This window comes from Miscanthus floridulus, chromosome 5 (assembly GCF_019320115.1).
Source record: "Miscanthus floridulus cultivar M001 chromosome 5, ASM1932011v1, whole genome shotgun sequence".
NCBI lineage: Eukaryota > Viridiplantae > Streptophyta > Magnoliopsida > Poales > Poaceae > Miscanthus > Miscanthus floridulus.
Genome location: NC_089584.1, coordinates 108,596,101 through 108,668,189, shown reverse-complemented (window position 1 = coordinate 108,668,189; position 72,089 = coordinate 108,596,101). Strand labels below are relative to the sequence as shown.

The following is a 72,089-nucleotide window of genomic DNA, read 5'->3' as shown; positions in this document are numbered from 1 at the left end:
AATATAAATGATTCTTATGACTCTTAAGCTCTCCTAGGTGTATGAATAACTTTGGCAATCAAGAATCACTAAATGAGTGTAGTGCAGGGGTACATATAGGTTAGAGGTCCAAAACTAGCTACACCAACAATCCATGGCGAACTAGTGCTAATTGTTGGATCATCACTAAATGCATCCCATCTGAGTAATTTATACCGCTAGACAAAACTCTAATGTACAACACTCGGGTTACTAATCCTCTATTAGCACTAGACCATCTATTTTATTTGTTGTGCATTTTCTTTGCTTCACCGAAAATTTCCCTGTCTGGAGAATGATTGTTGAAACTCTGGTTAGTTAAATTGTCAAATAAAAGGATCATTCGGTCATTGAATTTTGTTTCCACTAAAAAACTAACAACATTTAATGGAAGTTAGGGGTTGTGGGGGTGTATTTAGGTTGGGAGAAGCTCAAATGGCAGTGGGCCATTTGCCATTTCACAAAGGCGGTGATGATAATTCAAAAGATGATGGCATGTGCTCTCAAAAGGGTTTGTCTTTTAATATCTAAATTTATTTCAGTTTTAGATGCTATAAATGTATTTTGGCATGGTTAAGAGTTTCTCTTTGAGGTATCATGTTCTAGTGATTTCAAACAAAGGGCTACAACATTGCAAAACCACTAGGGGGTCAAGAAAGCACATATGTGTTGCATGTGACTTGAGATGTCCTTCATTTGTCCATCTCTGATTGTCAACCACCCTACACTATGTAAAAAATGATTTTTAGCAACGGTTCAATTTTTTTGTAGGGGCGGCTGGTGATGGAGCCGCCCCTACAGTGGCATGCTCGGGTGCCTAGACACCAGCTACCCCTACAAATGGAACAGCAGGGGCGGCTGGTGTTATGAGCTGCCCCTACAAATGGGGTCTGATTTGTAGGGGCGGCTCAATCACCAGTCGCCCCCTAGAAATGCTATTTGTAGGGGCGGCTGGTGATTGAGCCGCCCCTACAAATGGCCCTGTATTTATAGCTCTGATTTGTAGGGGCGGCTCAATCACCAGCCGCCCCTACAAATGCCCCCCATATAAAACAGATGCAGCACCTTCTTCCTCCTCGGGTCACTCACTCCAACCCGTGAAAAAAGGTGGGGAGGCCTTGGGCACCTCCCAAAAATTGCTTTACGGAAGGGGGAAGGTTTTGGTCTCAAATCCTTTGGTGGAGAGGTTGTAGAAGGTAAGAAAATGCTATTCCATACTTTTTTTGAAGTTTTAATGGTTGGTTAGTGAGTAATGAGAGTTTTATTTTTCTCTCTCTTCTATGGTGCTTGAGCTACTTATGAAGCAAATTAGACCCAAGTTTTAAATGTACTAGGGTAAATTAGGGAGGGGAACAAGATCATACCCTTATTTGGTCCATGTTTCTTGATTTTAGTGAACAATTAGTTAGTTTTATGGATGTTTCATGTGCATGTGGATCTAGATCTAGGGTTTGGTTTTTTTATTAATTTCATTTTTGTAAATTTATGTTTGATGAAATTGGACTAGGGTTTGTATGAAAGATATTGGGTAAAGTATAATTGTTGCTAATTGTTGTCTTTGAAATTGTTTATTGTAATCAATAAATATGTATTTTAATTATTTATGGATAAATGGGTCATTAATTAATTTTCCTTTACCATGGTGTGTGTGTATGCTTCATGTAATTATATTAGATTTATATTCATATATATCTAAAGTATATACAATTATTCTTAAGTAATTATTAATTTGTTTCATTTTTATATATATCTGAATAAGTAGTCCTTTAATGTTTGTTTTGTTGTTGTTGTAAAAGATGAAGTATAGGAACTCTTGGATGTATGGTTTGTTAAGGTTCAAGGCAGGTTTCTGTGAAGAGGTGGATAAATTTATTGAAGCCGCAACGAAGCATGCAACGACATTGGAAGAGAATAAGGATACAATTATTTGCCCATGTAAAGATTACAAGAACCGTATGGCATGGATAGATGTGACTATCATCAGAACACATTTGATTATGCGAGGATTTGTTGAGGACTACACAGTGTGGATTCATCATGGTGAAACGGTTATTGTTAACGACGAGGATGAGGAGGAATACGACGATGAAACCATAGAATCCCTGTCCCAATATTCAGCAGAGCTTGATGCATGAATGGATTTTGAGTTTGGCAATGAACAAGGTGGTGATACTGGTGGTTGGGATGGTAACGACGAAGGTGGTGCCAATAATGATGGTGGAGCATGTGTCGGGGATGAAGATGATTTGGAGGACATGATTCAAGCCCTTGGACCAGAGATTTTACTAAATAGCCCGAAAGGTTTAGAAAATTTAGAAAGGGTGACAAAAGCATCAAAGAAGACTATGTATGGTGTTGAAAAGGGTTGTCTGACACATTGGACACTGCTATGTTTTGTGCTTGAGCTGCTCATCCTAAAGGCTAAGTATGGCTGGTCAGACTATAGTTTCAATGATCTATTACATCTCCTATCATGGGTGCTGCCACAACCAAACTCAGTTCCCACCAACACATACCAAGCGAAGAAGGTCATAAGTCCATTGACAATGGGGGTTGAAAAAATCCACGCATGCCCCAACCACTGTATACTTTTTCATGGCGAAACGTTCTAGTTACTGGATAAATGTCCCCAGTGTGGGGCCAGTCGGTACAAGAACAATGACCTTTATGGTAGGGATGAAGCCTCCACGGGGAAAAAGAGGAATAAGAAGGGTACAAAAAAGGTGGTACAAGAATCTCAGCCCAGAGGACACTCCATTAGGCAACGATGCAAAGCAGAGAAGAATTCCTACCTTGGTAACATGGTACCTGCCAATGACCGATCGCTTGAGACGTATCTTCCTAAACCCTAAAGAAGCCACACTCATGACATGGTGGGATGATGAGCGCAAGGTGGATGATGATAAGATTGCACACCCGGCCGATTGTAGTCAATGGCAAAGGTTTGATGAGAAGCACAAAGAATTCAGCGATGACCCAAGGAATGTACGGTTTGGCTTGAGCACCGATGGAATGAATCCCTTCAATGAGAGGATGAGCGACCACAGCACATGGCCAGTGATCTTGACCATGTACAACATCCCAACATGGCTGTGTTAGAAGAGAAAGTACCTTCTCATCACTATTCTTATTTCTGGCCCTAAACAACCAGGCATTGATATAGACGTGTTCCTCGAGCCTTTGATGCAAGAAATGGAGAGGCTATGGAGGCATGGGGAGCAGATGTACGATGCGTTCCGAAAGGAGGACTTCATATGTAGAGCAATAATATTTGTTACTACCAATGATTACCCCACGCTGTTTGCTTTGTCTGGACATATCAAAGGGAAGACAGGATGCTTGGTTTGCTTGGATGGTACTATATGGGTGTACCTAGATGCATCCAAGAAGATAGTTTACCTAAAGAACCAACGCTTCTTAAAGACAAGTCACAAGTACCACAGCAAATTGTTCTTTAGATTTTATGACAACACCCCAGAGATTGAACCCCCTCTGGAGAGACGTCATAACGGAGAACACGTGTATAGAATGGTAAAAAACATACACGTCGTCTATGGAAAGAAGAATCCGGATGGGACGAATAGAGATAGAAGCACACCTCCTGTCGAAGGAGTACCTTTTAAGAAACAATCGATCTTCTTTCAGTATCTACCTTATTGGCCAGACTTGGAGGTCCCCCATGCCATTGATGCTATGCACATGCAGAAGAATGTCTTTGAGAGTCTCATTGCTACCTTGATAGACATAGGCAAGTCAAAGGATGGTCTGAAAGCACGGAAAGACATGGTGCAGCTAAACATGATGCCACAGCTTCACCTGGTACCTGAGGCTAATGGAAAATACACTCTACCCACGGCGTGCTTCAACCTAACACCAGACGAGAAGAGAACTATATGCGCTTTCCTAAGGGGGGTCAAAGTCCCAACTGGGTTTTCAGCAAATGTGAAGAAGCTAGTGTCGATGAAGGACTTGTCAATAACACACTGCAAGGCTCATGATTGCCATGTGATGCTAACAGTGTTTCTACCTATTGCAATCAGGGCTATAAAGCCAGAGTTCTTAAAAATGGCCATCACCCGCATGTGCTACTTCTTTTCAAAGATCTCATAGAAGACGATTGGCAAGTAAGAGCTGAGTGACCTACATGAATTTGTGGTGGAGACACAAAATCAACTAGAGATGTGTTTACCTCCTGCTTTTTTTGATATAATGCCACATCTCATGATTCACATGGTTCATCAGATACAGGCGTTGGGCCCTTGCTACTTGCATGAAATGTGGTCCTACGAGTGGTTCATGTCAGTTCTAAGTCGATACGTGCATAATCGAGCATACCTAGAGGGCTCCATGATAGAGGGTTATAGTACTGAAGAAATCATTGAGTGCTGTCAAGAGTACCTAAAAGTATAGAAAGGGATTGGTAAACCTGATTCTCATAACAAGGGTAGGCTGGCTGGGAAGGGCATCAGTGGTAGAAAAGTGTTCATCGACCATGATTACAAAGAGGTGAGTCAGACGCATTATAGTGTCTTGTAGAGTACACAACTGATGTAATCGTACATTGATGAACACTTGGCTATCATTATGGCGGAGAGAAATAGCCGTTCAGATGATTGGGTCATGAAACAACACAAGCAACGACTAACTATATGGTTGAAGGACCAAAACATACCACCTGGAGAAACCATAGACTCTATTACCATCAGTAGGTTAATGGAGGGGCCATCTAGACAAGTGACATCTTGGAATGCTTATGACATCAATGGGTATACGTACTATACCCACGCAAAGGATAGTAAATATGTGAACCAAAATAGCGGCGTTCGAATAGAGGCTATCGATGGATTGGGGTGAAAGATCCAATACTTTGGCATCATTGAAGAGATATGGGAACTTGATGGAAGGGATATAACGATGGCACTGTTTCGATGCCGCTGGATCAAACAACACCAACTGAACAAGATCGGATTGAGAGTCCTGGACCTCGAGAATCTAGGCTACCAAGATGACCCTTGGGTGCTCACTTCACGTGTCGCACAAGTTTTCTATATGTCTGACCCACAAAGTAACCTCCCCCCGAAGAAGAAGACAAAGCACGTGGTTGCCTCTAGAAAACAACACATTATTGGAGTTGTTGGCGTGGACGATGTTGAAGCTTACAATAACTACGAAGAGATGCCGCTATTCACAAACTTTCCTAAAAAGATCAGTGTTGTGGAAAAGAACCTCCCCAAAGACATAATGCCATGGGAACAAAAAGGTGTTAAGGGGAAAGTTGTTACAGCGGGCTAGCTAGTTGTTGAACGTGTAGTGTTTGTGTAAGTGTGTTTGTAAGACTTCTTTTATGCATGCATGTGAGACTATATATTTATGTACGTGTTTAAGACTACATATTTTTATATGTGTGTGAGACTATATTTTATGCATGTGTGTGAGACTACCCTTTGCAACATCCAGATGACTCTATTTGAACATCCACTCTATTACTACTAAAACTTTATGAAATCACTTAACACTTTATGAAATGAAGAAATGACCAAAATAAAAGTAGGAGATCTTGATGAGTTATACAACTTTTATATTCATCACCTTTACAGCTGAAATCATTTAGTGTTTGAAAATCAGGTTTGAAGCTGTCATTTTCTAAAATTTAAAATTTAAATTGTTCAAAATTAGTGACAAAGATAGAAGACTAGACTAAAATAATAGAGCATGATTTTAGAAAATTTTAGGGAAAAACCATCATATTTGGAGTTAGTATGAGGGAGAAAAACTAGTTACAAGTTTTAGCTACAGATTAAAAAGAGAAATCACACGTGTTCATTATTGATCATCATGAACAGCTGTGATTTTTCTTTTTAATCTCTGGTTAAAATTTGTAACTAGTCTTTCTCCCTCATACTAACTCCAAATATGATGATTTTTTTCCTAAAATTTTCTAAAATCTTGCCCTATCAAGTTAGTGTGTTGATTTGGTCATTCTTTTCATTTAACAAAGTTTGAGCACTTCAAATTTTTAAATTTAAAAAATGATAAGTTCAAACAAGATTTTCAACCATTAAATGATTTCAGCTGAAAAAGTGATGAATACCAAAATTGTATTACTCATCAAGATCTACAACTTTTATTTTGATCATTTCTTTATCTGACAAAGCGATAGTAAACATTATTCATAAATCAACATGTTTCTCGTATAGTTCATGAAACTATGAGTTATATGTGAATTTATGAATAGTGTTTACTAATACTTTGTCATATGAAGAAGTGACCAAAATAAAACTTGTAGATAGTGAGGATTTCAACAATTTTTATGTTCACGACTTTTATTGTTGAAATCAATTAAGGTTTCAAAATCTTGTTTGAAGTTGCCAATTATTAAAATTCAAAATTTCAACTGTTCAAATTTGGTCAAATGAAAATATGATCAAAATAAAAGTTATACATATTGATGAGTTCTACAACTTTGGTATTCATGAGTTTTTCATCTGAAATTATTTACTCTTTCAAAATATTATTTCAAGTTGAAATTATTTGAATTTCAAAATTTGAATCGTTCAAACAAAGTCACATGTCAAGATGACCAAAATAAAAGTTGTACATGTTGATGAGTTATACAACTTTTATGTTTACAACATTTTCATTTTACTTCATTTAATGTCATAAAATTGTAGTCAAAGTTTTAAAATTCAAATTTTTAATTTTTGTTTTTTTTTGTTTTCTATATTGTTTTGAGTACAATTGTTTATATATATATTTCTTCATATATAGAATAATACAAAATATTATATTTGTGTATATACACAATTATTTTTATATTACTTTTATTTTGGTCACAATTGTTTTATATATACACAATTGTTTTTATAATACAGAATTAACAATTTAAAAAAATTAAAATATATTTCTAGGGACGGTTGGATCAGGAACTGCCCCTACAAATACATTTGTAGGGACGGCTAGATCAGGAACCGCCCCTACAAATGCATTTGTAGGAGCGGCTAGATCAGGAACTGTAACAGAACTGACCAAATCATAAGAACGTAAGTACAAAAACAATTACCGAAGCGATCAAATTCCTGTACTTAAGCTCCCATAATCCCGGTAGTCCGGAAATCACGAAGGATTTCAACCAACTCTCGACATACAAACCAAAATCGTAGTGATTCAACACAACACATCATCCGTTACAACATTTCATAATAAGCATTCGGATTACATCCATCAGAGTTTAAATAAAATATTACAAACCAAGTTTGAGTGTGTAGAAACAACATAGTTTAGTACAAAACATCATAGTTTTCAATTACATTGCCAAGTCTGAGTCATGTCCCACAAAAGCATTATCAGGTACGAGAAGTAGTAGAGACCACGTCCAACGGTCTAGTCTTCATCCCTAGCTGGGAGAAGGCAGTACTTGCAGCAACTAAAGTAGAACTGGTCATCTACAACAGGTGGGAGATAAACCCTGAGTACGAGAAGGTACTCAGCTAGACTTACCTGTCAAAACTAGAAATAAAAGACACCAAGAGTCATGCAAGGCTTTTGAGGTGGGCTAGCTTGACACAGTTGCATAAAAGAGCTTATGATTATAGTAACCAATTTAAACTTAGCATCAAGCTTATCATCATTTACCTATCCACTAGATTAGCACCTGTACTAGAGCACTCACTTATTAGGAGCAAACAATATTAACCATAGTAGGTATAATAAGGCTGTCATCATCATATCATCATTTCTGAACTATTAGGTTATTTAGTGTATCTACATTGGAGATAAGCCCGTCAAGTTCTCACTAACCGGGAGAGACGGCGACTCAAATCGAATTACAACTCAGCTAAGGGGGTATTCCTAACTCTCACCCTGGCATACTTAGCAAGGGTAGCTGTGGGTCACCTTTGGAACAACTCAGGAACCAAATTCGCGGGTTCAATCAGTGCCAGCACTCTCAGGGATTACCCTTCTGCTAGGATGATCAGGACTTTTAAATCACCTACCCTTGGACTCACGCCTACGGCTCCCTTCCGAGGCATACTTTATACTTATCGACTCCTGGCCTGAGATGAGCTACTCGGCTTCGCGGTCGGTCTTCAGACATGGCCAACTAAGAGAGAGGCATGCATTCAAGATGAACAGGAAAGGCTCCAAGAATCAGTCCTTAAGCGACACAGACGGAGTCACTGCAAATCGGCAAGCCTCCGCCCGGTCTCCATTTCAAATTAAGACTAGTTCTTTTCTATGATAGCAAATATAGCCAACCGTGCCATATGTATCTTCCTATATCTCACAGGTGATAGGAAATCACCTGACTTCTATCGTGTTTAAGCAGGGCTAAGCACTACACGAGCTTGAGCTACATAGGATTTAGGGTAACAATATCTGGACAAGGATTGGGTAACCAATGCAGCAAGTGTTTGCATCCAACACCTAAACTTAATGCAACAATATATGTATATATATATAACAATAATACTGTAACTGCATTTCAGAAATTAGGAGGCTTAATATGCTCCGGGGCTTGTCTTTCACAAAGTTGCAAGGACGGTGATCCAGGCACTCAACGGTGACCTCGTCTGGCACTTCTCCTGAAGGCTGCTCCTCCTGAACCTCCGGTGTCGGCTGCTGCTGCTCGCTCGATTCCTTGAATTCCAGCAGTGTTACTCCCTCTAGTACACCTATTGCATGCTGATGCACAAGATAAATATCATGGATGCATAAGGAATGACATGATGCTCATGATAAATAAATCATAGTAAGTGTTTACGAAAGCATCACTGGACACTCGTTTACCGAGTAAGACTAGCCCTATTCAAATCACTTTAAAACAGGTATCTAATTTAACTTGAAGAACAAGATCAACTTACCTAACTTGCATAACCTAAGATAAAGATGATCATCTTCAGTTAAAGGCCTAACACCTAGAAACATTACCACAAACTTAGAAATAGTAAAGGCATACATAAATCAACATTTAAAGTTTCATATGCGCATAAGTAGTCCCTTAATTCAATCACAACCAGAGTTCTACAATTCCAAATGACTTGTATGAGGATATTCTGGAAAGCTTATGAAATTTTCTACAAATCAATGGTAAACAGCAAAGCATGATTCTTATGTTAACCAAATCAATTTCCAGTAAACCTAGAATCTGTCCAGAAATGATAGGGTTACTAACTTGATTATTTAATGATGATGCAAAAGTCTAATTTGACCAAACCAAGTTTACCAACTTGTTGCACATACCAGAGGAACACTAGAAAGTATAGTGCTAACATCTAAATAAATTATTTAATATCCTTTTCCAATTTATTTAGTTAATTAGGTGATTAAAGCAATATATAGTAAAACTATTCATAAAAATCTATAAAAATTACAATAGCTATCTCATGCTTCACATAGACTACCATAAAAATTTCAAAGCCATTGAGCAAGCAGAACTTGCTGTATCTAAAATAACAGGTGGCATGCCTATTTTTAGCATAATTAGGAAACCCTAATGAAAAGTGTCAAGCAACAGATTTCACATTTTTCCTAGTATCATTCTAGCATAAGAACCATACTCACCAAATTTTACCTATACTGGATCTATAGAAAAATTATGAAAATTCACACAAGATCCATCCATTGATAAAAAGAAATTCTATAACTCAAAAACTATACATGCACTAGCTCTGAAATTTTAACCAGAGCTTCTACTAAGCAATAATAGATTACCCACAAAATTTCATAATTTTTGGACCACAGAAACTCAAGATAAAATTCAAACAAGTTTGCATGTATCTAAAAACACATTTCAAAGTCCTATTTAATTCATCCAGAATTTCTAAAACATGTGCTCATATAATATTTTTATTAAATACTAGACCTTACCAGGAACTCAACAAAATTGGAACCATAACATTTGGATCTACCAAACTTGAGTTACACATTTTTGAATCTATACATAAATCTTGTGAAAAACAATTAAACAAAACAAAAAGGAAAACCTAACTCTACTGTTGGGCCAGCCCGAAGGTCACGGCGGCCCACAACTCACACTAGCGTGGCCCAAACATGATGTGGCCCATGCCAGCTCTCGCCTCCACATCGGAGACTGACCGAGGGGACCCGCGCGACAGAGAGAGAAACAGGGGAGGCGGCGTTTGATGGTGCGGCAGTGGTCTTGCTCGCCGACGGCGAGGACTCCAGCAACACCGAGGACACCTACATGATCACCATGATGAGGGGGTTTGATTGGTGCTACCAGCTAGAGCTACGACCTAGCGGAGGGAGCTTGTCGCCAGTGATGGCGGCACGGCAAAGCTCTGGCGCGAGCTGCCGGCGACGTTGAGCCACGGCTGGCCCCACCGAGCTCGGTACAAGCTTCAGAAGGACCCTACCGTGCTACACAAGCCAAGAAAATGGGATGAGAAGATTCCTAGCTACCCCGGCCATGGCGGTCTCAGCTCCGGCGAGGTCACGCCCATGGCAGTGATGGCGGGAGTGGCCAAAGCGCCCTTACCACGACTCAAACGGCTCGGAGAAGAGGTGGAGGACGTAGAGGCAAACACGGCGAAGCTATAGTGAAGACGTCACACGCATTTTTGCGGCGGTGAGCAAGCGAGGCGACGGCGGAGCAATGGCGGAGTGGTGGCTCCGCTGCTTCTGCGCTTCGGCTGAGTGGAGTATGCGAAGGAGGAGGGAATAAGAGTGAATGAAGAGGCAGGAGGATGCAGCTTCAAGTGGAGAACACCGGTAGCGGGTTCAGGCCAGCCACGGCACGTGGCCTAGGTGGCTAGTTGGCCATCGACGCGTGGCGCCACACGGCCATCGAATTCTAAATCGGCAGAGCACTGTAGAGTCTGCATTTTTTGTTTTAGTAACCAATTGAACCGACTGACAGGCGATGTTTGACAGGGATTATCTCCTAAACCGTGACGTATTAGTGAAAGAAATGAACATGAAAGTTGTACCCCATACTTCCATCTTCAATTTCTATTTAAATACCAAGGACTAATTCTCAATGGATACAGAGTAAAATCAAGCCAAAGTTGGCTCGATCAAACTGGAAATGTACTTAGGACTTACAAATGTTGAATCCACCATCAATGCTGACTTGTGGGTCCTTTTTGAATATGTTGTGCACATTTTCATGACTTGGTTTCTAAACAAAGTTTGTTCCTTATTAAATTTGCTACAACTTTGCTTTAGGTTGCGTAAGCATGCATAGGCTTGAAGCTATACTTTTAAAACAGTCAAACAAAAAGGGTTTAGGGGTCAAAATTGATCAAACCATGACTTGGGAACCTAATTAGTCAAAATGATCAACATGAACATTGTTCCTAATGACATTCTAGGTGTAACTAAGTTACTTAGGATGATTATTAGCCACACCACACATTGGTCACACAAGAATCAAGCATTGTATGTACTGAAACAATGAAAAACACATGAATTGTTACATTTGTTTCATAGTCATGTTTCACATGTTTCCTGATCATGTTGCATAGTACTACTAACCATGTTTCACTAAAGTGTGTTGCATATGTTGCACTTGAGTGTTGCACCCTATTCATTTCATAAACAAACATCCATGATATAGGGCAATATAATATGTTACAATGTTTCAAGAGCATGTTTCATGCAATATGAACTCATAATTGGATGAATGATGCTCATGTTTATGAAATGCAAGTGCAAATGTGGAAGCCAAACACCTGGGGTGTTACAGGAACCGCCCCTACAAATCATCTCGTCTATAAAACAGAGGGTGCACGGGTGTCGTCTTCATTTGGACGCTCTCTTCTCCTCCGACGCCGTCAGGCTACCCAGCCGACGCTGGCCCGTGCCCCTTCCCCACCGACGCCATCACACGCCCCTTCCCCACACTCGCGCACCCCATCTCTACACATCTCCCTGCACCCATGCCCCCTTGCCCCCTCCCACGCACCCGCCCTAGGGTTTCTAGAGGAGCGGCAACGCCGCCGGTGAGCGAGGAACCTTCAGCCTCTAGCGGTCCCGCACCTGGCCCCCGGCGCCCACCCCCATCTCCATGCATCTCCCTGCACCCACGCCCCTTTGCCCCCTCCCATGCCCCCTCCCACGCACCCACCCTAGGGTTTCCAGAGGAGCAGCGACGCCACCGGCGAGCGAGGAACCTTCAGCCTCCAACGGTCCCGCACCCAGCCCCCAGCGCCTACCCCCGCGCGCCAACGACATAGGATCCTGGTGCCCCGCGCCTGGCCCTGGTGTCCTGCCCCCACATGCCGACGATGCATCGGTGGTTGACGGCCGTCTTCAACCTATGTGCGTCACCGGCACCTCGTCTCCAGCCTCCACTAGTCCCCACCACATCTCAATCTACAAGGACGGTAGGTGCTCATTTTCCTCACCCTTTCTCTCCCTCTTCTCTATTGCGTGCATACAAGGACGCCTCTAGTAGGCCTTGTTTTTGTTTGTCTCGACAGTAACCACGACATGTTTGCGATAGCCTACTGTTTTTATGTATAATTTAAATTTGTTTTAAATCTTTTAGTGATGCAAACCTTTATAAATTAGTCAGAAATAACATGACTCACCATCACTAAAAGGCAGCTTGCATTTGTTGCAATCCCTAGAACTTAGGCAAACTGGATAATCATTTCCAATTTCAGTTTAGCACTGTATGTGTTTACAGTATTGTTTAGCACTGCTCGGCCATTTTAGTTTTGAATACATGCATCTTGGTGCAATCTATCGCGCTTGCTTCTTGTTAAACCTCTCGGTTCATTGTGTCCAGTTAATTGATTGATGCTTGAGAGAGAAAGGAGCGACGCCTGATTTCGCTACCTTAATTTGAATTGGTACATATCTTTATTTTATATCTAGCTGTTTGGCCGATTAGAAGTGATTGAAAATGTCAAAATCCGCTGCCAATTTGTGGTCCAATGCTCCAACTAGTAAGGACTAATAAGGAGCTAACTAGTCCAAAATAGTGCACCATCATGACTAATAAGTTATAGTCCGTCATGTGTGTTTTCTTCTCCGTCTCTACCTTTCCAATAGGATAAAGTCACATTATCAAAGCATTACTACGTTGTATATATCCCCGAAATTACTGAAAATCCTAGATCTGCACGAACGCTTATTGGAACGGACAGCTCTATCTATCTATGCTAAGAAGAAGGTACAAAAATTGCAAACCATGCATACACACTAGTTTACAGTATAAGCAGATAGAAGGGAGAATAATCACGGAGAACATTAGTTAATTGCAGATTTACAGTTGATTTATTTGTTCAGTGGCTAGTGAGAACACTAAAAGGTAGTAGACAACACAAAAGAAACTTGATTGGGTTTACAATGATGCACAAATGAACTGGAACAAAGGTCCCCGCCCAAATGCAAGGTTTTTCTGTTGAGTAGTGTTAGGTTACTGAGTGCTGACATAGTGTATCCGATTTCTCTACTCTACTACTTTCTACTTACTACTTTCTACTTACTCTACTCTACTACTTTCTACTTACTACTACTACTTGCTACTTCTAGCTAGTAATTGTTGGCTGTTGTTGCTTTCTACTTACTACTACTACTACTACTCCTACTCCTACCACTACTCCTACTAGTACTCCTCCTGCTCCTACTACTACTTCTTCTCTGTTTTTTTTGCTTATATACTGCTGGTGTGTAGTGGTTGTTGCTACTACTACTACTACTCCTACTCCTACCACTACTCCTACTAGTACTCCTCCTGCTCCTACTACTACTCCTTCTCTATTTTTTGCTTATATACTGCTGGTGTGTAGTGGCTATTGCTGCTGCTACTACTACTACTACTACTCCTACCACTCCTCCTACTACTACTCCTCCTCTTACTACTCCTACTACTCCTCTTACTACTCCTATTACTCCTCCCTATACTTGCTACTCCTACTGCTGCTCTTCTTTCAGTGATGCTCCTACTACTACTCCTAAGTGGCTGCTGCTCTTACTCTACTACTACCACTCTACTGCTACACTTACTCTACTCAACTACTTTCTACTTACTACTCCTAAGTGGCTACTTCTAGCTACTAACTGTTGGCTATTGTTGCTTTTTTGCCAAATCTCCCAGGACTCGCCTAGGACTTGTTGTCCTGTCTTTTGCCATCAGCTGTTGCACTTTGTTTGCTAAGTAGCTATTGGTTTTTTTGTCAAATCTCCCCTCTCCTCTCCTCTCCTTTGTTTTGCCGATGGTGAAATTGTCCAAGTCCATACATTATATGGAATATGAGCTGATGATCAAGAACTTGTGAGGAACTTGGCATCATTAGCAGCCGCCCCTACATTACCTTATCCTCTCTTCTCTGTTATAATGTCTTGATGCTCCAAGTTCAAGATCAGATGATGATTGACATGTTTCTGAGGCCTCTACCACTGCTACTACTCTTTTTATATATATAATCTGTCATTATAGCACCTACTACTACCACTCTACTGCTAAGTGGCTGCTACTCTTACTCTACTACTACCACTCTACTGCTACACTTACTCTACTCTACTACTTTCTACTCACTACTACTACTTGCTACTCCTAAGTGGCTGCTGCTCTTACTCTACTACTACCACTCTTTCTCTATTTTTTTGCTTATATATTGCTGGTGTATAGTGGCTATTGCTACTACTACTACTACTACTCCTACCACTACTCCTACTAGTACTCCTCCTGCTCCTACTACTGCTCCTTCTCTATTTTTGCTTATATACTGCTGGTGTGTAGTGGCTGTTGCTACTACTACTACTACTACTCCTACTCCTACTAGTACTCCTCCTGCTCCTACTACTACTCCTCTATTTTTTTGCTTATATACTGCTGGTGTGTAGTGGCTGTTGCAGCTGCTACTACTACTCCTCCTACCACTCCTCCTCCTACTACTACTTCTCCTCTTACTACTCCTCTTACTACTCCTATTACTCCTCCCTATACTTGCTACTCCTACTGCTGCTCTTCTTTCAGTGATGCTCCTACTACTACTCCTAAGTGGCTGTTGCTCTTACTCTACTACTACCACTCTACTGCTACACTAACGCTACTCAACTACTTTCTACTTACTACTCCTAAGTGGCTACTTCTAGCTAATAACTGTTGGCTGCTGTTGTTTTTTTTTTGCCAAATCTCTCAGGACTCGCCCAGGACTTGTTGTCCTATCTTTTGCTATCAGCTGCTGCACTTTGTTTGCTAAGCAGCTGTTGGTTTTTTTTGCCAAATCCCCCCTCTCCTCTTCTCTCCTTTGTTTTGTCAATGATAAAATTGTCCAAGTCCATATATTATATGGAATATGAGCTGATGATCAAGAACTTATGAGGAACTTGGCATCATTAGCATCCGCCCCTACATTACCTTCTCCTCTCTTCTCTGTTATGATGCCTTGATGCTCCAAATTCAAGATCAGATGATGATTGACATGTTTCTGAGGCCTCTACCACTGCTACTACTCTTTTTTTGATATATTGTTGTTTTATAGGACTACTTTAGTTTATAGCCCTTTTTTATTTCTTATACCTTCTCACGTACCTAAAGCACACTTTCTTGCATCTATTAGAACAAAGCGTGAAATAATGTTGCGGACACCAGATAGTGCAGCCCGATGCCCCGAGCATGATGAGCACCCAACCAATGAGGAGCAAGCACTAGAGGATCAGCTAACTCAGGAGCAGTTCGATAACGAGTTAGAAAAGGATCTAGAAGTGATGCTTACTTAGGAGTAGTGTGACGAGGAGGAAGGGGGAGCAGAAGGAAGAGCAGGAGAGGCTGCTGAAGGCGAAGAAGAAGAGGATGACTTAGAAGAGGGATATGAAAGTCCCAAGGATCCTTTCCCACGTGAAGCCAGAAGGAGGCCAATGGAGGAAGATTTGGATAAGGATTTTGACCCGAACGAGGAGGTAGGGAAAAAGCCTTAGCTTATAAATTTTGCTAAAGCTTTGGCTATGTTACCTCTGCTAACACTTTGACTTGTCATATATATAGGTCCCTCCTGAAACTCAGAAAAGACGACGTCGACGTCCGCGACATCTCACCGGACAAGATGGAGTAGAGGAAAGGAGAGCAGAGGCAACAGCCACAGAGACAGATCATGATGCCTCTGCTCCACAAACTCAAGACACAACCACGACTAACAAGCCTAAGAGGAAACGAGGGGATAGAAAAGGAAATCTATATCTAGATAAGGCATGCTATGTGATAACAGAGGTCAGGCCAGCAGGGGAGATCCTTGAGCCGAAGGAATTAAGAGGAAAATTCTGTAATGCGATCGGGGCCCTAGTAAGAGATAAATTGAACCCAGCAATCCCTAACTGGAAAGAGGTACCAGAGAACACAAAGAATGCACTATGGGATAGGCAGCTGAAGGTCAATTTTAGATTTTCGGAGGGTAAGCACGAATTGGTAAAAAATGCTATTAGGATGATGTGAGAGTCATTCCGACGTTGGAGGTCGGAGCTCAACACGAAGTATATCCAAAAGGGGTTAACTCCCTTCAATGAGTTCAGCAAAATAACTCCTAGTCAATGGGAGGAGCTTGTGGCTTAGAAGACTTCACCAGAGGCATTGGAGCTCAGTGCCCGTAACACCGAGCTGGCGAAGAGGAACAAACACCACCATCATCTAGGCCCCGATGGCTACTATGCCAAAGAAGAACAGTTTAGGAAGATGGACGAAGAGGCCACAGCTGCTAGGAATATCGATGTGATGAATTTGAAGGCACGCTCAAGGAACTGGATATATGTGAGGAGTACAGTATCATCCAGCAGTAATCTTAAGTTTGATAAGCCAGAGACCCAAGAGGCGGTATTAAGGATACTGAAATATGCTGAAGATGAGGAGAAGGGCTCATTCAATCCTTCCAGAGAGAGGGACAAGCTTAGCCTTGGCTTGGGAAACAAGGAGCACACAGGCCACACCAGGGGGCTAGGGAAAAGGACGACCTAAAAGCAAGGATTCGAAGAGGACAGGCACATGTACAAGAAACATGGTCGAGACTGAGAGACTAGTCTTGAGCTCTAAGTGAAGGCTCTAGTTGTGAAGGCGCTGGAGGAGCAAGGACTGTCTACGGAGCCACGGATATTAGAGACGCCGCCGGGAGAACTGGCATTAGTTGGCAGCCCTCTGAAAGTTCCTAGCAGTCAAGGTTCCACTGCAGCCACAACCCCAGTCGATCGTATACGGGAACCAACTAGTTGCACCTTGGTGTTTCTCAGTGGCTGGCAGAACACTATGATGGAGGTGGCAACGGGGTGGCACATCCTCCTGGTGGCTTACACCACAATAATAAGATACCTTCGGACTATACTAGGGTCGAGGTGCATATAGTGAAGCCTGAGTTCATGCAGTGGAGGATAGACTATGCAACTCCCGAGGGGCTAGTGTTACTCAAAGACGTTATGGGGCAGTTCATCCTCTAGCACAAACGGGACATTATATTGACTGCTTCTTCGCCGCCTCCCCCTCTCCCAAATTTGGAGTGAGTTGTTGAGGTCGGGGAGATATTTTCACCGTCTCGTGACCCCCATATTCCTGAGATGCCACATTCTTCCCTGCCTCCTAGCGAGCATGTGCCTGATGAGATGCCACAACCTTCTCTAGCTCGTACCGAGCAAGTGCATCATGAGATACCACAGTCTTCTCAACAAGCACAGCCGATACATGAACAACGAGTGCCTCCTGAAGAAGCTGCAGCACAAGAAGATGAGGACGTGCCTGAATAGGAACTTCGAAAGAAGCATCCAATCACCATAAGGCCAGTTTATGTTCCGATCAAAGATGTCTCGTCCGTATCCAAGTGGTATTCCCATGACCAGTTCAAGCCTAAGAACCAAGTTAAAAAAGTCCCGTCACGGGGTTCTAAGGAGGCCGTCACTAGCAAACTCCACCAAATTGCAAAGCAGTATCCAAATGTTGATGCCATCAAATGGTCAAAGGATTGCCCGAAAACATATGAAAGAGGCAAGCACTTCCTACCAAACTGGGACATCCAGCGCCTACCACTTGGAATGAGAAGGTTCCATGATTGGTACCTGCGTGTTCTCCCAACGAGCATAAATATCATACAAGCATGCTTTCCCACCAGCACATTTGGAAGCCCAGCCGGGAAAATTGTCTTTGACTTCAATGACATGTAAACATGCTTTCACCTGGGAGAAATAGAGATGAATCTAATTCGCACATGGTGCTTGTAAGTCCTTGTCCTCTCGATATGATATGAATGTAATCTTTGAATTTTGTTGTAACTAACCCGCGCCGTGATTTGTAGAATACAAGTGCACATTGTCAAACAAATGCTAAGTGTAAAAGTCGGGTATGTGGACCCTCAAGCTATAGCCCAAATAAATTTCAATTACCCTAAATGGTGGACACTTGATGCCAAAGGGCTAGCTGTTGCAAAGACTCTTCGGGAGAAAGAGCACATCCGTACGGCGAAACTAAGGGAAGAGTCCCTTAAGGTTACGGCATACATTGCCCTGGCTTTCAAAAATCTCCAACAACACTCTACTATATGGCTACCATACAACTTCGAGTAAGCTCAACTCTATACTTAAAGCTTTGTTCGATATATATATTATTCGATGCAAAAGAGCTTATCTAGTTCTATGATTAAATCCATGCAGCAACCACTGGATTTGTATAGCCATCGATGTCGGGAGGAGCATGGCATGGGTCTTTGATTCATTAGATAAGGACCCGGCGACATACAAAGACTTCATATAGATTCTCAAGACGTATACATATCGACAATCCTCATTATCTTATATGTTTGTATACATACTTGTAACGTTCACTTTTGGATACTAACAAGTTGTATTTGCTAAAATAATTCAAACAGTGCATTTAGGTTCTATGTCACTAATCATCATGGAAGGTATGATCTAGCAAGGAAGGAAAAGCTAGCTATAAAAACACTATGTGCGGTAAGTGTAACTTACTTCTTCAGTACTCCATTATATGGCTGTCAAAAACATTACTTAACATTTTCATATGCAAAACACATAGTGCCCCAAGCAGAAGCCTGAGAGTGTACATTGTGGATACTATATATGTTCTATAATGAGTAACACCGGTGCCTACAGGACACTCCTTAAGGGTAAGTTTGAACCTCTTTCACCCATAGTATAAAAACTTCGTAAATGGTATGAAATACTAAACCGAAACTTGTTCTCTTGTAGTGGAGAGAAGAGAAAGGAATGGAAAAAGACCCATACAAGGATGACCAACTCTTAGAGCTTGTCGGCGACCTTTGCAACTTCATATTGGACCAGATTGTATACGTCAGAGGCGTCTACCATGACCGAGAGTCTGAGTTAGGTATAAATTCTCAGTACCAACACCTTCGTGAGACTGAAAGACTAGCTCTATGACGATAACAATGTGTATGGAATTTATATATTTAATGATGGATTGTATATATTCTTGTGAATTGGACTTGTAATTGTAGTTTATAGAATACTCTTGTGCTTGTAGTCGCGATCGCGGGGCGTTCGGCAACGCGAACGCTGGTCGCGGGGCGTTCAGCAACGCGAACGTGGTTCGGAACGCTGGTCGCGGGGTGTTCGGCAACGCGAACGCGGTTCGGAACGTTGGTCGTGGGACGTTCGGCAACGCGATTTTGAATTGTAAATTTGATTTTTTTTTTTTGCGGGAAAATGTACTGTAGGGGCGGTTCTAGATTGAACCGCCCCTACAAATACCTGTATGTAGGGGCGACTGGTAATACAAGCCGTCCCTACCAATCGATTTGTAGAGACGGCCTGGGAACCGCTCCTACAAATGCATGATTTGTAGAGACCCTTGCGTAGGGGCGGCTGGGCAAACCGCCCTTACAAAGGGTTACCAGTCGCCCCTAGAAATGCTTTTTGTAGTAGTGCTAGTGACTATGTAATACACCCCCCTCCTCAAAGTTATGTTATACTCCCTCCGTTCCTTAATATAAGCCATATAGATTTCTAAAGAAAATTCTAAAATATAGGCACGTATCAGCTCCCACGCTGATTAGTTTGGAAACCTTTCCACCGTACACATAGCACATGCCCCAACCAATCCCTTAGATTTAGGAAGCAATCTGATTGGGAGAGAGAAGATGGTCTGATTTTCTTTTTTTTTTCTCGGTCTCACATCCTTCCCCAAGCTGTGCGTTAATATGCTAAAAACTATATGGCTTATATTAAGGAATTGAGGGAATATTTGACCTTCGATGGATATCTTTGACTCCTAATTTCTTCTATAATATTCAAATTTATGAGATTTTACAATTAGTTTTAATACAAACTATGCAAAGGCATAACTTATTGCCTGTTTGTAAACTAAGCAATTTAAAATTTACTGATATCTTTAGGCTTATAAGATTTGACCAAGAATTGTCACAAACGGCCAGATTTTACTCCGAAAGAGTCCGGGGTTACGTCGCGGAAACCGAAAGATGACTCCTGGCACGGGTCCATGTCCATATCAGTCCTCCCACGATGTACGTACATAAGCTCTCTGGAGCTATCCATGATTTACACCCATCTCGGCATGTAAAACCGTGCACTCCGACAGCTCCATGCGCCATGTTGCGTAGCCCAAACCGTGCGTACCGACAGCTCCATGCGCCGCTCGCGCACGCACACGCACCTGCTTATATCTTGGGTCGACGAAGACGCGCGCACGCAGTGATCTACGGGCGACTTAAAATTAAAATGTGCATACGTACGAGGCCCACCAACCGGAGGAAACCACACTCCAGAGCGGCGACGATAGCCAGCAATGTGACAACGCAATCCAAACAAGGGAGCGCGTCGTTTTGCCCATCGAATTTGCCCAGGCAAAGATTCCACCCCGTTGCCTCCTCCGGCGCGGCTACATATATGGCCTTGACCGGGGCACGAACTCGCTCGTCCCAAACCAAACCAAATCTTAGCAGTAGCAGTGCACACACCACACGTACTCTCGGCTAGCTAGCACCGTGCTCTATCTAGCGAGCTAGCTACTACTACTACCGGCCCTTTCCTTTCCTTGTTAGCTCCAAAAGCCCGCCTTGATACTGCAACCCTAGAGCTTATGGCTTCGTCGTTCTGCGTATTTGCAGCGATGTCTGGCGCCACCGGCAGGCCGTCGTCGGCCGGTGGCTCGGCGGTGCCGGGCCGTCTGTCCAGCACACAGGGGGGCAAGGGAAAGCGGGCCGTGGTGCAGCCTCTCGCGGCTAGCGTCGTGACGGAGACGCCGACGCCGGCCATAGCTCCGGCCCCGCCGGCTCGTCCCGTCGTCGACGCCCCGCGTCGCCGTGGGGGCCGCGGCACCGGCGAGCACGCGGCGTGGAAGAGCATCCGGCAGGAGAGGTGGGAGGGGGCGCTGGAGCTGGAGGGAGAGCTGCCGCTCTGGCTGGTGGGTACCACTACTATTCATTTGGCTGTGGTTTATTTGATCTCTGGCTTTTGTTTTCCGAAAGGGTTGATCGACATCACTTTTGTGCAAACTGAGTAGTTCTTTTGAGGATTCTTGAAGTGACCATAACCTCTCCCATTTTATAACATCTTTTGCCAGTGTTCTAAGCTAAGGTTAGCCATGCTTTTTCTTGGAGAATCTGAATCTTTTCCGTTACTTTGGTCCAACAAGACTACTCCGCTCCGTGTATCTACAAATCGACACTTTTTACAGAACACCTCTGATATATTTATACTGGCAAAGGTGGTAAGAATATCTTCCTCAACCAAAAAAGAAAGAAAAAAACAATTTATTAACAATAACATACGAAAGGGAGGGAGATGGCATAGCTCTACTTTTAGACCAGATCTATTGGTGAATAATAATAAAGTTTTTTTTTTTTTGAATTAGCCTGACCATTTTCATCGTAGAAGCATCCCAATTAGCTAGTGCAGGAAACACCAAACATCTGTGCATAGGAATAAAGGTAAACTCAAGCACATATACGTAGCAAAGTATTCAGGGTATGTACATCTTTTTGAGCCAGCGATTAGAAACGTAATAATAACCTAGCAGGGCAGGAACAGTAATATTATGGCAAACTGTCAGCTTTCATTGGATCAGCTGTTGGAGAAGCACTTGCCCATGTATTAGCTGTGATCTTATCGATGAACCCGAGGGCGACACACTGACTTACCCTACGCCGCAAGGCCTATATCGAAAAGGAGAGCGATGGCATTTTGGCACTCACGATGCTTGCGGGGAACAAAACATATATGCCAAGATTCTCTGTTGTTGTTTTACTCATGGCAGCGGCGACAATGGAGTCGCTGTCTTGTGATCATTGCTGTTTATATTTGTTTGCTCTCCCCAGTCCCCTGCTGCAACATATTTTGAGAAAAGGACTGCCGCACGTAGCCACAAGCCCACAACCTTGTTGCAACATATATGCGTGTGCTATTCTGAAAGTGACCTGCAGAAATGAAAGCCGGTGTACGTACTCGATCGCAATATAATACGGCTAGTTGCAGATCATAGTGGCCTGCTAGTTTTTATACTCCCACTATATGATAGGCTGCAGTGGCAGATGCAGAACAGGATTAAAGGGGGACTGGTATCTTCTTCTTCCTCCCTCTCTCCATTTTTCTTCTTTCCTCCACCTCTTCTTCTCCCTCACCCTCCCCATATTTCCATTGATGCACCAGCTATAGCCCCCCAGTGGCGGATGCAGAACAGGATTGAAGGAGGGCTGGTATCTTCTTCTTCCTCCCTCTCTTCATTTTTCTTCTTTCCTCCACCTCTTCTTCTCCCTCACCCTCCCCATATTTTCCATTGATGCACCAGCTGTAGCGCCGCCCCCAACCCCCCCCCCCCCCCCCCCCCCCCCCCGACCCTGATAGGCTGTGTGTATATTGCACTAATAGTCGGTCTAATTGTTTAGCTAGTTTAACTATGTGAACGAACCTTTTTATGGATGATGAGCTCATGATGTGGATAACCTGTTGGTAAATTAAACATCGATCCATGGATTTTTTGCGCAGCCAATAATTGATCTATCGGCTAATGGTCCCGTTCACTTCGCTGAAAAAACAAGCCGAAACACTGTTCCGGTTGATTTATTGTGAGAGAAAACACTGTTCCGGCTGAAAAAACAAGCTAAAAAATACGGATTATAAGACAAGCGAACGAGGCTAATATAATTGTAATCTGTGCATTAATTATTACCTGCTGTTTGCAGGATGGCACGTACCTGAGGAACGGCCCAGGCCTGTGGAACCTGGGCGACTACGGCTTCCGGCACCTGTTCGACGGCTACGCCACGCTGGTCCGCGTCTCGTTCCGCAACGGCCACGCGGTGGGCGCGCACCGGCAGATCGAGTCGGAGGCGTACAAGGCGGCGCGCGCGCACGGCAAGGTGTGCTACCGCGAGTTCTCGGAGGTGCCCAAGGCGGACAGCTTCCTCTCGTACGTGGGCCAGCTCGCCACCCTCTTCTCGGGCTCCTCGCTCACCGACAACTCCAACACGGGCGTCGTCAGGCTCGGCGACGGCCGCGTGCTGTGCCTGACGGAGACCATCAAGGGCTCCATCGTGGTGGACCCGGACACGCTCGACACCCTCGGCAAGTTCAAGTACACGGACAAGCTGGGCGGCCTCATCCACTCGGCGCACCCCATCGTGACGGACACCGAGTTCTGGACGCTGGTCCCGGACCTCATCCGCCCGGGCTACTCGGTGGTGCGGATGGACGCCGGGACCAACGAGCGGCGGTTCGTCGGCAGGGTGGACTGCCGCGGCGGGCCGGCGCCCGGGTGGGTGCACTCGTTCCCCATCACCGACCACTACGTGGTCGTGCCGGAGATGCCGCTCCGGTACTGCGCCAGGAACCTCCTCCGCGCGGAGCCCACCCCGCTGTACAAGTTCGAGTGGCACCTCGAGTCCGGCAGCTACATGCACGTCATGTGCAAGGCCAGCGGCAGGGTCGTGGCCAGCGTGGAGGTGCCGCCGTACGTCACGTTCCACTTCATCAACGCGTACGAGGAGAAGGACGACGAGGGCCGCGTCACGGCGATCATCGCCGACTGCTGCGAGCATAACGCCAACACCTCCATCCTCGACAAGCTCCGGCTTCAGAACCTCCGGTCTTCCACCGGCCAGGACGTCCTCCCCGACGCCAGGTACCATACCACCCTGCTCTGCTACTGCTACTACCTTTTTTTTTTTTTTGAGGAAATGCTACTATGCTACTGCTACTACTACCAGTAACCAGTCAGTAGATTAGAGGAATGGCTGGTGTCTGAGTCTGACAGGCCGTGTTAATAATTGGGTGGGACGACAGGGTGGGCCGGTTCAGGATCCCGCTGGACGGGAGCCCGTTCGGCGAGCTGGAGTCGGCGCTGGACCCGGACGAGCACGGGCGCGGGATGGACATGTGCAGCATCAACCCGGCCCACATCGGCAAGAAGTACCGGTACGCCTACGCCTGCGGCGCCCAGCGGCCGTGCAACTTCCCCAACACCCTCACCAAGATCGATCTGGTGGAGAAGACGGCCAAGAACTGGTACGAGGAGGGTGCTGTGCCGTCAGAGCCCTTCTTCGTGCCGCGCCCCGGCGCCGTGGAGGAGGACGACGGTTAGTGTTTCAATCGCCGCCGGACGTGCTTTTTGACGCATCCACTGCATGCAAATGCAATGCGTCCCTGTATATGGCCTATGGGCGTGTCAGCTACTAGTTAACATGTTTGGAAAACTACACTTTGGCAGGCGTTGCGATTTCGATGGTGAGCGCCAAGGACGGATCGGCCTACGCGCTGGTGCTGGACGCCAAGACGTTCCAGGAGATCGCGCGGGCCAAGTTCCCGTACGCGATGCCGTACGGCTTGCACTGCTGCTGGGTGCCTAGGACCTCAGACGCGTAGCACTAGCAGATCGACCGACTCTGCTGCTCACATCTCCACAGCGCGTGCCGACTCGCCAGACATGCATGGGCATAATAACTACAGGGAGCTGTCTGCTTGTTTCCTGGCCTTCGGCTGAATGGGAAAAGGTATACATCCATACACGTCGTAGTGATGTATAGGCAGATATATATACGTGATGCGCTACAGTGAATCAACGTGGTCTTCCCAGCTCAATGTGAGGCTGTAGAACTGTAGTAATTACACGCCTGTAATGTGTACATACCTCATGTGATCGAGCTCATAGTGTTGTTGTTCATTATGTAGACATGTAGTATAGTGTTTTGTTCAAAAAAAAATACCTAGTGCAGTGATAATGTGATATTCCTTCGTCGAATATACGGAGTACCTCATATATTATATATTTCTTTTTTCCTGAGTTAGCACACGAGCCGCCGGCGTGGATGCTTGCATTTCTGGCTATTCGTTCATTCACTTAGCGGTAAACGATCTACTATCAAAAACAACAATGTATTTACGGTAACTTTATCAACCTCATGATCTGCTAGCAAAAGTCTCTGATATATGTTGCATGTGGATCTTTCATTTTTTTTAAATACATTTGTCAATCCTCTGTCTAGACAAACCAAAACCTCAATACTGGATCACTTTGTTCCACTATACTCTTCAGCCATGGACATCTATACTCTATCTCTACCTATAGATCTTTTCTCGTCGCTTCTAGAAGCACAAGATCTCTAAATTTCGACGGCAGGTAAAAACCGCTGCTACTGGCTGCAGCTAGGGTCGCCAACAGCAAGGCCTGCAGTCCAATGCACGCCACACAAACATGGTACGGTCTTTTATCACAAGGTACGGTCTTTCATCACGCAGGAACAAACGCAGGATAACGACGACAATCGACACCAAACAATGCAGACATCTCGGTGCCCGCTGGCCTGGGACAGCCACCATGCAACTCGGGCTCCATTCCGGTATTGTCACCTGGACCGAGATGTTTCACAGACGCATCTCTTCCACCGGACCCAAGCGACACTGACTGGCAGAACAATGCAGTAGCGAAATTACGTTACTACCCCTATGAAAGGCTCAGTTCGCTCAGCAGTACGGACCATAATAATTGAAGTCACAGTGTTCGATTTGGACAGAAGCCAACCACGGTGACTGATCGAGCAGGATGGCATCTTCTGGACTCTCCTAGAACCGAAGGATAAAGCCGTTGGCTTTTCTTTTTGAGATAAAAGATGATTATTTATCTTTATTTTATTCATGCTTAGCTACTTTTCAGGCATCTAACAGGGCTTTTTTCTCACAACATTTTAGCATAAGCTAAATTTCAGTATAAGCGAACAGGGATATTGATGGACTTTGTCTGACAAGAGCGGTACGGCTACCTGTTGGATCTTCCACCCCTGTAGCACTTCTAACGTGACCTCATATTTTAGGAAAAAATTTAAATCACAGAAATGCAAAATTTTTGGAACTGAGGGAGTACTCTTTATCAACTCTCATCCTTCTCATCCGCAATCAATCTTCATCTAGGTCAGCATCATCAATCAAGGTATTCGGCTGGTACACAAAAGCACTGTGTACCAGCTGGTTCTGGATGATTCAATAGTGTTATGTGAGAGAGAATAAATTGAAACAAGCCAAGACAAGAACAGCCGAACAGGCCCAATATCTCATCAGTGTCCATGGCAGAAGCAGCAGCTATGTCCCTTGTGGTAAGATTTGTTTTCCTGCTGAATTCTGAAGTTGCAAACTATCTGACAACTAGTCTCTGTTTTTTTCCACACGAGGCTAACCCCATTTCCATTCAGAAAACGGAAATACAAGCGTCTGAATGACAGAAGAAAAAGGCAACTAGACAATCCAAAACAGCCCATTAAGACTACTGCATATCTGGAACTCTGCCTCAAAGCCAGACAGCACCGAGGAAACTAGGAGTCTCTAGTTACTTACTTCAATGGAACAAACCAAATCACAATACCAGACTGGAGGATGAAACCACTCACACAGGATTTCATCAATTCAAACAGAGGCAAGCAATACAAGGTTTTCAAGATTTCAAGATCACAAAACCTCACTGCTCACACTCTAGCTAGACAAGCTTAACTCATTTGCATCTCTTACTACTCAATTGTCTCGATCATGTACTAATAGAGGCCATGTTCACCTGTACTAATAGAGGCCATGTTCACCTGCATCAGTGCCCTGTCTTACAGACACTTCATTCTGTACTGTTCGTTGCTCTTAAATAAATGAAGCATATGTTACTAAAAAAAAATCAGCGCCTGCTCGGGTGACCACTGCTTTCAGCAGCAGCACGCTAGGCACTTTCTCAGGCGGCGGCGAGCCGCTCGTAGCGTCCCCAAGGGCAGAGTCAGCACGCTGGAGTTATTGGCCCAGAGTCGGCACGCTGAAACATGGTGAGCACAACTAGACAACCAACACAGTTGGAATGAAATGTGACGGGATCTTAAGATCCAGGATTCGATTACACCTCAAACTAGTTCACTTTCATCTACAAAAGAGGGTTGGCACTTTTGTACCTTCAACTAGTTCGTCTCGGAGCATCTAAGATCTACACACAAAATTGTCTACAACTACGTCGCAAAATTTCCCAGTCTACTCTTCTTCCATGTCGTCCTGGTCATCCTGCATCAACCTCATCTTCTTCACAGTGTGTGCTGCCCCACCGTTGATACCTCCACTAGGAACCTGGATCAGGATGTCAGACTTGTGCCCTGTCTGCGCATTCACCAGTCCTCCGTTCATGTCGACCTTGTAGGTCAGTTCATCTTTGTTGGGAGAAGCGTCTATGGATACCGTGGAGTTCTCATCTATCTCTTCCTTGATCAACATCTTGGACAACTCTGTCACTACTCTCTTCTCAATCCATCTCCTGATGGGCCTGGCACCATAGACCTGTCGAACCACAAAGAATGAGCAAGAGTCAGAATCCATGAGGGTAGCAAAACCCAGAAAATAGTGTAGCATATCGATAAACAATAAATTGTTTACATTGATGTGTTCGCATACCGGATCATAAGAGAGTGACAAGATCAAGTCCAATGCAGCATCAGTGAAGCCAAGGCAACGCCCCTTTCAGCAAGACGGTAGGCCACCTCTTTTATCTGCAGCCGAGCGACCATCCTCAATTGCTCATGGGACAAGGGGTCGAAGATCACGATCTCATCCAGACGATTCAGCAGCTCGGAACGGAAATACCTCCTCACCTGCAGAAGAATCAGCTCATTTGAGGATCAGAATGCAGGATGACAACAGCTCGAACAGAAAATCAATGCAAGGTGCAACGTTTACCACATACCTCCATCATAACCAGATCGCGAGCAGCCTTGATCGAGTTGTTACCCACCATCCCGGCAAGGAGGTGCTCAGCGCCAATGTTTGAGGTCATGATAATCACAGTGTTCCTGAAGTCAACCGTCCTGCCTTGACCGTCAGTCAGCCTTCCATCATCTAGAACCTGGAGCAAAGTGTTAAACACTGCCAAGTGTGCCTTCTCAACCTCATCAAAGAGAATGACACTGTAGGGCCTCCTCCTCACTTGTTCGGTAAGTTGCCCTCCTTCCTCATGGCCAATATAGCTACAAAATTCACAAGCAAATACATCAGAATCAGAAGCTGTCAGCTGGTAATTCAGAGACAGAATGTGCAAGTAATACTCACCCAGGTGGTGCACCAATTAGTCGAGCAACTGAATGTTTCTCCATATATTCAGACATATCAAGGCGAACAAGCAACTTCTCATCATCAAACAGCTGCTCAGCAAGAGCCTTGGCAAGTTCAGTCTTGCTTACACCAGTTGGTCCAAGGAAGAGGAATGAGCCAGTAGGCTGCTGTGGGCGCCCAAGACCAGCCCTGGACCTCAGAACAGCCTCTGCAATAGCATTGACGGCTTCATGCTGTCCAATGACCCTTCGATGAAGCCTATCGGCCAGTCCAACCAGCCTCTCCTTATCATTCTGTCCAAGCCTAGTCACTGGAATGCCAGTCCAGCGGCTCACCACCTGTGCACAACGACATCGTTTCAATACAGTACTGCACATACTTGAAGTGAAAGGCAATGCAACAAATTTTCGCCTCTAACAAACGTACCTCAGCTATCTGCTCTGGGCCAACAGTCTCAGTTAGCATCAAGTTCTCTCCAGTCTCACCCTCTAGCTTGGCAATGGCAGCATCAATCTCCTGGAGAGCACCATATCTTATATGATTTTTTTTTAATTTTAACCCTTTTTTAATATAATTTTAAATCTAACACTGTCGGTTTTTTTTTAAACTGACACTTTTGGCCGCGCCTATTGCCCTGGCGCGGCCAAATACCTGTGCCGCGCCATGCATGGTGGTGCGGCACAGGGCTGACGTGGCATGGGGCAGTCGGGGGCCGCTGGCGTGGCTGGTCCTGCCGCGCCACCCATCATGGCGCGGCAGTGCCACGTCCTGATCTGTGGCGCGGCAGGACCAGATATATACCGCGCGTGAGCCCGCCCGCCCGCATGCACCCCTGCCCTGCCCGCCCGCCTGACGCCCGAACGCCGACGCCGCCAGCCGCCGCACGCGCCCGCGCTCGCCCGTCCACGCCGCGCACGCGCCCGCCCGGCCTCGCCTCGCCCCGCCCCGCCTGTGCCCGCACGGCCCGGCCTCGGCCGCTCGCCCACGCCGCGCCCCAGCCACTCCCGCCGCGCAGCGCCCTAGCCGGCCGCGCCACGAACGTCGGCGCGTCAAGGCCGCCCGCTCCTAAGGTACCTCTCTCTCTCGATTTCATATTTTTTTTTGTTATTATGTAGTATAGTTAGTATTTTTTTTATCTACTATTAGTGTCTTTGACCAAATTTATATAATAGCGTACTAATATTTATGATACTTTCGTAATAAACCTATTAGGAGATAGAAATATTGATACTCGAGAAGCAAGATGTGTATTTAATTTGAGACGAAGATAGAAATAATGATACCGTTTTTTTAGTTTTGATCAAACTTAAACATATTTGACTACTCGAGAAGCAAGATGTGTATTTATTTTGAGACGGAGAGATTACTTGTAATTTTAGAACCAAAGTTTTATATGGATGGATTATGTATTTATTATCTAGTATACTTAGGATTTTGGGTTTAGAGATTTAGGCTAGTTAGGTTAATGAATTTGTTTGTGAACTTACTAATGTTAACTTTAATTTTGTTAATTTGAATACTCTAACGCTTTGTTTATCAATTTGTAACAGGATGACCCCTCCCACGCAGCACCCATTGTACCCTATTCTGGAGGTAGAGTACGACGACCAGCATCGAGCACACATCTTGAGTGACAACAACGCAGAGGTGTCCTTGCCTCCTTTGAGGCCCCGCACTCACACCAGGGCGCATCAGTGGGACGAGCGTTATACGCCGTACATACGGCGTGCCGGCTTCCTCGAGCTTGTCCGTGTTGTCAACCACGGTCTTCCACCCCTTGATCCAGCACTACTTACTGTAGCTGTAGACAGGTGCGAGTGTATTCTTTGTACGTAAACTTTCTTGTAACAAATTAGAGGCAACTAACAGTCGTTCTATTCTTATAACAGGTGGAGGCCTGAGACCCACACGTTCCACCTACCTTGTGGCGAGATGACCTTAGCGTTGCATGACGTGAAGGCTATTTTAGGCCTTCGGTTGGGGGGACTTCCAGTGACAGGGATAGTTGACAACGATCACTGGAGGGAGCTGGTGACTCAGTTTACTGGTTTTCTTCCACCGGACGACGATGCTTCCAAGAAAAATAAATGAGTAATTCAAGCCTATTTAATACTTACATTGCTTTACAGCTGGCATCGGGTCTTATTTTCTTTGATCAATTACAAGAAAAGTTCTGGTGTTTCGTCGTCCTGGATCACAGAGCGCTTTGAGTACTTGGACCCACAAGCTGGAGGCACAAATCGACAGGTTCGCTCGAGTGTGGCTCTGGCGCTTTCTTGGTGCTTTCCTCTTCCCAGACGCCTCGGGCAACGCCATCAGCTGAATCTTCCTTGACATACTTCGCCAGCCGTGGGAGAACATAGCGGGGTACAGCTAGGGTAGCGCAGTCCTGGCATGGACGTATCGATAGCTATGCGTTGCTTGCCGTCGCACCTCAGGACATGCGAACCTTAGGGGTTGCTCCTACCTACTTCATGTTTGGTGTTGGGAACGATTGCCCGTTGAGAGGCCCCTTAATAATGGTTTACCAGTAAGTACTTCGGTTCATTATATTCTTCCAAGCAGTTAGATATGATGAGATTATTTGTTGCTAATTCATTATCGTATTCAATGCAGCAATGGAACGGGCATGACACACTTCCTACAGCTCTGTATATCTGGACGGAAGCACAGTTAGTTAGAGGAAATGCGTGGCGCAAGTACAGGGAGTATACGAACGGTCTCGAGTCCTAACACAGCACCAGGTTACGCTCTCTATACTATCGTAGCAGTATCTTCTTCGATGTACACTATATCACAACCTAACACAATTACGAAATTTCAGGTGTTTTTGTGTCCTTAGGATTCTCCGGAGCTCCAGGACTATCTGAGTCCTGTCACTAGGGATGAGTCACACGAGTATCGTTGCGACGTCCCTCTTATTTTCTTCCATGTGGTCGAGATTCACTTGTCCATCCGTGTTTGCAGACAGTTTGGAAGAATGACAGGCTACCCACCACCGCTTTACTCCACCAATCAAGTATTGCATGGGTGCGTTATCGATTAATAACAATGCTACAATTCAGATGTGTGTTTGGCACAACTAATATCGTTTTGTTGCAGGTTTGACCGCAGGAAGAGGTACAAGACCAAGGATTGGCGCGTGACACACAGCTCGTACATCCATTTATGGCAGACCAGGGTACCACATGCGGTCCTTGCGGGTCCTCCACACGACCAGCACACCTTCGATGAGTACCTGCAGTGGCTTCACAGGTCTACAAGGACACATATCAAACCTCCATACACTGACGTGGTGATTGACGAGGACTCGGAAGAAGATGTCATCGAAGATATGTACGACGTCACCACTAGGGAGGACACACATCTACAGAGAGCCCCCGCTTCAAAGATACGTGGTAAGATACTTGAATGGTATAATTTGTTATCCTTTTGGTATTAAGTATGTGTACTAAAACTGTCCAACCGCGTTTCTGTACCTAGACGACATGATTGTCAAGGCTGTCCAACGAAGCAGCGTTCCGGCTTCACGAGTCTAGAGGACAGGGGCCAGCGTTCTCACGGCTTTTGTGGAGGTAAACATAAACTTGTCCGTTTCAAAAATATTTCTTTATTATATATGCGTTTGGCTAATGAACTAACTTTAACGTCTATTTATGCAGAAGGTGAAGAAGAGCTGCATGGACACTCCTTATGAGGAACCGCCACTCCCCGCGCAGTCGGGTGGCACGTCTTCAGCCTCTTTGAGGACACCAGCCGGCTCTTCTCAGGCGATGACGTAGGGTGCCACTTCCGCGATGCGTACACCACCACATATAGCGCTGGGAAGGACCCTGCAACCGAGGACGACGACGACAAACCCCCGGGCTTTCGCGGACAGCACGGCCAATGGGACGAATGGCCGCAGGACGAGATCGGCATGTCTCAGCTAGGTGGTGCCCCGTTTGGCACCCAAGGAGCCTCACAGGTACTAACAAAGATAGTTTGTTTCAGTACGTAGGCTCCATGAACTAACGATCATAAAGAATTATAAGTAATCGTGCGTATCATATACCTGTAGGGTACGAGTCGTACGCACCGTCGACGCGACCATACCAACATTGGCTACACTCACAATGTGTTGCCAACAAATCCGAAGAGACAGAGGTGTCCGAGGGATTCTTACACTCCTGGGTCTTAGTTTGTTTAGGTCAAACGAATATTGGCATCCGAAACTTGCGGGGTTATTTTGTTATGTTATGTCAAACTTATGTCAAAACAATGAATATGTTATGTGGCAGCTTGTCAACTTGCTTCTTATTCGTTTCGTTGAGTCGCGGCAGCACTACCGGTGAGATTAAGTATCCTGCGTTCAAGAACCGGCAGTCCCGGCGTATCTGGACACCGGTGGTAATTTTTCGTAATTGATTAGTTAAAATGGTGCATAACCGTATTATGAAAGACGAAAAACTAATCATTGACTTATCAAATTCTCTATTCGGTCGTGAAAAAAAAACTCAACAAAATACGGGCGCGACGCGTTTCGATTCTACCATCCAGGTAGTCCGGGCCGGCGGCGGGCGCAGCGGCCAGATGGTGTGGCTGCTCGTGCGGTATGTTTGGTACAGCCGCGCCATGGTCGGTGCCGCGACAGAACCCGCCACGTCAGCGCCCCCCCCCCCCCCCCCCCCCCCCCCACCCCACGCCACATCAGCCCTGTGCCGCTGCCGCGCCTATTAAAAAAGGATTAAAATTTAAAAAAAAAATCTCTGATGTCAGCCACACGAGTCAAATCCATCCGCCGCTCAGCCTCCTAGAGGCTGAACAGCATTTCTTCACGATGATGCTTCAGCTTCCTGATCTCATCTATCCTCTCTTTCTCCTTGCGGTACCTCATTTGCAGCGGCTGCAGTTTGTCCCTCAAATTGTCCAATTCTTTCCTCACCTGAAATGGGGTTCCTACATCGTCAGCCATTCAGAACTGAACAGAGCAAAGCGGGGGTGCTATACTGCTATACCACTAGAGAAACCGAGATCACCTCAACTAGCCGAGCTTTGCTGGCCTTGTCCTTCTCCTTCTCGAGGGCGTGGAGCTCGACTTCGAGCTGAATCCTCTTCCTCTCAAGGTTGTCGATCTCTTCCGGCTGGCTGTCGAGCTGCACCCTCACATTTGCGCAGGCCTCGTCAACCAAATCGATAGCTTTGTCAGGCAGATGTCGACCTATATACAAAACAATAAACCACCAAATTTAATTAGGCGACACAACCACAGAATTGCAACATGATACAACAATTTTACGTACTAGAGAAAGACGAGGAGAATCAGAACAGATTTGCAAGAAGCCAAGAACACGGACACTTACCCATGATATACCTCGACGAGAGCTGCGCGGCGATGACGAGCGCACGGTCCTGGATCCTGACACCATGGTGTCCCTCATACTTCTCCTTGAGGCCTCTCAGGATACTGACAGTGTCGGGAACGCTGGGCTCGGCCACGTACACCTGCTGGAACCGCCTCTCGAACGCGGCATCCTTCTCAACGTACTTCCGGTACTCCTCCAGCGTCGTCGCACCAATGCACCTGAGTTGCCCCCTCGCGAGCATTGGCTTGAACAGGTTGGCCGCATCCATGGACCCCTCCGTCCTCCCAGCTCCGAGGACGAGGTGTATCTCGTCGATGAACAGAATCACCTTCCCATCTGACTCTTCCACCTCCTTGAGCACGGCCTTGAGCCGCTCCTCGAACTCGCCGCGGTATTTGGCGCCGGCAACGAGGGCACCCATGTCGAGCACGACGAGGCGCACGTCGAGGAGGTTGCTGGGGACATCGCCGCGCACGATCCGCTGAGCGAGCCCCTCCACGACGGCGGTCTTGCCTACGCCGGGTTCGCCGATGAGTACGGGATTGTTCTTCGTGCGCCGCGACAGGATACGCACAACGCGGCGGATCTCTTCGTCGCGGCCGATGACCGGGTCGAGCTTGCCCGCCACCTCGACGAGGTCGCGGCCGTACTTCTTGAGCGCCTGGAAGCTGGTGTCCCCAGATGCAGACTCCACGCGGCGGTTGTCGCCGCCGCGGAGCTTGTCGACCTCGGCCTTCACCCGCGCCGCAGCAACGCCGACCTCCTTGAGTGCGTCGGAGACCTGGGGATCCTCGAGGAGGCCTACCAGCAACTGGTCCACGGCGAGGTGGGAGTCCCCGCGCGCCTTCTGCGCGGACTGCGCGCGGCGGATGACCTTGACAAACGCGGTGGAAGCCGGGACAGTATCGCGCGGCGGAGGAGACTGCGAGGGCAGCCTCTTGAGCGCGGAAGCCAGGACGCGCTCGAAGGAATCGGCAGCAGCGACGTCATTGCCGCCGGACGCGTGGGCGATGGCTTGGCGGATGACGCCGGACCTGTCTGCGACCAGCGCCGCCGCGAGATGCAGCGGCGTGATCTGGGCGTGGCCGGCCTCTGACGCGATATCGTGCGCCGAGGCCAGTGCCTCGTTCGTCTTGTGCGTGAACTTGTCAGGATTCATCACTGGTTCCTTCTGCCGTCCAATCAATAGGCTCTATCCGCTGTGGTGATTGAGAGATTCACAAGGTGTTAGTCAAATTCCTCGCTCTGATGATCCGCTTGGCGTTTGTGTTTTTCGGCTGGGTATATATGGGATTGAGTCCGTGTACCCAACAACCACGTGTTTTATGTAGTTTCAATATATGAATTTTTTTACATCATAGAATTAAGATCCAATAGTCTCTATCCTCCTTTTACCTCTGGTATTTTTCTACCTTCAACCTTCTTCTACCTTCAGACAATCACAAATCACAAGATCATAATCCACATATCACATGAAACAATTTTTTTCCATGTAAAAACAAGAGGACAAATCGCAAAGACGTGCCGAGCTCAGGAGCAGCACGGACACCGTGCGACGTGGCTCGTGTTCTGCCAGCCACGAAAGCAACTCTGGGGTGATGCATTTCTTACTTTCTTTCTCAGGGAGGGATTGGCGACTTGCTAGTAGCCTAGTAGGTGATGATTGAGTAAAAGTGCAGCAGTGCTAAACCATGCTAACGGACCACAGCTGCCCATAGTTGAAAAGAGAGAGGTAGAGAGAGAGAGAAAATTCATGTGTTTTTTTATATTAAAACATACGTGTGTTGTATAGCATTTCTGATTGGAGTTAGAGAGAAAATAGATGGATTAAAGGCGGGAAAGGAAAGTTCGCGAAGAGCCTGGAATGCGTGGAAGCGGGAGGAAGACGGCGAGTTGGGGACTAGAAGGCGCCAGAGAGTTCCAGACGCTTCAAACGTTCGACAGCTACATTGTTTGGTTGGAACTATGGAACGAACCATTGTAGATAGGGTCAATCATTATGAATTTATTTCTCAAATTTAATGAAATGGTGTTGTCTCATAATAGTACTAATTATTATTAGTTCATGAGAAATGATAGGAGGATCAACTTATTTTATTTCAAAACTAAATAAAATATTAGAGAGTAAGATAATAATGGATCACTCCGTTCCACAAACCGAACTCATGACATATTTGGATCCTCCACTCTACCTCGCCTTACCTTACATGGTGAACAAAATTCTTGCTAGAAGCAAAGAGCTAGGGTGTGCTTGGTACTTTTGCTAGGCACTGTTTTACCTGGCTGAGCAAGAAATTGATCTGACTAAATTGTTTGGATCTTGCACTTTGCTTATCTCGGTTTCCACGGTAACCAGATTTTTCTGGCTACTTCAAGAGAGCCAAATTGGCTAGCTTGGTTGGGTAAGCGTCTCATGGCTTGTGTCATCCACTAAAGGCGAGGCGAAGCAAACCCGGTGAAGGTTCCAAGCACACCCCTAGTTCGGCTCGCTCAGCCGAAGCTTGTTCGATTCCTGGCTGGTGGGGCATGACTAAAGATGACAATCGGTACCTGAAACCCGACTACCCGATGGGTTTTACCCGATAAAAAAGGTGGGTATGGGAAGAATTCTTCACCCAAGAGTATACTAATGGGTAAAAATCTTTACCCATCGGGTATGCGGGTACGGATACGAGAACATACTACCCACACCAGTGTACCCACGGGTAATTTATACCCGCCTTAGCAACACATATGTATTCACTAGTTACTATGAAATACACATATATCTAATAAATCTATGACTATTATAGTATTATTTAGTGTAGTTTTGTTGCTATGTTATAATTGTTGATTTCTATTGACAAAAAATTGATGATATATGATTCTAATAGTACAATATATTCATGTTCTTTTGGTTTGTAGCGGGTATGCATTCGGGTACGGGTTATCCGTCGGGTATTTTTACCCACACGGGTACGGGTATGGGTAAAGTCTTCTACCCGTGCGTGGGTACAGGTAATTTAGCGGGTAAAATTTTATCTCGTGGGTACGGAAAACCCGCAGGATAAGGGAATCAAACTCGTTTCTTTCTTCAGTTTCTGATTGGGCAAGGCAAGGCAAGGCTTATCTGAGGAACCAATGTGTCATATATTCACTGGTTGTATGGTAGGTTTATGTGATCTGGCAAAATAATACTAGTAAACTAAGGGCAATACTTGCAACATGCTTCTAGCAAAATAAGAGTACAATATTTATTCCAATATATGATTCTTGGCAGTGGCAAAGCTAAAATAAATTGAAGAGGATATACAGTCTATCTCGTAAATGCATGGACTTGGACCATAGGATGGTACACACACATATATATATATACACACACACACTTAAACAAGCCTGGCCTGCTCCTCCGACAGAAGCGCATATCTATACATATATATATATATATATAAAGAGCGTGCAACCGCCCAACTTCCGTCGCTCTCACAGATCACTGTTAACGGGTTGCTATGAACAGTCCTGACCCATTAAGGAACAGTAACAATGTTTTTTTAGCGACGCAGTACAAATCTTTTTTCCCCACTATTACCCGCGCAAAGCGCGGGATTACCTGCTAGTATATATATACACACACACTTAAACAAGCCTGGCCTGCTCCTCCGACAGAAGCGCTATCCACGTCGCCTTAATTTTTTCTGGCCATTGGATCTGCAAATCAATGGCTCCGGTTCTCCCCACAAAATTCTACAGGGATCGGCCTCCTTTTATTATTGTATAGCTTCTACCTGTTTCCCTCTGTGAAAATCGGCTTCGTCAGGCTTCTCGTCGCGATGCGAACAAACGAATATATACTCAGCTTCCATTTTCGTCCGCTGTCCATATCCTTCTCAGTCCCTCCCGATAAAAAAAAAGAAAAAACCTCCCTCTCGCTCTCTTCCCTCAATCCCTCATTATCCCGACGTCCACAGGGGCGACGACGACGGCGCCGGCCACGAGCGCCGCGCCGCGCCGTGGCCGCCCTCCTCCTCATCCGCCTCCTCCTCCCATCTCCCCTTCCCTCCCGAGACGACGACAGGCGACGGTGGCGGGTGCGAGGCGACGCCGCCGCCTGCAGCCGGCGTGCCGACGCGAGTGGAGCCCAGCTGCCCCTTCCTCTCCCTCATCCTCCTTGTCGCCTCCTGGATGCCTCCTCCCACCGGGCCGGCTGTGCTCCTCCGGCCGGCGAAACCCTAGGTACCATGCCAGATGGGCCTAACCCTAAACTCCGGCCTGCACTCTCTTCTCTTCTCTCTCCCCTTCCCTAAACTCCCTCTCCTCACTGCAGGGATCTTCGCCCCCCCCCCCTCCCCTCTTCGGTGCAGCGAGCAAGCTGGCCCAGTGTCCATGTTCTCGTGTTGTTCTCTATGTAAAACTGATATCCTTCCATGTACAGTGATGATTAGTTATTTAGTTGTTTCATTCATGTTATCTACTGAGGCTTGGGGATGATGCGATGATGATGTTTTTTAGACTGAGGCAATGGAATTGTGTTGTAATAATGATTATACAGTTATTTCATTCTTAAGGAATCTGCCTATTTTCATTCTATTAGTTGCATATTTTATCCAATTTTTAGTCACCATATATCCATTGTCGATGAAGTCTTTGGTTCATACAGTTTATGGGTTCCTCTAATACTGAGCACACCCCATTGCCAATGATGGGTTTGCGGTTGGCCTTGCTACAAAGGTAATTTATTCCTTAGTGAGCTGCAGTATCAGGCTCTGTATTCTATTTTATTTATAAGCTATGCATTGCCTTCGTTCTTTCAATCCTATTCTATGACTCCTACAACGGGCATGGCTTTCCTGTCAGACATATGCTTCTCCTTTTACCTAACGTCAACTCTGTTCCTGTCAGACATATGCAACCTTAATATAACTTTGGTATATGGATGTTCATATTCTTTTACCCTTGCAACAAACCGAATTCGTATTTCTCAACCAAGAGGAGTACAATTGGAAAGTTCTAGATTGGGATATGTATGCTCATGGCTCAGCGCCTAAACATGAGATGGTACGCTTACATTTGTTGTACAAAAACTGCATTGATTTCTGTCTGGTGATCTCTCTTCACTTATGGTTGTTGGTCTTTACAGGTCTGGACCATCTCGGCCTGAATGTTTTGTGGATTCATCGCGCCCCAGGGCTTACATGATTTATTACTGACTTCATGTCTTCCAAGGCTTACATGATTTTGTGCTACTGCTTGTGCCATTCTTAGCTTACTCTTAGATAACCATGTACGAAAAGGCTAGAGTGGGAGGCAGCATTGTGCGCCGGCTAATCTTGTCCCTGTCAATTGCATCGATGGCGTGGTAGGATTACCATTATGATGCTTCCTGTGATCCTAAAGGTACATCCGCTCACATAAGGTCTCCTCTCCATCTCTCCTATTTGTGGTCATGTAAATTATTAAGATCCAATGCTAAAATGACGTCAGTTTAGCAATACCACAGCAAGTGTTTTGGTTAAGCAAGACTAGCAAATGCTCTTTGTTTTCTCTTTGTGATAATTTCAGAGTTCATAGTTCATTAAGGCTAATCTGGGTAGAGCAGCTTCCTTGCCTGCCAGATCATTATCTCCGCAAGGTTCTGATCTTATCTCCAAATTTAGCAAGAGGATTCATAAAAAAGCTGATTACGCATGTGAGGAATCCCATTGCTTTTTTTAATCGGATCTTACGATATGTAAAAGTATGTTTGCTGATGGATCCGTTTCTGAATTTGATTTCTTAGCAATAAGGTGGATGCACGAATGGGCTGAAGCACACCGTCTGTTGAAAACAAGATTACTTACGCCTACCAAAAAAAATATTTTTTTATCGAGCATGAATCTTCATCTTCAAAACTATACAAGGTATGCCATGGAAAACATTTATTAGTGTTAACTAACACACTGCAACCTCAGTCAACAAGGAAGTGATAATGATCTACACAATTTTTTTTCATCATTTGGGATATATTCCTCCTTAGTCTGTAATCCATTTTAGAAATGTAGGGTGTGTAAAATAGATATGGCGCAGACGTGCAATTCAACTTTTGCATCCATTTTACCTATCAATTCAGATGCTCTCTGAAAATCACATGTCAATCATTATATATTCTACGAGCTGATACAATAGATGCATCCATCCTGATGCTTCCATCACCTACTGTTGGTTATCGTGAGTTTGTGCAGCTTGACAACTTCTAGATGGTCATGAACTTTTTATATATCTGCAACTTCAATGAAAAAAAAAGCGCAAAGTGATGTTCTGTAGGCTACAAAAGATCTGGCCTACTTCATGCATACATGCTTAATTTACATTTTACCTGACATTTATTATGTTTCGATCACTGCAAGTTTTAGAAATTATCGGGAATACATAGCCTAACTTTTACAAACTAATCAAGATATCCTATGAGGTTTATGCAGCATGACAAATTCTGGATGCTTCCTGGGCTTCATCTCAGGTAACAAACTGTTCCACTCTTATTCCTATTCCATCTCACCTATGCATGCTTTCTGCTGTTCTGAATGGTGATGGTTCAGTAATGGTGTTAGCTGTCCTTGGCTATCTGCGACATTTAGTACGCACTTCAACTTTAAGTACTCATCGCCAGACTCATAGCTACTGTGGCCTATGAGATATCTCAGAGTGGATGCCTAATTTCGCATGGAAATTGTACAGTGCATACCTATGTCAATATATACATCAACCTTCTATGCTTTTGTTAAAGGCTTACTTTAGTTACTATTAAACGACACGCTTTTGGCTTTCATGTTTTTTTTAGATTTTAGGCTCACTTCCCATTCTATGTAAATGATGAGCTCACCTATGTTACTTATACCAAAATTTAGTCAGATTTGAGTGAACTGTGATATTAATCCAACGGCTGTCTGATGATCCAAGCAAGTTTGGTGATTCCAATCTCCAGTTCAGGTGTGTACCTAGGCAGCTTGGTACCTAGATGAGGCAGTACATTTTAGATGGAGTGCTATAGTTACTAGATGTACACTGTAGTTTTATTCATAGTTTCCTCTCAGTTTTCTACTTTAGCTTTTCACCTTGCAGCATGTAGCAGGCGCTCAAATGAGCTTTTATTTATGCTGCCCGTACCAAAATTGACTTTGAGCAAGCTTGGTTTCATGATCTCAGTGGCCATCTGTGACTGACATTGTGGATAGCCTGAAGGCCTCTTCCAGCCCTTTGAAGACTATAAACTAAAGGTTATTGTAGTCATGCACAGGATGTAGAATTTGTTCTAAGTCGAAAAAGAATGTAGCCATGCTCTGAGCAGCTTATGTATGTTCTGTTTTCTCTGATGTAACATGTGTTTATGTCAATCTATTATATATCATTGTAATGTGCCACCACCAAATATTATGTCTTCGAGTCACATCTATTCTTTGTCATATGGATATCGAGATTATTCCATTTATCAAATAGTCAAAAAAAAAATACCAGGTGCAAAACCACGTTATTTAGCTACTTGACAACAGAGTCCACACGCTTTCACGCTTTCCAGAACAGGCGCGCCCCTTATACTAATGGACCAATGAACCTAAGACTGGTACCAGCAATAACATATGTTTATTCTCGCATGTCTACCATTACTTCACCACGGGCGTGCGAGTGCGCGCGCAACGATACTAGTATATATACAGTCCTGATTATTGGTTATACTTTTTTTTGTATAAATTACCTTGGTTACTGATTCTTGGACCCAAAGCAACACAATAGATCATCAGACGAAACTACAGAGCTTCATATGGCTTCAGCTCCACTTTGTTGCACTGTTCATGCCACTGTAGCAACCTCCAAAGATAACGAGCACATATTTGACATCTAAGGAATTGAAGATCTCCCATGCTGCTTTTTCTGGGGATGCCATTGCAGTCCCAACTGTTGCTATGTGTGTGTTATTCCATGTATTATTGTCCACAATAACAGTTCTGTTTGCCATTGCAGTTGTCTGATAACCATAGTCCCACCAAGATGCAACCTGCCAAAATAAATATCATATAGCTGTCAGAATAAACACAGATAGTGTAATAGTAAGAAGCAAGGTATACCTTATCATCTACATCTGTGTTATGGCGCAGCCATCCATAAGCTTCACGGAAATCATCAAAAACATGAAACCCATCATGTGAACGAGATGTTAGCACAATTGAAGGTGCTGAATATGCTTCTGCAGCAGCCCACACACAATGGACCTGCAAAAATGGCATCATTTACTAGCGATGTTCATGTAATCTAACGGGAATGTAGTTTGCAGAAAGAACAGTTCCCTTACCACGTAAAAACCAGAAAGTATGATCAGCAGCATTATGCCCACAGCAGATGGCCCACAAGGCAGTACTAAAAGCTTTTCTTCAGTTCTATGATCAACAGGTGAACTTCCCTCTGAGTCTCTGTCTTTCTTCCGATTTTTCTTGGATGGTTTTTCCCTCGAAACCATTTCTGAGTTGGTAGGAGTATCAGAACTCCCATCCCCTGCCTTGAATTTGATGAAATATCATGTGAGTGGATAACCCAATGGAATAAATAGGAAAAAAGACACGAAGAAAGCAGTCATACTGTGGAAGATACATCATCCAGTGTTGGACGCTGAAATTTCATTGATCTTGTAAGGACACCAAAAGCTTCAGACAGAGCAATCCCAGACAAAATACATGCAGCAGGAGCAAGGACCAGCATAAGTCGGACCTATCATTGCAATAACATATCGATTGATAAAAAGACCAGCATTGTACTGCAGTTTGCAAATGTTCCATGCTAAGGGCTTTACCATTACTCCAGAGAAATACACTGAGGTTACCAAGTACAGGACCAAAAATGAGCTTGCATCAGATAACGGTATGAAGCATGACTGAAAATTGAGTTAACGCCAATCAGTCAAAAGTCAAAAACATGGTAAAACTAACTAACTAAACTGCTTGTTCAACTAAAAGAAATGGAATACTTACTATGATCCCAGCAGGAACTAAGAAGGCCAGCACATTGATATCCATAAAATAAGAAGGCCAGGTTGGTGGTTGGTGTTCGCTCACACTAGCAATTATAGGGATGTACTTGCTTGCATAGGTTCTATCAGGAGCAAAAGGAAAAGGTGAAGGACAAACAGTCAATGTGTCAACTTATACAGAAAAAGAAGTATGGATTGATTGTATAACAAAAGTTGATAACAGGTTTAGCAGCAACTAGGACAAACACAACAGAGGTCCATTTGACAAAAAATATACTCTCTTGTAGTATCAGATCTAACTACATTTCTCAGTATATTGCAAATAAATTAAACCACTTAGACTTAGACACATGAGTTGATAAGGAAATGTGGATACTTCACTATAACAAGATATTATGTTGAAAGCTCGTCATGCATGCAAAAATCAAGGTGTCACAAACATGTGTGCCTGTAAATATCATTGCACTTTATGTACCAACGGGGAAACCATAAAGGAGCACTAGTAAACCTCTCTAGCAACTTTAACAATCAAATCTTAAAAGCTTGTGTTCCTAGAGACCAAATCTAACATCTTACTTTGCACAGAACATCAAGAGCTCAACAGTTCAACTAACAATGTCAACTTGATAAGAACTTACGGATCCAGCAGACTCAAACTGCGACCACTCCAGCCTTTTGTTGGGCTTGATGCAATCAATGCAACGAGTATTGCTGCAGCAGCAAAACAAACAGACCTGCAGGATTTTTGCTGTTAGATGTGTCAAGTGGATAGCTAGAAGTTCAATGACATAAACATGAACAGCTGCTTCATTTTGACTCCTGAGGAACAAATCTATCTTTGCTCAAAATTATGAACCATTAAGAGATAACATTAATTATGCATTTCAACTGGTTCCAACTTCCAAAATCAGAAACTTACAATCCAACTGTAATAACAAATGTCATGGCCACTTTGAACAGTCGAGGAGTTAAAAAGTCCTTTGATGTAATAAACCAGAGCAACCACATGGAGGATTATAAACACCTGTTTTTGAAATAACAGAGAGGATAGGGGAAGATGCATTAGCTTGCAGCCAAGGTTTTACTGAAATGGGAAAAAGTAGGAAATAAAGGATAACATGTAGGTACGTCAGGATTGCAAGTGGGTACCAAATGGTGCTTTCTAGGTCAGCTAGTTTAGTTCATTTCTATCCCTAAATTAATGTGTCATGTCATTCTTATTCATTTTAGCAAGTTTTGGGTTGACCCAATGACTCAAAAGAAGTGCAACTTGCATCCCTAGTAGACACACAATGGACATACCAGAAATGATGCAAAGTGCTCTGATGTCATTACTGCATTAAAACCAACAACAGGTACCAATGCTGCCAGAAGTGTTCCAAGCACAATCTGCATTGTGTTTACCGGTATGAAAAATTTTCTATTCGCTTGTACAAAAGGTTTGATATGACAATAAACCTACGGACTTACAAGGGGAGCATAAGCAATATAAAGTCGTGAAGAGTAACAACCAGTCACAATACACAAGAGAACATGCATCGGGATAAGATTGATGATGTGTAGCCTCCCCAAGAACAAACCTGAAAGGAGAAATACTGTAGTGTATCTTGGATACATGGTCTATACCAGTTACTACAAATATAAAAAAAAAGGAAACAAAAATACCATGTAAAAGTACGAGAGAGCATTAAGTGTCGCATAAAAGAGTGATCCAGTGTTTAGTGTCTGCAAAATCATTTCATACATGTTTAAAGTAGCAAACAGATACTTCAGAGAGAGAACGCAACACAAGGAAAAACTCTCACCTTTACATATAGATAAAACGTGAATATTAAAGCAAATATAGCTACAGCTTCATTATCATAGCTGCCAGCGAAAGATCTTGAGATGTATGATGGGACCTGCATATTGGCAGGGAGTAATGAGTACGTTCTTTATTAAGTGACTTTACAACATAGGATCAAGGGTATACTGCTAAACATCTAAGAAGGGTGAAAACCTATTAGAAGCCTTGCTTTTTTTACATTCATATGGAAAAGGTTGATGTTAAACATCATATTAAATGAAGGAAACCAATATCCCGCACATAGAAACCCAATTCCTAACATGATTATCACCAGTAAGAAATTTTCATCGTTCACCGATCAGTGAAAGTGAACAAAGCTCAGAAGTTAGTTTTCCTTCAGGTTTCAGCTCACCATTTTGGTTTTTCAGATTAACAGAACAGTGAGCCTTTTACATGCCGGGAATATATCTACTTGTCAATGATAGGCAACAATATTTTGGATGAATGAGAAAAACCAAAGGCCAAAGCAGCTCCTTCGAATTTTTCAAACATAGAAGCTCAGAAGTGGTTTGATAATAGTTCCTTTTTCTTTAGTTCCTTCAAATTTAACTACAAAACAGTCATACCAATGTGAATGCAGAACTGCTCAAGGAGAGAGTACATTGAGCATAAGCAAACAAGGACTTGCAATGAAAATGGGTTGTTCAGATCATAACAACTAAAACAATAAAGTGCCAAGACTTCAGCTGTTACGCTCAAAGACTCAGACAATATTGACAAAGCTATCTAATTGCCTCATTCTTGATGCACCCACAAAAGAATAGAAGAGAAGAAAAAATATAAATCAAACAAACAATAGTGAGATAAAATACATAGTCAATATAACAATTACCATTGCTAGAATAGTTGCTGCCATCAAACCAGCCCCAGGGCCCTTTGTTTCCTGGAGACACAATAGTGAGATTACTAAAGAACTTCAGTAATCCAGTGTAAGAGCATGGGTTTTTAATAATAAGAAAACAACCTTGGTTAATAGGTAAGTTGCCCAGGACGCATTGACTGAGAAAATTGGAGCAGTGAAGACGCAGACGGTCTCCACCGACAATGGGATGTTAAGAGAATTCAGTAGCCTATGCCAACCAAACAATTGAGTCATGCTAACAGTAGTCCAAATCAACCCAATGAAGCATTCCTCTAATAGTATGCATTGGCAGTGCAATATTTCACATACCACCATATTGTACCAGCAGTAAGTGTCAAACCAGGATAGACAGTGCCGCCAATAACACGCCCCAGAGGATACCTAAATGCAGGTGACAGTGAGCATAGAAATAACTGGAAAACAAGGATAGATTCAAGTGTTCTTGGAAATCTTACCAAGTTCGGTCATCAAACCAGTTCCAGAATTCATATATGCCATTCTTTGACAAGAACTGAAACAAGGGGGGAATTACAATGAATCAAAATTTAAGTGCATTGCACAACTGCTTCTGAAACATTAAGACACACAAGTAAAGCACTTGTGCACAAATCCAAGCAGCAAATGTACATTGGAAAACATCCCTGCCATTTATTCACCCAAATGTTGGGATCATTCAATACATCCACATGTCACCTGAGACTATACAGCCGTATATTACAACAGACAAAAAAAAAAAAAAAAAAAAAAAAAATCTAGGGGTGCAAGCGGTACCCAGTGTTTTCTGGGTCAGCTAATTAATTAAATACAGTGGCAATGCCATTTTCTAAAGTAATTGCATAGCAAGTTTTGGGTCGACCTGGTGACCCAAAAGAAATGGAGTTCGTCACATCCCTACCGAAGTCCCTAACCCCATAACTCGTTCAAGAGAACATAACACTGCGTCCTAAGCGAACTCAACTCCTGATGCATCCCAATAAGTCAATAACAGACTCTGGACAAACATGGAAGCGCCACGGGGGGAAAAAACCTGGGTGACGCGGTAATTGAAGTAGGGATCGAACTCGTGGATGACGCTTTCGTACTTGATCACCTGCGGCACATGAACGGACCAGTAAGACAGGCATGGGTCCGGGCAAACCGAATCCCCGATTCCCAAAAGGATCTAAAATGGTGGGGTTCGGGTCGATCTTACAGAGAATAGTCGGATGGAGAAGGCGAGGACGCCGATGAGAAGGAGGGTGAAGGTGCACAGCACTCCGCCGAAGGCGTTCCGGAGGCAATCTACGCTTCCGCTTGAGGCCACGGAGGACTGGGGCTCCGGCATTGCTGCTGAGAAGCAGAGTTTTGGGGGCGGAGGAAGCCAGAAAAGGCCGGGGCCCGGGAGGCGGAGGTTTATCGAACTCTGTTCGGAACGGATGAATTTCAAACGTATCACGCAGCAATTTCACATGAATCAATTTATTTTTACATGAAAATTGTAGGAATAAAAAAAAATCCCGTGTCCAAACAGAACTTTCGTGTTTGGCCCGTGGGGTGGCGTTTGGACTTTGGACTGGGAGAAGAGCCTGAGCCGGCATTCATCATGTCGTAGCGCTCGGACACGACGAGTGCAGCACCGAGCAGCGTCCGTACACGCAACGAGGAGGCAGTAGAGGAACAAAATGCAAGAGCACTAGAGCAGTGTAGCTGAGGCCCTGTTTAGTTCCCTCCATTATCCATAATCCAGATTTCCAAATTTTTTATAATCCCAAATTCAGAATCCAAGAATTCCCATGCACCTGTTTAGTTGCACCCAAAATCCAAGAAATCCCAAATCACATATTGCCTCATCCCCATGCAGAAGCATGCATGCTGCTGCTGCTTCCAGCCATCGACGTTGCTGCTTCTTCCATGCAAGCCACAGGCCATCGTTTTGACACGCAAGCATGCATGCAAGCCACAGTCAACAGTTCACAATGTTGACATGGAAGCCACAGTCAACAGTTCACAATTTTGACATGCAAGCCACAGTTCACAAAGCCATCGTTCACAAACACAGTTTAACAGTTCACAAAGCACATTTCACAAATACAGTTCACAGTTCACATGTACTAAATTGTTCATAAACCAGTTCACAGTTTTACACAAACCAATTCACATGTTTTACACAGTTCACAAACACAGTTAACAGCGATTACAAAGAACGATTATACAGACCAACAACGATCGATTCACGAAACGCATTCATCACTTCTGCATCTTCTCTTGACGGTGCCGGAGTAATTCGTGGCTGAGAGTATGACGCTTCAGGTGGGACGTAATTCTCATCACGATCACAAAGTGCAAAGTCCCTATCCACTAATCCACTAGCTCTAATGAAGTTATGTAGTGCCATGCAAGCAACAATTATTTTGGTCTGGACATGTGGAGGATAAGCAGGGATCCCTAGTAGAATCCTCCATTTCATTTTCAGTACTCCAAAACACCTCTCTATCACATTCCTAAGCGATGAATGTGTGAAGTTGAAGATTTCATTTTTACCTTCGGGCTCCGGGCCGTCACGATACTCCGGAAGATGATATTTGGTTCCCTTGAACGATGCAAGGTATCCCGGACAGTTTGGGTACCCAGAGTCCACTAGGTAAAACTTTTCTGCACAATTATGAACTGCAGTTAGCTTCCATTAACTCAAATAGGAAACAGAACTACCTCAACTACAACAATGTGTACCTGATGGTGGATGTGGAAACTTATTGCTCCATTTGTCCATAGCATCATTGAATACTCTCATGTCATGTACCCGTCCATGCGGGCAGTGCAGCAGCAAGATCCCGCTGGGGCGGAGGGGCAGCAACAAGATCCCGCTGAGGTGGTGGAGAAGGGAAGGGACGAACGGTGGAGTGGCAAGGGGAGGCAGCCAGGCAGGTGTGCGGGAACTGGGCCCCTGGATTCGCTCCCCGGCGTCTGATCCGCCCGCGCCCCCAAAATCGAGCGAGAGAGCACGCGCGGACCGAGCCGTGGCCAACGCGGGCTGGTGCTCCGCCTGGACGACGGCCGCGACAGCCGGGGACGGCCTCGGCTGGAGGCACAACGATGGCTGGGCGGAGGGAGGGAAGGACCCGGCGCGGTGGAGATGGGGGAGGAAACCAGGAAGAGGGAGGAGGCGTTGGGGCCGAGCTGCGGGTAGGGTTCGGGCGAGCAGCGAGTGGGAGAGAGCGGCGGCGGCGGCTCCCGATCGGGCGAGCAGAGCGGCGGCGGCGGCTCCCGATCGGGCGCCGGGTAGGGTTCGGGGGCAGTGCGGGCGAGCAGCGATTGGGGGCAGTGTGGGCGAGGAGCATGTGCACCAGGCCCAAGTTGGGCTTATTTTGGCCTCTGGACTCCAGAATACAGAATTCAGAATGGGTATGTGTTTTCAAAAAATTCTGAGTGGTGTTTAGATCCGTTTCCCAGAATGTTGGGCCAAAATTCAGAATATTTTGGGTTTGATGAGGAACTAAACAGGGCCTGAACCTTTTTTAGTGGCTTAAAAGAATTTCGATCTTTTATAATGACTCACAAGTAAAAGACTTATTTTCTTATGGTTGCCAAATCTCGATCATTGTTGCCATCACTATCTTTAGTATTTTTCTTCATATAGAATGGAGATTGGTATATAAGCAATCTTGATGTTTTAAGATTTTTAGGATAGATTAGTGCTCGATAAAGATTACACATGTACACCTATTTATTGACGGTAAACTATGTTTATTAAAGAATATAAGCCCCTTATTAAAATGAATGCATAAACAAGGGTTATATAATATCTTTATTTGGTCAAAAATCTCCATCCGTCCAAAATTGTGCCTTGTAATGATGCTTCTTGCTTCATTTTACAATTTAGATAGGTAGCACTTTGTTTCAATCCTAATGCGTCACAGAAAAAAAATGACACTAATTTTTATGTCGCACGGCCTATTAGCTATTATATTAGGACAATAACGACACATGCCGCTAACTGTTCTTTAGGAAGAGAACGCACGTCGCGTCCTATGGTTGAAGTTTCTCGATTTGATAAAAAGAAAATAGGGCCACGTAGAAGGACGGACATGGTGTCAGCGGTAGAGTCTTATCGCCTATGACCGAAAGGTTCCAGGTTCGAGTCGTGGTCTCCTCGCATTGCACATGCGAGGGTAAAGCTCACCACTAACACCCTTCCTCAGACCCCGCACATAGCAGAAGCTCTCTGCACTGTATACGTTCTTTTTTTTAAAAAAAAATAGGGCCACGTAAGACAGTACAAATAGACCGTAACATGCCCTGAGAATGGAAACTTTCCGACAATCGGCGTATTGGTTAGAGCAAATATAATAATATGACTAAATGCTGAAGTAGAAGAACGAATAAAAGAGAGAGAGAGGATACAGCCGGCTTAGACACGAGAACCAAAAAGCTCTGTGAGAGATATAAGTGGACCATGTATTAACACTGAAGAGCTATCCACTTTATAGGTGGGCTCCATACAACCCAAGAATCTTACTGCCGACTTGCTGGCTGATTATTAGCCTCGCTCTTAACTGTAGCAGACATTGGGACTGGAAAATCCAGAACGCTAGTTACATGGTCCTTCAATGAGTTGCATTGTTCTACACAAAATAAAAGTCGGTTGTTTTGTATCCACCCATCGTAGCCATCATGGAGGCTGGACCGCTGAAGGCCTCAGAGAATTGACGAAAAGGGATATAGTGTTTCCAAACAGAAAAGCAATCGACTGGTCAGGCCATTTTGTTATATTCTTTTCTCAGAAAAGCTGCTCCGATGAAGAAATTATGTTTTCAAACAACATGCCAATACTTTCTTTCCTTCAAAGTTCAAACTACAGCGCTCAGCATGCTGCATGCATTCGCAACACCAATGCAAGAGTACAATGTGTGATACATCTGTTGAACCGCTCTGCCAGAGCAGACCTACGATCAATCTTTTCTCAAACGTGATCATTTGAATTGCCTGGAGGCCCCAAGCAAACATGGTCACAATCCACCAGCAAACTGAACGTCATACTCCTGTGCTAAAGTGTGCTTGGACTACGGGTCTCCAAGAATGGCACGTGCCAGATTTGATGCCAGAGCCAATCTCACAGAGCTTATCGCATGGCTTGGTAGGTGATTACTGGAAAAATCAGGGCAACGCTTGGCCATTGACAGCTCTTGCAGCTTGTTGAGCAACAATGTCGTCTCAGCAACATTCATAAGAGGGCTGAGTTTGCTATTAAGTAGCTCCACCTGGACAAAGTGGTGACAGAGTTACGGAATAGATTTGGTTCTGTGGTCTGGATACAACTGGTACTGGCATCCTAACTTCCTAAGCCAACACAGAAATAATAAGTTACCGAGTCATGTAGAAGGGGTAGCCAGAAACGTTGCGGTGTGGATGGGTTTTTCATAAGCTGCAAGGAAACACAATTATATGGTCAGGAGACTGGAGACAATAGACTATTGGCATCCTCCAAGGTACAATCCTGTACTGATAGTTTCAAACTGAATTTCCAGATCCTCTTTTTTCCCAAGGTCTGGGAGCCTGAAGTGTTGATATGGTTTTTTTAAAAGAGATAGCAGGAGCTCTGCCTTTCAATTAAGATAGGAAAAAGAGTTTACACACAGTATGAAAAAAACCAAAGAAAGAGGAGAGGGGGGGGGGGGGGGGGGGGGGGGGACACTTCCCCAGCTGGGGCCCACGAAGTGTTGGTTGATATATATGGTTAAAAAAACACAACTAATATGTTAGAACTTCACCTGTATTAAAAAATCCACAGTTTGCCGAGCAGCCTCACCACACCTTCTGTCTAGAGCTTGTCGCAGAGACCTCTTGAAATCCCGGTACCTTCGCACAATCATATCCTAAGCTGACATTGAACATTGTCATGTAGAGAGACAAATTTGATGGACAAAGAAATACCTGTGAAGGAACTCAAGACCGCCCGCACTACCAATGTCAGAACCAAGGAGCTCAAGCAGCCCTTCCCATTGCTGAAAATGCAAAATCGTAATTAGTTGAAGGGGATTACTCTTCCTTTTGATCATTGTTACTAGGTTACTATTGTGCAGAGAACTAGTTGCCAATTACATCTGAGGAATTTAGAAAGAAAAAAGAAACCTTAAAACTATCATCTGTCACTGACTTCCCAATGTGCTCGAACAACTGCTGAGCAATTCTGTCAAGACAAACTTTATCATGAGCTTGCTGGAACCAGTATACACCAGTTCCTTTTCGTCCATGCTTCCAATGATAAATGCCAGCAATCTAAAAGACAAACAAACAGTTATTAGATATGAATCCTTAGTTTAAGCTAACGTTGAGTTCAGTTGAGAACAATGGAAAATGAAAGCTACATGTGGAAGTTTGAATAAGCAACATGCAAACACAAGATGAATCCATGTTTACCTTCATGATGATTGTACTAACATTCTCCAGTTCGTACAATCGGCAAATTTCCAAAGTCTGCCCACAGAAATAAGGATTAGACAATAAAAGTGGGTCTGAGACACTGAAAGTTGGTGTAGAATTAAAATGCATGATACCTTGAGTACTAGGCAATTATCTTGTATGGGTTGCTTGAGAAGTAGAATCTCCAAGAGTCCTAGGCCTTGGTTTAGACATGAGGACAGATAAGTAGGCGCAATCTGAGAACCAAACATGCAAGATAGCCAAGATAAATGTTGTCAAAAGGAGACATTTTTGCTATCACAAACAAACGACAACAGAAATTCAAAAGTTTCTCATACTAAAAATAAAACAGATTAATATAGCAAATCAAAGGCATATGCACATATAAATATTCAGCAAAACATATAAAATAGTTCCTATTCACCACTCGGCATTTACCATTGGATGGATCCATGCTTCAGTAAGCCAGCCGAGAGGTAAAAGGGAAAAGAGATCTCGAGGGAAAATAAACAGACAAAAGGGCATCAAGAACTGAAATGAGAGATAAAAAGGAAATAATAAGGCATCATGAACTGAAATGAGAGATAAAAAGGAAGTAATCAGGGGCGGATATGGGCCTAGGACCACAGCCCTAGGCTTGGCCCAAAATACTTCTTATACTACATGTGAATTTTTGGCCCAATCTGAAGTAACCCTGGGCTGTTGGCCCAAATTCTTACTCCCAGACGGTCCAGACACAGAGAGGAGAAAGCAGGAGCTCCTCGACACCTGACCCTGACTCCGGAAGTCAGCGTGCGCCAGCGCCGCAATCTGACTTGGCGACTTGACTCCCATCCCTGTTCAGCCGTTCCTCTCCCTGTCCGGCTGGTTGCTGCAGTGTTGCTTAACCCTAGCCACTGCCATCCGTCCATCGTGTCACCGCCAGCCGGCAACTCGGCAAGAGGGGTTGCGGCAGCCTGTCACCACCAGGTCCTCTGCGCTAGCCGCTAGAGGCTGTCCACAGCTCCGTGCTCCATGGTCGGAGGCACGTTGGGCGGCCGCCTAGCCAGCGAGCCGGCAACTAGCGTGCCTCTGTGCTGTGTGGCCCCTTCTCGTCTGCAAGACTGCAGAGTAATAGGGGTACACCGCACAAGGAATACATTACAACAGGTTGTTCTCTAAATCTCTAATTCGATTGATCCAAGCCTCCAACCAAATATGAAATAACCAAATCTCCTGTTCCAATTTTCCATGGTTCCATCGCTCAATATTTGTGTTTTTGTAGGATGTAGCAACTAGCAGTCAGCAAAGTTCGGCTAGGCGGCGACTACGCGCGCCTAGTCGCTGGGCGAAGCCCGTCGCCGCGACTAGGGGCATAGTCGCGCATCGCGGCGCTAGGCGGCGCGGAGGGCGGCCAAAGGGGCTTGGAGCTGGACTGTTGGAGGGCAGGGGCCGCCGGCGCCGGGCTCGAGCCAGCTGGAGCTGGAGCCTGGAGGGCAGGGACGGCCGGCGCGGCGCTCTGCGGTGGTGTGGCCCGCACCCTGCGCCTGCGGGATGCCGGGGCCAGGATGGGATGGGCGCCTGGGCAGCGGCGCGGCGGGAGGGCTTGGTGCGCCGCGGAATGGCGTGCGGCGCAGCGCTGTCCGGCTAGGTGGCGCCGACAGGCGGCTGGCAGGCTCCTCGCCTCCTCCCGTGCGGCGGCGCGGGTGCGGCTGCGGGCGCGCGCTCGTGCGAGGGACGGAGGGAGGCGGATAGGAGCAGAGGCGGAGGGTTAGGTTTGTTGTTGCCTGGGCCTTCATTATTGGGCTGAAATTACATGGGGTATGTGGTGTTGATGGCCCAACGACTAGGGCCTGGGCCCTAGAGGCCTGGGCTGCAGATCCGCCCCTAGTGTTGTGCACTTGTATTACTGTCCTATCCACTTGTATTGTAATTACCAGCTGCTGATATGGTGTGCTCATGGATGGGAGGCTGCTGAAATCATCCAGATAAGTCACAAATTAGTGTTTTCTATTTTTTTTTTTGAACAGCTAGCTGTCTATTGACTAATTTACTAACTACTAGTTATATACATAATATATATATATATATATATATATATATATATATATATATATATATATATATATATATATATATATATATATATATATATAAGTTATGGCTATATTGCCAGAACGCCTAGGAAAACGCCTAGGAGCGCCTAGGACCGAGTACTCCCGACTAGGCGCTAGGCAATGGGTTAGCGCCTAGCTGAACTTTGGCAGTCAGGTTGTTTTACTTTGTTTATCTTTTGCATTCCGTAAACTTACACAATGGAAACTTACAAAGACATTCAAATCCTTTTTTTTTCTCTTGGTCCTAGACTCCTACGCCTATTATACAACCAAGCCAATCTTTTGTTTCTGTATAATAAGTACAAATGTGCAATGAGAACTAATAATGGAAATGCCGTGCAACTAGAATCAGTTTGTTGTACAATTATATGTGGAACCAAGATACATCCACTAAATTACGTATTTTATTGTTCGCCTTTGTGAACAACGGATCAGGTTTCAAATTTATAGGTGCTTAACCAAATTGATATGCGGATCAGGTTTCAAATTTGTAGGTGCTTAACTACTGGCCCTAGGCTTGGAAATTCACCAGCTCCACCACTGGAAATAATCCCAGTTAAATAATGCAAGCATGCAATTCGTGCAGTTGCTAGTTCAAGGAGTGCATGACTAATGCCTAATAAAAATACATAGAACTAAACTAATTAGTTGGTGGTGTACTAGGGTTACTATGTTACATAACTAACCTGCCAAGTTAAAGAATGAGAACATAAAACTTGAGCATAGACTAGCCGGTGCAGTTCCTCTATGCTTATACCACCTAAGTTAAGTCGCTCTTCATGCAACATAACATCCGCATAGTCATTATCAGCTGTCAGAAGTTCCATAGCATGTGTGACCAGCCTGCAGGTACAAATGCCCAAATCAGTTAGGACAGTGTTTCAATGAATAGAAATTAGCAAATTGTCCATCTTACCAAGGGCCAAAATTTTTTGTGCATTCTGCCAAGACAACCTATATGGAAAAGATGTTATACAAACAAGAAATAAGAATGTATAAGAAGTCCAAGGACATAGATAGAGGATGACTTCATGCTCTAACCTCTGTATTTTCTGAAAGGACACCAAGAATGAGGCCTGTTAATCCATTAGTGCCAGAGGATGGCTTAAGCTGTATGCATTTCTGTGCTAAAAGGTGCATCCCTTCAAAACCCTGACAAGATGTATATTTTATTATGATGTAAGATGTCAATTTTTCAAATGCATACTTCAGAAAAAACTTAAACAAGGGTATGAACTATTGAACTATATACTGAAAGCGTTTCCTAACAACCCTTGTGAAGTGTTTTATTGGGCTTTCATTTCTGCTGAAGTGGAGTTTGCAGCTCAAGCAACACGACCACGGCCAGCTGAAGGTGGTCAAGAAGAGGACAATGAACTGGATGAACAACTTCACTCCAACCAACTACTCGATGTCAGACATCGTCAAAATCTAAGGAAATCTGTAACAGGATAGCTGCCTTGGCCTTACATTTACTTTTGGATGGTAAACTGGTATGCCCAGCACCTAAATTGGAAACACTTGCTTTGTATAAGAGCAGAGGGAACTCTTTCCAACAAAAACAAATAAAAAAAAAAACGAAACTATATACTGAAAACTAATTGTTTGCGTGAGAAAAGGAAGAAATTGGAGGGCTAAGAGAATCCAAACCCCCCAAAAAAATCATCTGCTGTCATTATACATATCACTGTGCAATGCAGTTTAAAATTAATAGCAGGTTGTATGGACATTGATTTAGAGAAGAGAAGATGGTTAAAAAAACAGTATCTGGGCTCATATGGTGGGTCCAGGATTTCAAATAAATGATCTCACGAGCAAGCAGGTGTTTTAATAATAGTAATCTTGACATGGATTTTTCTTTTAGGGAGAACCATTTGAAACATTTTCAGTATTAAGGAGAAAAGGCCCATGATACATTTATACTTGAGAAATGGTCATTAAGTGATGCAATCATCAGCTATTAACAACTTAATCAAGCAGAGGAACCGCAAAGCACTATAGATTATAATACAAGAGAACTAACCACTGTAAATGGTTTTATGTAAAGAAAATGAGAAGCAAACAGCTCCAGCCAATGGGAAGTAGCATCAGTGAGTTCATTTATGTTCCCCATCATAATATGAAGCAAATTCTTCAAACCATAACGGGTTTTTTGGTGGCCGCACTGGATCCAAAATGCACTGCACTCCAGTTTAGTTACTTGACCTCGCCACTTTTCCCATGCCTGAAAATATCGATACCTTAGCAAAAGCTTTCCACTGACTTGATCATAAAGCTTACAAACATGCACACAAAGAGGACTTCCAATTTCAAAATATGCACAAAAAAGGCACCTGAAGGATGCCACACATATTTGGACCATTTAGAAATTAGAATCAATATTATATACTTTTATACAAACAAAATTGTGCCTATCACGTTTTCTTTTTCGTTTTGATAAAATAATCTCAGAAAGTAGATAGAGATTGTGCAGCAAAGCAACCATATCATTCGCAACAACGAACAATCAGATGGTAGAATCATATGGTGTGCACTGAGAACTTCAATCTGCAATAGTGCTCACTGCCAACAGTCATTATGGTGATTATACAAAGTCATAGCTGTGAAGCATCTAGGTTCCAGCATGCAGTGCAAAACTAATAACAGAGCAAGAAGAATAAAAATGAGCCAATCAACTTTTGTAGGAATTCTTCAATGATATGAAATAATAGTGTTTTCGTTAATGGCACAGAATTGAAAACCAAGTGATAGCTCAGTTGGTAGAGCCTCCATTTTAGAGGCTAGCCACCCAGGCTCAAACCCGGTTGCTCACAGGTGGTCAAGTTTTTTTTAACAGCGTAGAACTAGTACGATCATACAATATCCCTAATTCAAGGGAATTCAAGGGGACAGAAGATGATACTTGCTGCAAGAGAAGATGGCACCATTTTATAAGACAAACCTTGATAAAATCAGGTCTTGTTTTGCAGCACTGGCCTAATTTACCAGTTGGCAAATTCGGTCTCAAGCGGGGCATCGTTGATACAAGAACAGCAACAGCCTCGACCAATCCATTTTCTGTCTGGTAACCAAAGGAAGAAAAAGTAATTATTTTAGGAAACCAGGTATACATAAAATCGACTGACAACATAACATGGTGGCACATGACCAAAGCTAGAAGGAATACATGTATTACTACAGCCTCAACTAAACTCCTGAAGAAAATGCATATAAGTGAAAGAACTAAAGTACTAACATTAAGCTAAAGTACATTACACCGTAGCACAGTTACATTTTCATGGAATCTTAATTGCAAAATAAATGAATTCAAGCATAAAAGGAAAGAAACAATCAAATCTAAAATGAACAAGTCAAAGGTATCCACTATGAGTCCTCATATTATGAGTTCCCACCTAAATTTAAGTTCAAACAGATCCCTTCCGCCATTCCGTGTTTCCACTTTCATCTTCACAACAGTCATACAAAAACAAGATCCACGTCAGAGTCTTATATGCTACTGTTCGCACTCAACCCAAATTGGCTTGATTTATAAGAAATTATTCACTACACAACCAGCACTTAAATTAATTGTATTTGTTGCAGCAGGCGAACCATTTTAACAATTCAGACTTCAGACTCCACGGTAAAATGACATGGAGCAAAACAAAGCATAATTCATACATTTCTATTATTGTACATTTGGACACAGTCTTGCAGTTTATATGCAGAGTAATTATTAAAGACAACAAATTCTACAAACACAAAACTAATAAAATATCTAGAACCCTAAGAGATCTAATGATATTTTGTTTGCAAGATAAATGATAAGCTAATAAAAGAAGAAATAAAAATAAGCTCAAAGAAACCAGCAAAAATAACTGAAATACCTCACGGTTATCCATCTGATCTAATTGGTAGGATCCATGAAACCGTAGCATATTCACCTACATGAAGAAAAACTTCAAACAGGAAGCATCTGACAAAAGCACCAACTTGTCAGAAAAATGAAGAAAACATACGTACCACAATATCAAGCCATCCAACTGAAAGTGCTGCTGACAAACCATTCCAGTAATCAGGATCATCTTCAACAATCTACAAAATGATCTCTCATGATGCGTTTGACTTTAACCACATCAACAGAAGGACATCAAGGATTGGAAGTAATGCATATGAATAGTAGTAGATAGTAAAACAGAATATCAATCACATGCTGGGATAGCCACATGAATACAGGATACTGGGAGTCTGTATAAGCAAAACAGCAGATCACATGATTGGAAGATGCAAGTCATATTGAAACCAACCTGCAAGTTAATGAGTTTTTTCTGGAAATTGCTGAGCTTAGAGTACACTGTGCTCGCCATCGTTGACAACAGGCTGTCAAAATCCTAAAACCACAGGAAGTAGAATGAGAGAGACATCCATGGACAGAGTGTAAGCAAATGGAACGAGAAAATGGTTAAAAGAAAGAGTATTACGGATAACCAATCAACAAGACGCTCAGGAAGCCAGCCTTGCAAATGTTTATCAACATAGAATATCTCCAACAACTCCCAAGCAGCCCTTAAACTTGTCGGTTTCTCCCTAACCTTTAAAGTGTATTTTTTTAACAGGGGAGAGAAAACATTTGAAGTTTAACTAAATCATGTAAGAATTGATCTAGACCACCAGTAATAGAATATAAAACAGCTTAACACGTAGATATAGACACCTTAAGAATTGTCTTGGGGTCTTCAATCATGAAAACAGGAGGGTCTGGGTTCCCAAGGAGATTGCCAATGGTTTTGCTGTATTCAAGCACATATTGCCACCTAATGGAACAACACTAAGATTAAACGGCAGCACAACTTACAGTGTAACATAATACTATTCAGCCAAATGAACAACTCATATCATAAGGAGCTTTGATCATATTTTTACTGGTGCAAACACGTGCATCAGTGAATGCAATAAAGTAACAACTTAAGCTTCTGCAATCTACAATGTTATGGATCAGACAGCTGACAGAAACACTACTGCTGTATCACATCACATTTTGGTAAAGTCAAAGATGCTTAGCAAATTTCTGCTTTGAGGATCCTGTGGCGTTAAGCCAATAGCTTGTTCCACAAGGAGATAATTACTAAGTACAGGCAGTAACCAAATTAATCACTAATCATAAGCATGTAGTAATAGTGTATATATAAAGCCTCGAAATAAAGTTCACCATTCTGCATGATCGGGGACTGAGGGCACGTGTGACATTGTAGCAGCATCTGCAAGGGTGTTCTTCCTGCTCTGCAGCAGCGCGAAGGCCGGCACCGACCCGTACTCGATCCGCCGCATCTCCCCCTCGTCAATTTTCTCCTCGGCCTCCGAGCCACCGCTGCCACCGTCGCCGAGATTCACCTCCACCACACTCCCAACGACCTCCTCCGTGCCGCCGCCACCTTCCGAATTCGGCGGGCGGAGGCACGCGACCTGCAGAAGGTTGCCGCTGGACCAGGAGACGTAGATGCGGAAGATGGGTGGCGCCACGCCGTGGCGGATTGGCCGCACGGGTGGCGGCGGGGGCGCCGCTTGGGCAGGCTCCCCTGTAAAAGGTATGATAGCACCACCACCGTCCGTCGGCATACCAGGCATCCTCGTCGCCGGCCGGGGACGGACTAGGGTTTTGGAGGGGTAAGACAGGAAGCGGGAATTTTATGTGAGCGTCTATCGGTGCGCTTGTCGGCCGCCAGTGCCTGCCTACCGGCTTCCCTAAGGTTTGTGAATGCGGTTGGGGTCCACTCAGGCGCTGTGGGTTACCCCTTCTAAAATGTAATAGCACTTAAAAAAAAACAGAAATGCTATACAACAGATATGTGTTTTAGCATAAAAAACTACATGGATTTTCTCTCTCTCTCTCCCTCCCTCTTTTCAACTGTCTCCGAAGCGCACGAGTGAAGCGCATTGTGGTGGCGCCGGAGCTGCGGTCGAGGTTGAGCATCGCCGCCGGCTGACCGGACGCGTCGTAGTTGGTGCGGACAGTGTCGTCCGTGTTGAATTTCTCATAGAGCCACGAGTCCGCCGACGGGACGGTCGCCATCATGAGAGCGAGCGACAACGCGATTTGTCCTCCCGGCCCCTCGCTCCGATCAGACCTGGACGCGATTTATCCTCTTGTCCTTACATAGAAAAAAATTATTTCTTGTGATATGTGGATCTGTGGATATGTGATCTTGTGATTGTCTGGAGGTAGAAAAAGGCTGGGGGTAGAAGAAGGCTGAAAGTAAAAGGAGGATGAAGGTTGTTGGATCTTAATTCTATGGTGTAAAAAAATTCATGTGTTGAAACTACATAAAACATCTGGTTGTTTAGTAGACAAACTCTAAAAAATGACTAAAGTGAATTAGTCCAATTAGTGACCCAAAAGATGCTAAGGGACTAAAATGCAATGTGGACAGGGGATGCCCCTCAGACCCGCACCTCCTTCCTCGCTCTGATCGGCGCCTCCTTCCACGTCGCCACCGGCGCCCCCGCACCCGCCGCCACACGCGCTCTTCCCCGATGCACCCGGTCCCGCGCCTGCTCTTCCCGTTCTCGACGGATCGGAAGTAGGAGCTGCTCCCTACGCCGCCGAGACCGCCACCGCCCACGCAATTCCCCACGCCGCCACCGACGCCCCCGCTCCTTTCCACGCCGTATCCACCATGGACGGGCACGGGAGCGGCTACCGCGACTATTTCTCCCTGACGAGTTCTTCTTCGGCGGCTCCCTCCTTCCATTCTTCCGCCGCCGGCCACGACGACGAGGACTATGGCATCTTTTCCCAGGAGCCGTCGTATCCTCCGGCGCCCCCGAGCCTCTCGACTCCTAGGGTTGGTCTGGAAACCCTCGATCTGAACTCCTAGGGCAACGGCTTCTCGTACATCGACTCCTACTCAGGGTACCTACAGTCGGAGGGAGGTCACGGCGACCCACGGCTACCTCTGTTGCATTCATAAGATCGATCTAGGTGTCGATCAGAGGGACTACTCGCTATTGGATGAACCAAAACCTAGGACACATTTTAGACAGAGAGACGTGGACACAGAGATGATGGACAAGGGCTGTCGAACCTGACACCGCAGAGGGGGAGGGTTCAGAGGACGCCATCACGTTCGTCGGTGTAGTCTGCGCATGGGCAGCGACGGTCGGTGAAGACGTCGACGTCGATGGAGCGGGCGGCGTGGCTGGTGGCTTCCCGTCACTGGCTACGCCCCTCACTAGATCGGGTTTAGGGTTTGTCGGTGGGGAGCTCGGCTCAGACGAACCTCATGACTTGAGCCACCGTCCTCCACGTCTATTTATTGCGTAGTATGACAGGGGCCCTCCAGCCATAATGGGTTGGGCGCCTCCGATCAGGGCACGGATCAAAGGCCCAACTAGGCCGTTGGACCTAGTTTGGGATTGAGATCAATCTAACAATCTCCCCCTTGATCTTCTACCATCTTTCAATTTCATATCATTTACTTTTGTTCATTCCATTACAGATTAGCGCGTAGAGCATGTTTCATCATCACGGTCAATTACCGATAGATTTAACAGCTACAACACACCACTCTGTTCTGAAATATATACTTAACTTTGGGTCTTCTTTTGTCTAGAAATTATAGGCTTTCTCTTAAACCCATGCTGGCTATATGTTCTCTGAACACGTTGGGTGGTAAGCCTTTTGTAAGCAGATCCGTGAGTATATTTTTGGTACTTATATGCTCAAGATTTATGACATGATCTTGGACTTTATCTTTCGCAACATAATACTTTATGTCAATGTGTTTGGCAGCACCACTTGACTTATTATTATGAGCATACTATACTGCCGGATTATTATTGCAGTATAACTTAAGTGGTCTATAGATATCGCCAACCACCTTCAAACTGAGTATGAACTTCTTTAGCCAGTTCACCTGCCCTGTTGCCTCATAACACGCTACAAACTCAGCATACATTATGGACGATGTAGTGACGGTTTGCTTTGAGCTTTTCCATGAAATAGCTCCCCCTGCGAGAGTGAATACATATTCAGATGTGGATTTTCTATCATCTTCCATATAATCAGAATCTGAATATCTCACTATATGGAGTGAATCAGATCTTCTATATGTCATCATGAGGTCTTTCGTTCCTTACAAATAACGCAAGACTTTCTTTACTAATTTCCAGTGTTTTGTTCTAGGATTGCACTAGAATCTACCAAGTAATCCGGTAATAAATGCCAAGTCAGGGCGCGTACATACTTGAGCATATTGCAAGCTTCCGACAGCTAAAGCATATGGAACCGTTTTTATTTGATCGATCTCGTATTGGTTTCTGGGGCATTGAAAATCTCCATATCTGTCGCCCTTGACTATAGGAGCATGTGAGGGACTACATTTGCGCATACTAAATTTCTTTAAGATTCTTTCTATGTATGCCTTTTGTGACAGTCCTAATATCCCTTTACTTCTATCTCGGTGAATCTCGATCCCTAGAACGAACGAAGCTTCACCAAGATCTTTAATATCAAATTTTGAGGACAAAAACTTCTTTGTCTCCAGTAGTAGACTGACATCACTATTAGCAAGTAAGATATCATCCATATACAGGACAAGGAAGATAAACTTCACATTCTTAAACTTTGTATAGACACAATTGTCCTCAACATTCTCTTTAAACTCAAAATTTCTTATTATCTGATCAAACTTCAAGTACCACTATCTTGAAGCTTGTTTTAATCCATAAATGGATTTCTTTAGGCGGCATCCCATTCGTTCTTTTCCTTCCATGATAAAACCTTTCGGTTGTGCCATGTAAATATTTTCCTCCAAATCCCCGTTGAGAAATGTCATCTTTACATCCATCTGATGTAATTCTAAATCGTAATATGTCACTAATGCCATTATAATTCTAAAGAAATCTTTACATGTGACTGGAGAAAATATCTCATTGTAATCAATCCCTTCTCTTTGCATAAAGCCTTTTGCCACAAGTCGCGCTTTATATCTCTCTATATTCCCTTGAGAGTCAAGTTTTGTTTTGTATATCTATTTACAGCCTACTGTTATGGCTCCTTTAGAAATTATTCCTAAGTCCTAAACTTTATTGGTATTCATAGATTCATTTCATCTTCCATGGCCTCAAGCCACTTTGATGAATGATCATTTCTCATGGCTTCTTCAAATGAGGTGGGATCATCCTCCATTTAATATTCCTTAGTGTTGTATACTTTATAGTCAGCAGGAATAGCTAATTTCCTAACTCTTTGAAACCTTCTAGGGGGCCTCCATATTTGGCACATCTTCTGTTTGAGGCTATTGTTGCTCCCCCTTATGTGTGGCAATAGGTTCTACAGGATCCTGAAGAACAGGTTCCTCATCGTCATTCATTGTTGCTATAGGTGGAATAACAACACGTACTAGCACCACAGTGTCTTGCACTGTCGGTGCAGCGACAGCAGGTAGTGAGAAAAATGGCTCATGAATCATCGGAGTGGGTGCATATACCTGCTTCTCTTCAAGGTCAATTTCTCGAGCTACCATACTCCCCCTCATCATTTCATCCTCTAGGAAGACAACGTGTCTCAATTTCACAAACTTTGTATGTCTGTCTGGATAGTAGAAACAAAAACCTTTTAACTTTTCTGGTAGCCAATGAAATGGCAACTTACTATTTTGAGATCTAGCTTCCCAATGTTTGGGTTAAATACTTTAGCCTCAGCAGGACTCCCCCACACACGTAAGTGGTTTAGTGAGGGTACTCTTTCTGTCCACAACTCATACGGTGTTTTGGGCATCGACTTACTTGGTACTCTATTGAGAATATGAATGTCAGTTTTTAATGCCTCCAACCATAGGCTCAACGGTAAGATGGAGTAACTTATCATACTACGCACCATATCCATTAGGGTACGATTGCGTCTTTCAGCTACTCCATTATGCTAAGGTTCACCCGGTGTAGAATACTGGGCTACTATGCCATTCTCCTGTAAAAACCTTGCAAAATGTCTAGTAACTTGGCCATATGTGGTATGCCAACCATAGTACTCCCCCCCCCCCACGATCAGACCTAACTATCTTAATCTTTAAGTTGTGTTGTTTTCAACTTCTGCCTTAAATATCTTAAATTTATCCAATGCTTCTATTCTTTCTTTGATTGGATAAATATAGCCATAATAGGAGTAATCATCTGTGAATGTTATGAATGATCATAACCATCCACACTCTTTATAGAAAACGGACCACAGATGTCTGTGTGAATAATCTGTAAAATTCCTACGTTTCATTTGATATCTTTCTTAATTTTCTTTACATACTTTACTTTTATGCATTCTCTGCATTGTTCTAAATCTGAGAGCTCTAATGGAGGAAGAATACCATTCTTAACTAGTCTTTCTATTCTTCCCCTCGAAATATGGCCTAAACGACAGTGTCATAATTTTAACAATGCATCGTGAACTCTCTTTCGTTTTCTGTTTACATCCACAGACGAGGATACATTCTCATTATTGCACGCAATGTTCCCATCATCACATACAACATTCACATCATCATGTAGTGATAACAAATAAAGCTCATTTTGTAAGATAGCAAGACCAACACGTGCATTATTAAATGTTATCTTACATTTGCCATTTCCAAAATGACAATCATATCCATCATTATCCAAATATGAAACACTAATCAAGTTTCTCTATAGGGAGGGAACATATAGTACATTTCTAAGTAAAAGTGTGAAACCATCAGCAAGCTCTAGAGATAGATCGCCAACGACTTCGACATCTGCTCGGACTCCATTTGCAACTTTAACGTGTCTTTCTCTTCTTTGCGTAGTCCTCGTCGAACGGAATCCCTATAAGAAATTAGCAACATGAACAGTTGCACCTGAGTTAATCCACCAAGTAGATTTTGAATATTGTACATATAGGGATTCATTTATGAACGTAATAATGTTCTCACCTTTCTTTGCCATGATCATCTTTAAGTAATCGGAACAATCTTTCTTATAATGTGTCGTCTTCTTTCAATAGAGACACTAGTATTTCTCTACTGTAAACTTGTTCTGCTGAGGCTGATGCAGCATAGGACCCTTTCCCTTTGACTTTGAGGAGGAGTTAGCATTAGTATTCTTTTTCTTGTTGTCTTTAATATAATTGATAGGGTGAAAGCTCTAGTTTGGTTTTGATTAATTGATGAAACCCTAAGTGCTAACCTAGTTTATCAAGATGATTATGAGATAGGTAGCACTACTCCAAGTGATGAAGCAATGGTGAAGATCATGACAATGGTGATGGCATGGTGATGGTCAAAAGCTTAAACTTGGAAAAGAAGAAAGAGAAAAATAAAAGGTTCAAGGCAAAGGTATAAAATATAGGAGCCATTTTGTTTTAGTGATCAAGACACTTAGTAAGTGTGATCACATTTAAGATAGATAGTCGTACTATTAAGAGGAGTGAAACTCGTATCGAAATGCGGTTATCAAAGTGCCACTAGATGCTCTAATTCATTGCATATGCATTTAGGATCTAGTGGAGTGCTAACACCCTTGAGAATGTTTGTGAAAATATGCTAACACATGTGCACAAGGTGATACACTTGGTGGTTAGCACATTTGAGCAAGGGTGAAGAAGACAGAGGAGATGCTAGCGTCGATCAAGTGACCAGATGCTAGATCTGAATACACCAGACGCTGACTGCCTGCGTCCGGTCGCACTGACTTGGCGGTACAGTAGCTAGGGTATACCACTGGACGCTGGGCTGTGTCCGGTCGAGGTGGACCGAACGCGTCTGATCGAGGAAAATGGTTTTGGACCCTTACTATACTCGACCGGACGCTAAGGCTCCAGCGTCCGGTCAGTTTTACCGGAGCATCTGGTCAGCACTTAGCCGTTGTGATCTGACAGTTTAGTTTTAACTCAGAGTGACACGTGATATAAATCAGTGGACCAGACGCTGAGTCCAGGATCTGGTCAGTATGACCGGAGCGTCCGATCAGAGCACGTTTTGCCTAGTGAAGGGATATAACGACTCTATTCCATGGGGCTTCTATTTAAAGCCCCATGGCCGGCTTAAGCTCTAACTCTTGCACATTTTCATTGACATAGCAACCTTGTGAGCTTAGCCAAAGCCCTCCCACTCATCTCCATCATTGATCCATCATCATTGTGAGATTAGGAGAGAATCCAAGTGCATTGCTTGAGTGATTGCATCTAGAGGCACTTGGTATTCGTGTTGCACTGTAGATTTTGCTTGTTACTCTTGGTGGCTGCCACCACCTAGACGGCTCGGTGCAGCAGTGGAGGATCGGCATGAATTGGTGATTGTTCATGGCCACCTTCGATGATTGTAAGGAGAGTTGTACCTTCCCTAGCAGAGTGCCGAAAGGTAACTCCAGTAAATTGCTCATGTAATTGAGTTACCTCACTTGTGGGTCGGTTCTTGCAGTGTCCTATCATGTGGATGAGGTTTGTGAAACACCTCTTAGCTGCCAAACCACCAAGTGTTGGTCAACACAACGGGGACGTAGTGTGTTGGCAAGCACGTGAACCTTGGGAGAAAATCGATTGTCTCTTGTCTTTGGTATTCTCCTAGTGATTGGCTATACATTCATCTTGTGATTGGTTTATCCTCTACACGGCGGTATAATCACCCCACTCACCTATTTACATTCTTGCAAACTAGTTGATACAAGCTCTTTAGTGTAATTAGAATTGAGAGCTTACTTTATCTTTTATATTCATCTAGTTGAGCTCTTTAGAGTAGCAAGCTTGAGAGCTCTTAGTGAGTAGTTACATAGCAAGTTTGGGTGCCTTAGTAATCATTGCAACTAGAATTGTTGGATAGGTAGCTTGCAACCCATGTAGAGCTAGAGCAAGTTTGTATTACGCTATTTGTCGTACTAATCAAATTGCTCTAGTTGATTTGTAGATTTTTAAATAGGCTATTCACCCCCCTCTAGCCATATTAGGACCTTTCATAGGGCCACCATTGGCAGCTTTCATTCTCTCCTCCTCTTACACACACATAGCCATGAGCCTCTTCATGTCCCACTTCTCGAGTTGTATGTTGTAGTTGACAACAAAAGTGTCAAACTCCTTAGGCAAGGAAGCAAAAATCAGATAGATAAGGAACTCTTCCTTGAGAGCCAGATCCATTGGTTTTAGCTTGGATACCAAATTGCTCATCCTTAGTATATGCTCTCTTATGCCACCATTTCTAGAGTACCTCTCTGTCATCAACTGCTTTATCAGCTGGGTAACATATGTCTTTGAAGAGCTAGTGAACTGACTCTTTATTCTATCGAGGTACTCGGTGAAGGTGTCACACTATGGGATTGAGCCCACAATTGTAGGTTCAATCGTGTTCTTTATCACAACTATATATTTCTTGTTGGCAGTGACCCATTTCCTATGCTTAAGGTCATAAGACATCTTTTGGGATGCAAAATCCCTCTCTCTGGTTGCCCAAGAGGTATCAGCCTTGTTTGTCTCCCTCACCGGTGCCATAGACTCAATGAGACATGGTGAGGTGACTACCCAGTCCACCTCAGCCAAGATGAAGGCCAGGTCAATCTTTTTCTTCAATTCCATGTAGTTATCACCTTTGAGAGTGAGGATCTCTTTGATACAACCCATTAAGTTGTATCCGTCTAAAAACACAATTTATATTGAGTGAGAACATAAATAATAACAATAACAATTGCATACCTTAGTTTCAACGTTGGTCAAAATTAAAACATACAATTATCCTCTACACTAATTCTACATCACCGTTGGGCAGAAATAGAATTAATGCACAACAAAAACTCATCATAAATAACATTATAATATTGCCATTAATCAATGTTAGTCAGAATAATAATAATATTATAATCAATTAAAAACATATCTATTTTCAAAATTAAATTCTCCCGTTGGTTCGAATTTAATAATGAAAATAATATCTTTAAATACGCAGCGGAAAAATAATTCAATTTAATGAATTTTGCCCACAGGACAAATCTCTTTTCTATTTTCTTTAAGCCATTAATCATTTTTTAGGAAATAAAACTTTTACTGGAAAAAGAAAAATAGGAAAAAAATGACTCAAATACACACTTTTCCTTTGGCCCGGCCGGCAAAACGGCCCGGCCCACTTCACTGCGCGCGCGCTGCCCACACCTAGGCCACAACCTGGGCCTGGGCCAGCAAAGCCACGTGGCGAGTTCGCCCACCTAGGCTACGAGTCGGCCCAATCACCGATCCGACGGCTGCGTGATGAGATCGGCCAATCAAAACCGGGACATAGCGGCCATCACCCGAAAACCCTAGCCATTCTTCACTCTTCACCATCCCCTCCTCTCTCTCTCTCTCTCAGTCATGCGGAGCCCCAAGCAAGAGCGAGCGTGAGCGAGCAGATGACTCGGCGCCGTCGTCGGCCCCCTCGCCGATGAGCGCGCTCCCCAGCGGGTGAGCGTGCCGTCGTCGAGTGGCCTAGCCGTGGTGCCCCTTTGGCCAAAGCTCGATGAGCAGCACCCCTAGCTCGGCCTTCTTTTCCCCATGTGCCAGCGAGGCAGTAGCGCTACACAGCAACGAGGTAGGCCTCCCCTTCCCCTTCTTCCCCTTCGGATTTGCTTCTCTGTTTGTGTTCTTAGATTCAACCAATTGGGGATGGGGTCAAAAATTAGGGTTAGGGTTTTGGAATGAGCATTGTTCTTCTTCCCCAGTTGATTGCGGGTTTAGGGTTCGGTTTAGACTTGAAGCCAAGCCCTCCTTTTCTTCTTTCTTTCACCCAGTTAGGGTTAGGGTTAGGGAAAACCCTAGCCTGCTCAGATCCAAAGGGATCTAATTCAATTCTTTTCTTTTCTAGTCTAATTCTAGACCTTGCCATGATCTACACCTAGCAAAACGGCTCTGATACCATTATTGCATTCATAAGATCGATCTAGGTGTCGATTAGAGGGACTACTCGCTATTGGATGAACCAAAACCTAGGACACGTTCTAGACAGAGAGACGTGGACACAGAGAGGATGGACAAGGGCTATCGAACCTGACACTACAGAGGGGGAGGGTTCAGAGGACGCCATCACATTCGTCGGTGTAGTCTGCGCACGTGCATCGACGGTCGGTGAAGAGGGCGATGAAGACATCGACGTTGATGGAGCGGGCGGAGCGGCTAGTGGCTTCTAGTCACTAGCTGCGCCCCTCACTAGATCGGGTTTAGGGTTTGTCAGTGGGGAGCTCAGCTTAGGTGAACCTCGTGACTTGAGCTGCCGGCTCCCACCTCTATTTATTGCGTAGTGTGACAAGGGCCCTCCAGCCATAGTGGGATGGGCGCCCCCGATCAGGGCGTGGATCAAAGGTTCAACTGGGTCATTGGGCCTAGTTTGGGATTGAGATCAATCTACAGCCTCCTCTTGCCCCCAGATCCGGACATGGACTGTTCTAGCCTCCTCGTCAAGGCGATGGTGGGAGCAGACCCGGCCATGGGGGATGCCAGGCTGCTCACGGACAAGGTCACCGCTCTAAGTCCCTCAACACTAGAGCTGTAGCCGACCGCGTGCCATAGGGACCCGGCCATGCTCCTTCGGGGTTTGGTGGTGGAGGCCGTGGTAGGTTGATGCCTAACCACCTGGCCGTGGATCGTCTTCTACCGAGAACTCCTTTCCTCCACAGGATCTTGGCGCCCACAATCAGTGGGAGCAAGCAGATGACAACGGCTCCTAGTTGGTAAGTTCCAATTCTGTGAATTTTGTTCTAGTACATCCTAGAGTGGATTCAGTGTTCCATGACTACACGCAAGGGTACAACCAATGCTAGAAACTTTGCATACATGCACTACTAGCTATAGCACGTGTAAGATATATATATATATAGATGAAGTTTTAGTTGTGGACGTGTGATATCATACTGAGTAGATAGTTTCAGTCTCAACTCTGAACATATATGATATATCTGGTGCATCGTTCAGTATGTTTTCTTTACTGAAGATCTGGAATCTTGATATGTGTTTGTTTGTCAATGCTGGAGCGATACATATGAGTCTACTGGCTATGGACATACACTAATCCCCTCCAGAAATTCAGGATTGGAATATCAACTTAGTATTATGCAGCTATGAACTGAGTAGTAAAGCCTAGTGACACTTGTGTATGAAATGATATCTTTTCTTTGGTTAGGCGTATGTATATCGGATAATGTGTGGTTTGGTTGTCATCTTCTGATGCCTAGCTATATCTACCTGCTGGTGGTGGTTCTGCAATAATCCAAGCATGTGTGTTTTATTAGCTTATGTATGTATATGCTAAACAAAACTAGCTACTACTTCCCGAGCTTCAATAATCAAATTGCATAGTGCATTCCCGAGCATGTGTGCTTGCAATAGTAACCATCCAGCATGTGTGCTTGCAATAGTAACCATCCAGCATGTTTTTTTTTGAAAAATCCAAAGTTGAGGCCCAGAGCTCCAATTGTTATATATGTTGCTACGAAAATAACCATCCAGCATGTGTGCTTGCAATAGTAACTATTTAATTTATCAGATCTTTGTGTAAATTGTTTCATGTAATAGATGATCTTTTCTTGATGATAGAACTGTTTTCTGTAATAGAACCGTTTTGACAAGGCAAATTGGACAAGTGAAGGAAACACACATATATTCTGTGAACTATGTGTTGAACAAATTAGAGAAGGCAATTGTCCAAATGGGCAGATGAAAAATATAGCTTATAAGATTATAGCCCAGAAATATTTTGAAAGGACTGGCCTCAACCATGAAGTCAAACAATTCAAGAACAGATGAACTCAATGCAAGACTATGTGGCAGTGGCATGATTGGAGCCAAGGTGAAACAGGATTAGGCCGCAATGAGAATGGAACAATCATAGCTGATGATGACCGGTAGTCCAAAAACACAGAGGTACTAATATGTGTCTGCATTTCTACATTTCTACATGTCTACATTTCTACGCTGTTATAGCTATTCATTTGCCATGCCGTTGTGCTAATATGTGTCTGCATTTCTACATTTCAGAAAAAAGTATGCAGAGTGCAAGAAGTTCAGATGGGCCATCCCATCTTACATCAATCACCTTGTAGAAATGTTCCAAGGTAATACAGTTGATGGATGGTCCTCATGCATCCCTGGAGGAAATTCAACTCCAACACATACATATGGGGAAGAAGATGATCAAGATGGGGATGCAGAGGAAGATAGAGGCACCCATGCTAGTCCAATGAGTACGGAGTACCACCAGTCAAAAGAGGGGGAGCAGTACCATAGATTCAGCCTCAAGCCTAGCCAAGAAGAACAAGAGTCCAATGATCAAGGCCGTGAAGGGGTTGACAAAGGCCATTCAATTTGGGACCAGCACTGAGGTCAATACCTTGAAGGAACTTCAAGAACAGAAGAAAGAATAGAAGAGGTTGGAGGAGGAACAAGTGGAGCAGGACATAGACCATTGTATGAGTTTGGTAAAGGAATGTGGATTGGCCGAGGGCACAGAGGAGCTCTACGTTGCAACTATGCTGTTTGCCCAAAAATACAACCAAACAATATTTAAGAAATTGACAAGGAAGGTTGGCGTGGTTGAAGAGGTGTTGCCGAGACTGGAGTGGTTGAACTGTTAAGGGTGTTATGTTTGAACCATGTCAATTTGAGACCTGTTAGAGTGTTATGTTTGAACCATTTGAATTTGTGATTTGTTTGAATTTGTGATCTATCAATTTACTACAGTTTCAATGAATCACCAATCAGTATGAATTTTAACTATAGTTCAAGCATACAACAATTAGTCTATCATTAAAATCTCACCATGATTAGACCATAGAAACTGCAGTTATGAATTAATTATAGAAAAACATAGATCTAAAGCTATAGCAAAAAATTTATACTAAAGCATATCATATTATATGTTCACTGTGTAGATCTACTCATATGTAGTCCAACAAAATTAGATTTTTTATTTTATGATTTTTTTGTGATTTACTATGATTTTTTAAAGATTCAATAGAAATAAATAAAAAAGAAAAAGACAAAATCGCCTTTGAAAACCGTTTATAACCGGTTAGGGAGATAAAATAAATGGTTTTAAAAGTTTAGGGAGGTGGTTTACCC

General features: G+C 44.0%; 3 protein-coding genes and 2 pseudogenes across 4 annotated transcripts; 1 reads left to right on the top strand and 4 right to left on the bottom strand.

Annotated features, from left to right (window-relative positions):
- Window positions 1-21,007: 21,007 nt before the first annotated feature.
- On the top strand, window positions 21,008-25,138 carry LOC136452961 (carotenoid cleavage dioxygenase 8 homolog B, chloroplastic). Its single transcript, XM_066453537.1, has 4 exons — window positions 21,008-21,364; window positions 23,142-24,079; window positions 24,241-24,533; window positions 24,665-25,138. Exons 1-4 carry the CDS (start codon window positions 21,041-21,043, stop codon window positions 24,817-24,819), a joined length of 1,710 nt encoding a protein of 569 aa, XP_066309634.1. The 5' UTR covers window positions 21,008-21,040; the 3' UTR covers window positions 24,820-25,138.
- A 2,309-nt stretch (window positions 25,139-27,447) lies between these two features.
- Window positions 27,448-35,024, bottom strand: LOC136452960 (chaperone protein ClpB1-like; annotated as a pseudogene).
- Window positions 35,025-41,637: 6,613 nt separating this feature from the next.
- On the bottom strand, window positions 41,638-42,324 carry LOC136455100 (dolichyl-diphosphooligosaccharide--protein glycosyltransferase subunit STT3A-like). The gene is made up of 3 exons (XM_066455259.1): window positions 42,160-42,324; window positions 41,936-42,079; window positions 41,638-41,865 (listed from the first exon to the last, which is right to left on the bottom strand). The coding sequence occupies exons 1-3, from the start codon at window positions 42,322-42,324 to the stop codon at window positions 41,638-41,640; spliced, it is 537 nt and encodes a 178-aa protein (XP_066311356.1).
- A 113-nt stretch (window positions 42,325-42,437) lies between these two features.
- LOC136452959 (dolichyl-diphosphooligosaccharide--protein glycosyltransferase subunit STT3A-like) lies at window positions 42,438-46,878 on the bottom strand (annotated as a pseudogene).
- Window positions 46,879-50,266: 3,388 nt separating this feature from the next.
- LOC136450448 (nuclear pore complex protein NUP85-like) lies at window positions 50,267-59,725 on the bottom strand. 2 transcript variants are annotated; one of them, XM_066450888.1, is made up of 19 exons: window positions 59,223-59,725; window positions 58,728-58,827; window positions 58,495-58,605; window positions 58,321-58,404; window positions 58,037-58,108; window positions 57,901-57,957; window positions 56,976-57,095; window positions 56,058-56,258; window positions 55,076-55,186; window positions 54,951-54,988; window positions 54,721-54,877; window positions 52,377-52,469; window positions 52,073-52,174; window positions 51,936-51,992; window positions 51,648-51,794; window positions 51,450-51,520; window positions 51,287-51,374; window positions 50,884-50,940; window positions 50,267-50,776 (listed from the first exon to the last, which is right to left on the bottom strand). In XM_066450888.1, exons 1-19 carry the CDS (start codon window positions 59,636-59,638, stop codon window positions 50,579-50,581), a joined length of 2,280 nt encoding a protein of 759 aa, XP_066306985.1. In that variant the 5' UTR covers window positions 59,639-59,725; the 3' UTR covers window positions 50,267-50,578. The 2 variants fall into 2 exon arrangements, with proteins under 2 accessions (XP_066306985.1, XP_066306986.1); XM_066450889.1 differs by lacking the exon at window positions 52,377-52,469.
- Between the last annotated feature and the right edge of the window lie 12,364 nt (window positions 59,726-72,089).

Coding starts and splice junctions, on each gene's coding strand:
- LOC136452961 (XM_066453537.1), top strand. CDS start 21,041: ATGGCTTCGTCGTTCTGCGTATTTGCAGCGATGTCTGGCGCCACCGGC. Junction 21,365..23,141: donor GAGAGCTGCCGCTCTGGCTG/GTGGGTACCACT, acceptor TGCTGTTTGCAG/GATGGCACGTACCTGAGGAA. Junction 24,534..24,664: donor CGCCGTGGAGGAGGACGACG/GTTAGTGTTTCA, acceptor ACACTTTGGCAG/GCGTTGCGATTTCGATGGTG.
- LOC136455100 (XM_066455259.1), bottom strand. CDS start 42,324: ATGGTTTCGAGGGAAAAACCATCCAAGAAAAATCGGAAGAAAGACAGA. Junction 42,080..42,159: donor TACTTTCTGGTTTTTACGTG/GTAAGGGAACTG, acceptor CCATTTTTGCAG/GTCCATTGTGTGTGGGCTGC. Junction 41,866..41,935: donor ACACAGATGTAGATGATAAG/GTATACCTTGCT, acceptor TTATTTTGGCAG/GTTGCATCTTGGTGGGACTA.
- LOC136450448 (XM_066450888.1), bottom strand. CDS start 59,638: ATGCCTGGTATGCCGACGGACGGTGGTGGTGCTATCATACCTTTTACA. Junction 51,993..52,072: donor ATAATTGCCTAGTACTCAAG/GTATCATGCATT, acceptor TTCTGTGGGCAG/ACTTTGGAAATTTGCCGATT. Junction 50,941..51,286: donor CTGTGGATTTTTTAATACAG/GTGAAGTTCTAA, acceptor GTTTCCTTGCAG/CTTATGAAAAACCCATCCAC.